Consider the following 58251-nt stretch of genomic DNA (forward strand, 5'->3'; position numbering starts at 1 on the left):
CTCTCTTGTTGTTTGACTTGCTCCCCGTGCTTTTGGAGTTGCAAGTGCGGCTGCTTGCTCTCCTCTTGGGCCGAATGCTGCTCCTTCTGCTCAGGGAAATAGTTCGGCTCTTGCTGGTGAAGCAAATGCGTGTATTGTTCCCTTTGTTGAACGCCGTAATGTTGCTGACTTTGTGGAGGCTGGGGATTCCCCTGCTGCTGAGAAAAGTACTGCTGCTGTTGTTGTTGAGGCCAGTACTGCGGACGTTGCTGCTGTTGCATCAAATTCTGCGTATGTTGCCGTTGCTTTTGCAAATCCTGCTTCCCCTGCTCCTGCTGTTGAAGCAGATAATTCTGCTGCTGTGCGTGAGGCCAATACTGAGGATTTTGCTGATGTTGGAGCAAATATTGCGCATGTGGCTCTTGCGGAGCAAAATGCTCCTGCTGGTCCTGTTGGTGAAACAAGTGCTGCTGCCGCTGTTGTTGATGCCAATAATGCGAATACTGCTGCTGGTGCAGGAGGTACTGCGCATGCTGCTGTTGTTGAGGCCGATTCTTCTCTTGCTGAGGCAGATGCTGCTGTTGCTGCTCCCGTTGGTCGAACATGAACTGTTGCTGCGCCTCGTTGGCCCAGTAATGAGGATGTTGCTGATGCGGCAGCAAATACTGCGCATGGTGTTGTTGCTGAGGCAAATGATGCTGTTGCTGGTCCTGTTGCTGAACCTGGTACTGATCCTTGTCTTGCTGCTGCCAAAGCATCTGCTGCCAATGAAGGTGCTCTCTGTACATTCGCTGTTGTTCCCTGTGGTGACGACGCTCTCTCTCCAGTTGCTCCTGAAGCTGTTGCAGCTCTCGCTGCAGCCTCTTTATCTCCAGAAAGGGTGTATTCATTGTACCCGGATCATAATGGTGAGCAGAATGCTGGTATCGAGGGGACCTCAGCAGTTCTGTCACACTACCCTCTGACGGCCGCTGCTGCACTGGTTGTCCGTGAGACGGAAATGGTGTGAGGTCATGCTGTTCTGGTGTTGGACCATCTCCAGGTGGGAAATAACCGAACGGAGGTCCGGCGATGTCATGCACAACCACCTGGTCCTGCTGGTCTCCTTGAAGAGGACTGCGTGCATCGTCATCTGTCCCAGTTTCACCCTCTCGTGGCAAAACTCTCTTTTTAATGGGAAGCTTCACGTGTTGGGATTCAGAGTCTATGGGAAACTGTATAGGCTGACCCTCCTCATCTTCGTCACCAGTGCTTCCGCAAACATCAATCGACCCGTCGCTGTCTTCCGAGTTGCCCAGCCTGCGGCTTCCAAGGCTCTGCACTGCACGTCTCTCCAAAACGCGCGAACAGAAAGAAATGAGTATTGCGATTGCTGCAGCCGAGGCTAAGGCTGCCACAAGTACACGCAGACACGTGCCGGAACGACAGCCTTTGTCTATCACGTTACGCGCACGAACACAGCCCGATCCCACTGTGAGCAACGATGAAGATGTAACGGCTGAAGCAGCGCTTGGAGTTGCATTTTCGTTAAGAATATTACGCAGCTCTGGCATTTGGCTGCAACTTCAAAGTGTTAAAGATGAAGCCATTACTCGCGCAACCCGCAACAGCAGTGTGCGTCCTGTGTGACTCGGAATACACCGCAGGCTTCCACCCAGCCAACAGACAGGGTGCTACAATGTTCAAATGGTTGGTAGACGCAGTAAACTTGCTTATTTGTTGTTTGCAAGGGTGCTATTAATGAAATAGAATCTAAATGTGGGTGAAAATGAGTCTACGCATGAGCAAAGCAATGTAGGAAAAGTTTTCAGCGGTGCACGGAAACGGAGGTCGAGAAATCAGCAGAGGGTTACATAAACACAAAAATGGTCCTAGCGGAGAGGAAACATATCAACAAAACAAAAATAGGGGATAACATTAGCTCAAATGGAAGTGCTCTCACGGTGAGCTTTGAACGTCCGTGGGGAAGATCGCGTTCTGTCGCCGTCCCCTGCATGCCGTGAAGCGGTGAAACCCTAGCTACAGCCACTCACCGTTCAGCCTTTGTGGGACTCGGGGGAAAACCAGTGAAGGGACACCCTAATTTCCGCTTACTAAGTTGCTAAGTTGTTAGTACTATTCGTTGCAGTGCGCTATCTCCCCTTGTTGAGAACGGACATCGGCGGAGCAGGCATCGGCGCTCGGCCAATCAAAATGTAACCCGGAGGCAATCTTGCTATTAACTGCAACTACAGTTTTCTATCTCTGAGCAAATCGCTTTAAGACTTTCCAATAAACAGGTGGGTTGCCGTGCACTTCCCAAACTTCGAGGGCACCGCTCCCTGTGCAGGGGTGCTCCAAGGCCTGGGGCTACGGAGCAGGAGGCCGCCTGATATGGGATGTAAAGCATCTTCTGAGTACAACTTGGTGTACAAAGCAACCCCACATACAACACACAGCCGAGCCCCTTCTCCTGCATGCACTAGCACTGCAGTCTATTACTTGCTCGGCTTTTTACGTGCTTGGCCGTGCAGGGAAGTAGAGGCGCATGTATCAACATCAGGCAGTAAGTCGCTTGCGGTGTAATGTGAGTACTTTATCAGCTGATTGCCAGGAAATCAGGATACTGGAGTCCTAACGGTGAGCTGCACAGTTGTCTGCTTCATGCGGAGTGTGTACATATACTTCGTCGTCCCTTGTCTCCGGAAGGGCAGAAGTGACTTGAACAACTACCTTTTGCGATAGTTCATGCATCATCATGCAGTAGACTTGAGTGTGCCAGGGTGTTGCCCGAAGTTCCTTGCAGCAGGCAAATCTGCTACTGCTCAGGGTGCTCATCGCCTTGGCTCAGCTGAGAAGTGTCATGATTACTATCAGATTCAAAACATTAAAAGAAATGTTCCTCCAAAAACTATCATCCTACCCTCTAATATCAAGTATGAGCACAATACACATAAGCGTCCAGCCGTTGCGAAGAGGAGCAGGGCAGTAGCAAATTGCACTGTACTATGCGGCAGCTTCTCCTGCGAGGAAGCCCCACCTGTAAGCATATCCAAGCCCACTTGTGATTCATGGATTTGCACTGTAAACACTTGTTAAACAATTCCCTGGGCAAGAGTGTCCAGTTTGCCAACGTCTGGCTAACCATGCTTCAGCAAGGCCGGCACGTAGAGGGATGAAGGAACGTTTCACTGGATCCGTCGCTATGTTTCTACTCTACTGCGAAGCATTTACCACTGGGCATCGAGCCATTGGCAACGCCCTAACACTTCGCATTAACTAGAATGCTTGCAGGCGCATAGGAATGGAAACGCAAAGTCACTTGCAGAAGCGCAAAAAGGTCTGAGACTGGCGCTATGGCACCTACATCAAGGCCTTCTATAACTTCAGTCAAGCAAGAAAAGTTACAAGACTTGCCTGGGAATCGGAGAGTGCAGTGAGGAAATGAAACCAGTTCATCGTTACATCTACCACACCAGATTCGTTTAATTTAGCTGCCGGCTTTTTTTTCGAAACCTTCATCGTATCGGAAGGTTCAGACGCACTCATGTTAATAGGAGCCGACAATTGATGAAGCCAGGCCAATACAGCAAAAATGAGCTCCCCCAGAAGTACGAATGCCTCAGTTTTCCTCCCCTCCCCCTGCAGCTTCGTGTTGCCTCTGTGGGGAGCTGAAAGTCATCAGTGCAGCTGGTGTCTTTGCTCATCTAGGGATTCGAACCCTGCTCTAATCGTCTACCATACAAAGACATGCATAAGATCTCCAGCTTGTCTAGGTATGGCGCCATCTACAGATTTGCGTGCCGATGCTGAGTTTCTGCTCTAGATAAGCAGAAAATCGGTGGCGGTTCGTTGTTTGCCATTCCGGGAGACTTGGGCACAGCGTCGTCAATGCCATATGTGAAGTTTTGCCAATGGGCCTAAACTTGCTCTGTCTGAGAACCATTACGGTGGGAACTACAGCACCATACGGGAGCAAACGCCTACCCAGTCTCTCAAACGCTCGAAATCTAAAGCCTAGAGACAGCTCTTGACCCTTGTGAGTTGAGAGCACCATCAGATCACCAGTTACGCTCCCTCAGCATAAAAGAAGTCGTCCCGTGCCAGCAGGTGTAGGGGATTACGGGGTTTTATCCTTCCAATGGCATAGTCATATCGTGTCTATAGCTAACTGGACAAGATAAATATAAGCTAGAGAACGCTACAACAACCCAAGTAGAATATCCTCCAGGGCACGCGAAAATCCTCAAACCGTTCATTTCTGCTTGCACTCCGTGGTTACTACTCACAAGAAATGCGTGTGAAGTCATATTTGGGATTAAAATAAGATATGCGCACTTTTTTGCAAAGCCCAGTGTTGCTGTCAGCCCCTTATTTTTCGTTGCCTCATGGGGTACAGTTGCCGACATCACGGATTCCCGTTCTCATCGGGAGACCTGGGTGACTCCCGTTATTCAAAACTGGCTGCTTCATCAATTCGAAAGCAGATAAGATGGTTATGGGATACTCAAGTACAAATAAATCACAGAATGCCATCCAGACCCTGAAAACCTGAATTTCAAAGGATGGTGGCATGCAACGTAAGGCGACGCGACGTAAGATTGCCATCTGCACTACCGTCGAAGCTCCATTGAAAGAGGGTTCCTTTTAAAAATACTATATCTTGCGTCCTGTGTTCTGCCTTTCTTTCCAGTTTACCTTACCTAACCGTGCTGTGCTTTTTTGACCTTCCATTATTACCACAGCCTACCCCCTACACCGTTGCTGCAGTCCGTCGGATATTTCATCAACTGCCTTAACCAGTTAGACTCCATCTCATCCAGGAAATCATACGGCAACTTCAGGCAATCAATAATCCATCATTAAAACCCTCTGATGGTAGGTGGGGTGGAAGTAAGGTGTTTTCTCAGCCAAAAAGCACGCCCTGCTGTTGCAGCCTACTTGCCCTATGGCCTGCATTTTTACTATTTAAAGTTGAGGCCAAATGCCCGAGCGGCCTAATATTCTCCAGGAGAACTCACGCCCCTGTGCTTCGCCGGCGTTTGCCATTTCGGAGCTACCAGCGGCGGGACCGACCTCTCCTCGATTGGGGCACTTGAGGGCCAGAGGCTGCCGCTCCTCCTCGTGTCTGATTACCCTCCTAGCAGCTTTCGCCTCAGTTGCAGCAGTTGCTGTTCTCATTTCTCTCTGTTCGCGTGCTTTCGAGAAGCGGGCACTCCACGGCCTTCGAACCCGCCGGCTGTCTAACTCAGCAGGACATGATACATCCATTGTCCATTGCAGTGACACAGAGGAGGAAGACGATGAGAAGGAATACCAAAGTCTTCACCTTCTCAACTTTTCTCCTAGCACAGACTTGGAGTTGCCTCTAAAGAAGAAATTGTTGGCAAGAGTGGCTGCAACCGGGCCCAGTTATAATGGAAGTAGGACACAGCAACTAGAGCAGCAAGAGTATCTGCAAGGGCGCACAGCTCCGCTTGATCTGTCCACACGGACTGGGGAAGTTGGACCCTGGCCATTTGCGGCTGACAGGCCGGTATCTTCAACAGGAGACCAGTTGCTAGGAGACCTCGATGTTCCCGCAGCACTGTCAAATATCCCTCCTCACCAGCAGGCTGCTGGGCACTGGGCTTCATATAGAGCGCATGGCAAGCCTTTGGACAGCCTGGGGCTGCGAAGATGGATGAGTCATAGGTGGATTCATTTGCAGGGGGAAGAGCGGCGTCAACAGCAATTGCAGCTCCACCTCCAGCGCCAGCACGATCTGAATGAGCTGTATCAGCAGCAACGTCTCTTGCACTGGCAGCCACTGCTCTGGCAGCAGCAAGAACAGCAGATGCTACAATCGCAGGGGCAGTATTTCATGCACCACCTAGGGCAACGGCAACACCATGGTGAATACACTGCGCCTCCGTGTCATTGGCACCCAACTCAAGTGGGTCAAAGAACGGAGGAGCTTGGCCGATCTCTACCACAGAATCTCAGCCCACTGCCCTCACCCCAACTGCAAACGACGACGCAGCGTGGTTCACCCTGGGGACTAATGAATATCCGCGCTCCCAAGCATGCAACTACAAATTTTGCTTCAGGTGCAAGGCGCAAGTCCCCCGCCAAGCTGCGGAAACTGCAACAGCAGATATGGCAGATGCAGCTGCAAATGAGGCAGATGCAGCGGCAGATAGTTTGGCTACAGCGGAGGTTGCAGAGGAGGTTGCGACCAGGGCAACCGCAGAAGTCCCACGGCCAGCTGCGGCATTTGCCTCAGCAACGGCGGCAGCAGTCTCGACGAGAGACTGCTGCCGCCGTTGCTCAACGAGAGCGGCCTCAACTTTTGCATGGACGGCATCAACAACACATGAAGGAATATCAGAAAGAGCAGAGGCTGTTGCAACAACAGGAGCAGCAGGAGGTAAGTAAAGACCACCAGCAGCAGGCAGAGCAAGTTGGGGAACAAGCGGCACGACGTCGGAAGAGTGAACAGCAAAACGATCAAGAGGTACTGGAGGAGGAGCGGCGGCAGCTGTTGGAACCAACAGACTCGCGTGCGAGGTATCTATCGGAAGATGCGTGGATTTCTTCAGGCTCCTCAATGCCTGAGTCGCCTCAGTCCAGTACCACTCAAGAGGCGTTGCGGTCGTATGCTGTTGATACTGCAGCAGGAACCTGGAAGCCGGGATTTTCGCGGGTGCATGCGGTTCTAGGAGTTCCAAGGCATGATGCATCTACTGAGATTACTTCAGTGGCTTCAGGGGATGAAGCTGTCGCAACTGGTGCTGCCGGGGCTGTAACAGCAAACACGGCACCGACGACCGAAGTTCTTTACGCCAGCGCATCCTCCATTGCATCGGCCATAAGCGGAGATGGCTTGAGCTTCAATGTTTCGATTGCTTCTAGACCGCGAGATAATGACAGTACCCAAGCTGCAGGTGCAGCAGAAGCTGAAGCAGCAGCAGGTTCCACCACGCCCACATATGTCTCGAGTCTGGAAGTCACAGAGCTGGCAAGTGTACCGGCAAGTAGTCGTCCAGCTAGAATAGAACACCCGTTCGTGCGTCTGCCAAAGATGTTGGACAATGCAGCTGCGCCGTTGGTTGACTTGGGACGCGCTGTGGCCACTCGGCCCGGCAGGCGGGACGTCGGGCGGCTGCTGCAGGCTGCCCATGATCTGCTTGTGTTGCCATATTTAGGGGGCCGTCACTTGAACGATTTGGTCCATGTAGTGGAAGAGTTGATAGAGAACGCGGTGAACCATCAGCGCCAGGACGTTTCACGACTAAAGACGAGCCGAGCAGTAGAGCGGCTTGCGACGCGCTTCCTACTTATGGATGCTGTGGTCTCCGCCTTCCTGGTTCTCGGGCAGCAAGTAAACTCTGGTCATTGGAAGATACTAACGGAGGCCATTAGCCACGCCAGTCCCCCCGTGTCAAAATTTGGACTAAGAGTAGGGCGACAGTCTTTCAACTCATATCTGTGTCAGAAACTCAGCAAGGCAATAGTAACACTTAAGACGGGAGCGAGGCCGCACCCGGTGGACTTACTGGATATAAAGAGGATGCTCTTCTGCTCGCCCTTATCTCCCCAGCGTTTTAAAACACCAGAGTTCGACAGTTGGAGGAAGGATGACGGTCGTTTTGGTGGGCAGTAACTTCGCTCGCCGGAAAAACGGATTTTTCGTTCATTTTAGTGGGAGAAGGTGAAAACTGAGTAGTTGGCACTTCAACTGAGAGAAACACTGTTATTACTAAGCACGCCTCTCATTATTATCCACCAGCTGCTATTACCGTAACGGTACCTAATCTATTTGAGGGGCCAACGGACACAATTATTGGCAGTTGGGGCAGAAGATACTTTATGTACCTTATTAGAATACATACATTGAAGTGCTCTACTGTATCGGTCCTAGCTCTGTGTAAGGAACACTCAACGGAGTAAAAGCGTGAGCAAACATTGTAAAGTAAACGAAACTGGACGGAAGAGACAAGGAGGCCTAGATTGCCTTCGGCCCTCTGCATCGGTAATGGGCCGGACTTCAGGCGTTCCTGGCCTTCAGGCATTTGAATAAGAAGGCTCCGTGGTTCAACGCACGGGATACAATGGAATTGCCAGTTTGCTTTTGCATATGCCTTCTTCCATGCATGTGGGTCTGCAGGTATTGGGGCTTCATCGAAGTGTTCATGCTGCGGGAGTGGCGTGCGCTTTAGTGGCAGGTGTTTCGCAATACAGTATTGAGAAGAACAAGGGGGTCAGTGGAACGGTGCCATCATGCATTTGCAAGCTGCTGGTACACCTACTTGCACATTCAGTCCGGTTGGCCACTGTGGCACAAACCAGTGTTCTGATCAACAGTGTTAATTCGTGCATGGAAAAGACGATTTACCGCTGCTTCATTTGGGGTTGTTTTCCTCATTATCTCATTATTTGCAGCAATGAGTGTTGCAAAACCCCCACCAGAGGCCTGTTAACTGTACGGGAGGTAAGTTACTCCGGGGGGGGGAAGGGGTGGAATCCATATCTGGAGTCTTTTTATCATAGAGAGTCTCACGAAGGCCATCTTCTAAGAGCGAGGACTGTCGCTAGAGGAGTTGCCTGTCTTGAGTTTGCAGCACTCTCCTACGTAACTAATGTTGCGAGGCAACTTCAAGGGCAAGCATGCTGGAGAGCCCTTTTGCAGCACGCGACATTCCCGGTTGACAGCGGCTACTGGCATTCATTTAGCAACCTACTCTAAAGCAAATATGCATGCACCAACTCCAGACAGGAAGTGCTTTAGGTATTGCTGACACTAGCCAGTTGTGACTTCATTCGTTGGTTTCTACACGACCGACATTTCTGAAATTGCGAAGATTGAATGTTGCAGCTCCAGGAAACATTCAAATCAATTGCTTGGTTGAACGATGACTCGACGTATAATTTCTTTGGATTTGCAAATAGCTCAACTCCACACTACCGATCATGAAAGGTAAGGATGCTGCATGAACACATATTGCCTGGCCTGTTAGAGTTAAAGGGTTCCCGCGGCGATTTCCCCTGCGCCTACTTACACATTCAGGGACACAGTACATAAGCAGATTATGTTGCTAAGGTTCAGGTCTATACATGTGGATGACACAGAGAAGGTACACTAAAAGCCACATTGTCTTAACTTCGCACAGCATTAGGACACGGAAGCAATCTGAGGGCGCGCGGTAGCTTATGCAGAAGACGTAGAGCGGCAAGTATAGAGCTAGCTACAACGGGGAAGGCGTTCATATATATTCTTTGTGGTATCCATGCTTTATTTGCACGCATACCTGCACCCAACCTCAAATAATCGGGCGCCTCATGAGTCAGCGAGTTGGTCAACACAAAAGTGCAGACGGAAGGACCGTAAAGCTTTCCCACTTCTTGCCAAAGTAGCCACGAATGAACACTTGTCTGCTTTGAGGAAATGTATGCTTAACACACAACGCCTCTGGTAAATAATGATTTGTAGCGCGGGCCCTGAATCGAACCCGAAGACCTACGTGGACACGCAACGGAACCAAATTATTTGAGGTATGAGTTCGTATATGCAACTAAATACATTCCCCAGCCTCCAACCGTCTGAGAAGAGCGGCTAGAGCGTTTGGAGCTGCAGGAGAGGACGCATCCTCCGATGAGTTGCAACAAATCTTGCTTCACCTCCAGCAGGACACCCCGCCCATAAACAAGCACCAACAAGGCTTCTTCGATGCATGCATTGACACATTAAGGAGTTATTGAGAATAGCTGCTTGCATACCGTTTGTGCACTGTGGCCGGGTGGGCTCACCTGCCCACTTACGCAAGCATGCCAACATCGCACAGACAATGCCTCACCTACGTCGAAAGGGCGCTTGATATTCCTCAAACACAACATTTACTTCCCAGGCATATTGCTGCCAATTACAACCAAAAATAAGAATATAGCAGTGCATGGAAAGTATAGCGTAGTTACCGCTGCCAATGAACTTGAATACAGCTATATAGATATGTGTCACTGAGCTATTGCCCATGCGGAGATTGGATTGGTGGAAATTCCGCCAGTTTCCGTCCTCAACGAATGGAAATAACGAACGTTATTTGATTTTTCATTTCGGAATTTTTTGGTGGAAAAGGTGTTTTCGGTTCCGTCAGTAAGCAACAGGTCTCATTAAGACCCACAGTACCGAGCACAATAGTTATGGCATGCAGGGGACGGCGACGGGAGAACATCACAACGCTCGGCGGAACCCAATCGCAGTACAGTTCCGCTTGCATACTACTTGATTTACATTTTATACCAGTATTTATGTTGACGGTTTCTCCTTTCCGATCCTTCATTGTCTCTGGGGAACCGCTTACCATTTCACACAGTGCCGGCTGGCTGCCTTGCTCCGTTGGAAATTTCCAAACGTTGCTTTTCTCCGGAGCCATTTTCTTTCAAAAGAATGCCATTGTCTCCATCTTAAATTTTTAAAGCCGCTCCCAAATGCCAGACCTGCCCAATATCTTTGAGATCCGTGTAAATCAAGGCGGTCCGTCAGCTTCTGCCTCTTCAGAGCCGCCAACGGTGGGATCGGGCCTCGCTCCACCGGGAAACTCGAGCCCCAGAGCCTTCCGTTCCCCTCCTCCGGGCGTTGTTTTTGCAACTATAGCCTCTGTCGTAGCAGTTGTAGTTCTAGTTTTTTTGTGTTCGCGCGTCTACCAGCGGAGTGCACTTCACGGCCGTCGAAGCCGCAAGCTGGCCAGCTCGAAGGACGATGATGCACATGTTGACACTTGCGGCGATTCTGGTGACGATGAGAAGGAACGGCAGCAGGAAATCCCGCAGTCTCCTAGATCCCCTGGTTTGGAAGCGTTGAATCTTCCCCTTAAAAAGAGGCTGTTGTTACGAGTGGCTGAAACTGGTACTGGTGGCAGTGGACTTAATCCCCGGCAGCAGAGGCAGCAGCTGCTTCTCCATGAGCAAGGTGGCGCTGCACCTGGCTTTTCTCCACCGCGAGTGGTTACAAGGCAGGAAGAGCTTGAAAGTTTAGGACATGCTGTTCCCAGTGCACTGTCTTCAGCGCAACAGGGGGTTCCAGAGGGCAGTATGTTATTACAATTACTGAGTAACCCTACAGACCAGCGTGCTGCTGGAAATCGTGGTTCACGTGCAAGGGAAGCAGGTTCTGTGGATGAGCAGAAGCTGCAGACCCGCCTGCAGGGGGAACAGGGGAGGGGATGCTGGCAATCTCGGCAGCAGCAACTGCAGGAACGGAAGCGAAAGCAACGGCAGGAGCTGGAGCTACTGGAGGAAGAACCAAAGAAGCGGGAGAGGACGCTGCAGCCTGCAGAGCTCCTCGGGGCGGAAATCGAGGAGGATTCATGGATTGCACCGGAATCTCCAAGCACTGAGACGTCACAGCGTGGTTCCTCTCAACAGACGTTGCAGTCATCTACTACGCCAGCATCAACAAGCCTCTCGACGCCCTCGCACTTTAGAGAGAATGTAGTTCCGGGGTCTTCAGTAATTTTTTTCGCAGCACCTCATGCAGATACCACTGTGGTGTCGTCAAGCGATGAAGCTGCAGCGGCTCCCGCTGCAGGGGCTGCAGCTGCAAGCACAGGGGCCGCGGTTGAGCGGCCTTTCCCGTCCTCTGCTGCATGGACACCATCTGGTGGAGGCATGAGCTTGGAGATGCCGGTGACTGCTAGTAAAATGGTTGGTGGCAGAATCGTCGATGAAGGAACAGCAGCAGTCGAAGAAGCAGCAGGTTCCGCAAGAGGCACATCTTTATCACATCCGAACCTCATACAGCAGCTAGGAGCGCCAGGTGATGCTTTTCCATCCGCAAGAGACCACCCGTTGGTGCGCTTGCCAAAGCCAGTTGTGTCTAAGACTCCTCATGGGATCGCGATCAACTTCCAGCGCGCCTTGAGCAACCGGTCCACCATGCGCGAAGTAGTACCTCTGCTACTGAGGGCTCACAAGCTGCTGTCGCGGGAGTTTCTGTATGCTGGCCACATGGTAGATTTGGCGCTTGCCGCCGAAGCTCTCATAGAGTACGGGATGCAATATCAATCACAAAGTCTGGCATCGTTCCAGTTGTTTTACACACTTGAGAAGCTGGCTATTCGTTTCGTTGTTCTGGATTGTGTAGTCTCCACCCTTGTAGTCCTTGACCAAACTCCAGACCCTCGTCTGTGGAAACGCTTCGCAGATGCCATTAAAGATGACGCAACACTAATATCCAGTGACGTGGAAATGCCCTTAGGTCGACCGAATGTGAATGTGGGTCGGGCTCAGCAGCTCATCCGTGCAATTCAAGTATTCAAGACGGGAAGGCGGCCGGATCCGGAAGAACTACTGCAGATAAAGAAGTGGCTCTTCTGTTCGCCGACCTCTCCTAGGCGTTTTAGAAAGAAAGAGTTTGATCCATGGAGGAAGGGTTGTCTGCCTCCAACGGATAAGCAGTAGCTTTGTTCGGCAAATACGCACACTGCGCGAGGAGTTTGGTGTCCGAGGGAGAACAGAGGCAAATCCGTATTGTAGGCGAGAAGATTTCACTGATGCTGAGTGCTCTCCTCGTCGTCAGCCATAAGGCTGCTATTACCGTGAAGGCTTCCAACCCGTTAGACGGCTGGCAGAATGCAGTTATTAACAGTATCCGCAGAAGATGCTAAACAAGAAGCAGAATTCCGAAACACTCTTTCGAAACCGATATGCTTCGGCTAGAATATGTACGGAGCAAACCAGGTAATGCCTTGCTGAACCTGACTTCGGTCAGTAGTGGCAAAGGGACTCTTGTCACCTTCTCTAAAGCGGCCTCAATTTCGTAGGTATGGCTCCCGATTTAAGGCTTTTTTTTTCCGCTTTGAGGGATTTGAATGAAGCGATTCGCGTTGTCAGTGATGTTGCAGCAGAGCCGCTGCCAGGGTGTAGCATGCTCTGTTTTGATTTTATAGGCGTATCGTTACTTATGCTCAGGCTGAGCGTGGTGGTCCATGCATGTGTTTGACAACTGTCTACAGTGTTAACGAATGCAATAGAATGGGCAGAGTTGTGCTTACACATGAGCCTGTGTCGAAGTATTAGTAGCAGCAACGCCCGATACAGCCTGTGATGTGCTGTATCCCCGTTGCGCCAATTGCATGTCCTTGGGCGGTTCTTTTCAGGGCGTTTGGGGACAGGTTTTCTGGTTCCAACTTTTTTATGGGGTCTTCTTCCCTATGTCTCTACTGCAGCTCGTGACAATGTGCAGCTAAGAACGAGTCTGCCAGCTACCACAACACACCGCATGGTGTGTTGTGTTAGCTGCGAGGAGTGCATCTAGCCTCCGCATGAGGACGGTCTGGCGCATAGCTGTGCTTTGTACCGAGGTCACGTGGGAATGCCTTCTGTGCATCTCTCCCAATATTTTTGCCAAAGCTTCTGTCCCGTCGCACAATGGCGATTGACCAGTAAATGCCCTCCAGTTGGGAAGTGGCCAATGGCTGGGCGGTTTGTACCGTCAAACGAAAGTCAACGCTTGCACACCATCCAGTGGGAAGTATTTTTTCACGAAAGCAACTTCACGAAGAATATTCTAGCCTTTGCTGTCATTCTAGATGTAAAGAATCCGGGTATGCGGGTACAGTGGATTGGCGTCTTGTGTTTTTTTTTTTTTCGAGTTGAATTTTCGTATCTAAAACGCACCTGAACAGTTACAGCGAGTATTGGCATCTTCATTTGTAATGGCTGAGGCGCGGCAATTACCGCTTTGGCTCTGTAGGGGAACAAAAAGACACAACCGGACAATTCATCCTGAGAAGCCCTGTGATGTACGCCACTCCCAGGTGGGCACACGTACAGGCTGTTGTGGGAAGTGACGATACGTCGCTCCACTTATATGTATCAGACCATCCTGAACAGCTATCACACGATAGATTTCGAGCTCCTGCGCCAATGCTTCACAGGAGGGCTGTTGAGGACAAACGGATTACCGGCTATGGCAATTGAATGGGACTGGAGAGTAGAGGTGTGGAGCTTTCCGATATGATGAAGCAGCTACAAGGACACCGCCGGGCTGCTTCCACCGCTAGAAATGAACAGAAAAATAACGGGTTTCGGGATATTCTTGACACAGAGCGGCAGGGTCCTGGTGTTGCGAATGCCAGTAACGCTCACGGTGGCTGGCATATCCTCATGTTTACTCCAGTTGTGGCTGCTCAGCACGACGTTGCTGAGCCAGTGTGGGTAAAGACCGGGGGCATTCCGCTGGTTTGCTATATTGCTGGGCCCAGTTGGGACAACCAACGTAGGTCAATCAGCAAGTTGAGTGTTAGTCGGCGCTGCGGGGCAACGCATAGCCCGACGGATGACAAGTAAAACGCCCTACTCACTGCATAGCGAACGTTTCGGAATTTCGGGACTTGTGATCGGTTCTGTTGGTGTTCCCTAACGATTGAATGTCCTCTATCTTCGCGGATGTGATACCGAGCCCGCTGCAGAGACATGAAACCCCAAGATGCCAATTTTTTGTGTAGCGAACTAACATTCTGTGCTTTTGCGACCCCATGCTTCGCTTTTTGCGTCTACACAACATGTCTGAGGTACTGTGGGCACTTCTATAGACAGATTCGTGCCGAACACCAGCACGCCGCCGATGTACATAACCACCCATCTCCCGCTTACAGGCCCCACGGTATCGTGATTAGCACCGTGATTTGCCTGTTGCTGCAGCCGACCAGGCGAGTTCGAGAACCCAAAGGGCAAAGATGGGTCCTCTAACTTGGGAGTGTGGATTGGAAACGCAGTTTTGCGCCTGTAAATGAGATGAAGTCTGTAAGAACACATCAGGAACGTCAAATGAAGGACTTGCTGCTGAAACCCACAGGCTGTAGAGCTGTTCGCCCAAATGGATCACCTGCTTTTTCTGGTTCATCGTGATAATATTAAGGGTTTTGAAGTTGACTCACCTACAGAGCCTGCCACTATTGTCGTCCGCTAAAGTCCTACTGTGCTTGCACGCATTAGCTGATGGTTGGATATTGCCCTTCCTTAGCAGTTCGTCGGGTTGACACTTAAATTCCTCTGCAGGACCTTGGCGCCGCCCGTACCTGGGAACAAACCTTAGCTGCACCAAGTATGAGTTCGAAGTCGTGCATTGAGTATCCACCTAATAGCCGGCCAGCTCGTAGCTTACTGTTATTTAATACACGTGAGAAGTCTTCCTTCGATGGTTCCTGCCCACGCTGTTTCTCGGGACTCCACTGGATCAATTTCCACAAAGCAGCAGTTTTCGCATAGCTTAACGACGGATTGCATGCAGCCCTCTGCCGTATTGTCTTATCACTGCTTCTTAGGTCCTGTCTCCTTGGGGCATTGCTTCCACTCCTCTAACCACAGATGATGCAAGTGCCTTGTTAATCGCTGAGCGGTTCGCTTTTTCCTCGCTCCTCCGTACATGCACCTCAACTGTTGCATCAGTCGGGCGCACCTGCATCTTCCATTCAGTCACCGCAGCATGTCTAGGAATGTGTGAGGTGAAGCTGTCCAACGTAAACTTACAGAAGCATGGCAGTTTAACCTGTTTCCTAACAAATATCACAAGTTGCAACCATAGTCTTGCCAGTTTGTCTGTCTTGTCTACCAACCGCGAAGTGTAGCCGGAGAGCCCTCGGCAATGAAGGGACCGCATATGTGGCCTGCATGCAGGTATTAGAACCATTTAGCAATCTGCGCCGAATAGCGCTATCAACGTCTGTCAAATACTATTACAATAAGCACTGACGTACCTCCAGGACGGTCTCCGGATGCCCTTACCCTCTCCCCGGCCCCAAAACAGCTCCGCATGTTTCGTGGAAGCCCAAGCGTTGCAGGGTTGGCCTGGTGTGCTAATCCAAGGTGTTCTTATCCAGATTCCTCGCCTTTTCCACGTGCCGATAATTACATGACGTTCTTTATTGCGAAAGGAGCAGGTGCGTCTCTCGATACGTACGCTAAGGGCAGCTGTCGGCGTCCGTGTTTCGCCGTTCTCTGGGTGGGGTTGGTACTCCCAGACTCAACAACGAACTCAATATATCCGTTTTCTGTTCTCCAAATACGGATACCTCCATATGTAATGCTCTAGGGACGGCTTCCATTGTTTAGGCTTCCTCAACTCTGTCACAGCCCGTCCCTTTGCGGCCCTGGGATTAAACCCGCTTCGCAGGTCGTTCCGGGAAGTTTCCATAGTCCGGGTGCTACCTGTGACCTTCCCTACTTTGGTACACCCACAATTGTCGTGCCTCCACAAATCACGCAGATGCCAGTAGCAATTGTAATTCCCCCCGGAGACAGCATGAACATCAAGGCAAAACACTCCACTGCCCCTGCATCGCTATGAAGCGTCATTTATGGATGGTTGGCAACAAGGCGCACTCATTGTAGTGTGTCTCAGCGCCCACTACGTACAGTCAGATGTTCTCCTTTACAAAGGGCTTTCCGGTAAATAACGCAGTAGCTCTCTAAATTAACATCACTATATCCTAAGGGAGAATAAAAGATCCGTCTCGCCCCGACCAGTATGGATCATTATCTCGTCTACGAAGTTAGCCCCAACACCCTGATAGGCACTGCACAATCGTACTCGACTTGCCGTAGTTCTTGCATAAGAGATCTGCTTCAGAATTGTGTGCTATTGCCACCGGCTAGTTCTCCAGAGGCTCAATAGGAGACACACTCTAGTGCTCGAGGAGTACCCCCATTCTTCATCAATATCGTTAGCTGTAATTCTTTTGGTGCATGGGATATAGAAAGCGAGATTTACTCAATTTGATGGCGTTCCAGTGGTTGGTCGCCTCAACATCAATGGGAACGCCCCAATCCACTGTTGTGCACGGGAAGTAACCCGCGAAGGTCTGGAAAACAGCTTGGTAGCGTTCGAACAGAACTCATTTTGTGTATATATATCTTTAAGCACCTCCAAAGCTTCTCAGAGCTATGCAACAAGGGTGGGGCTCGTTGCTCGAACCTGCATCTTATGAAGCGTGCGACGCTACCCAGTGTACCGCAGGCCCTGTGTCATATCCGATGATAATTGTGGTCTTCATTGAAGGCATGTTAAGCGGCTGACCTTCACAAGTGCAACTAAACACCTCTTCCAGCTTCTTTGGGTCCTGAGATCAGCGGCTTAAGGGCCTAAAGCTGCGGGAGTGGGGGCGGCCTGCCGTGAGTTGCAACGTACCTTGCTGCACCACAAGACAGGAGACCTACCCTCATACGCATACAAACCAGCCTTATTGGCTGTCTGTACGGACGCTGTAAATAGTTTTTTGGAACTTCTGATTGTGTACCATTTGCCTACTATGGCCGGGTAAGGGTTTGTCTTTCAGCATCAGGCAGACTGGCTAGCATTGGACAGAATGGATGCGCGGAGAATAGGCGAGCTGCTTGTTCTTTTGGAAATCTTACTCTAACTTCCTTCCCTCTATTTCAGCTCATGATTTCTATTCTCTAAGCTCGCGGATTCGTCGCATAACAGTTTTATGTTTCCGAGCAACTGCCTGTTTGCCCCTACACGATGGTGCCAGTTTTCATTCTCAAGCAGGCGACAAAAATGACATTCAGTAAATGGAATTAATAACATTGCCATTTACAAACTCGAGGCAGCTCTTGCGGGTCGGTCACCTAATAGTAAACCCTACCCACGTACCAAGGCGAAACGTTTCAGCGACTGCAGCCCGACTTGTGTCTCACGACATGCAGGGAACGGCGTTGGAAGAAAGGCATCCCCACAACCTTTGAAGATTCATTGTATGAAATTCTACCTAAAGTGCACTTGTTCTCCTTTATATACAACGTTTTTGCAACGATACATCATTGCTCAATTGGCTTGTTTGCCCCCTGAGCCTGCATCTGATTTCATACCCTCCAGCGCTTCCGTTATCCGTTGCAAGGATTTCGTACATTGATTTGCTGTAAGTGGGGCTCATTTTCGTTCATGACGACTTTTTAATGAGTACTATAGACTTTCTTAAACTTTAAATATTCATTGTTGGAGCATCGCATCTGTTCCAGTGGTAGAAGTAAGCGGTGTACTATGAGCCAAAGCGGATGCCACCGCTTGCTCCAGCCTGGTTAGCGAATGGCTTCAACTCCAACTCTTTACAGGTGATGCCAAATGGCCGAGTTACATAGTATTTTTCAAGAAAATGCAAGCCCAAGCGCTGCTTCAGCATTCACGTATTCACAATCGCCCACAGTGGGATCCACATTTGCTCGATCCGGGAAGTTGAGAGCGAAAGCTTGCAGTTCTTCATCGCGCCTTCTTCTTCTCCTGGCAACCATAGCCTCTGTCTCAGCTGTTGCAGCGCTTGTCCTTTTCTGTTCGCGTGTTTCACAGAGACATGCTTTTCGGGAACTTCGGAGCCGAAGGCTGTCTCACGCAGATGGCAAGGATACACCATTTAAAATTTGCCATGGCTCTACTGACGAAGAGGACCAGCTGGAACAAGAGGATCCGCATTTTCCTAATTCTCCTGCTGGCCGGGAGAGGCAGCTGCCCCTCAAGAAGAGGATGTTGGCACGGGCTTTTGAAACTGGTATCAGTGCTGAGGACCGTAATCCCCAGCAACAAGAACAGCAACAGCGTCTCAGTGAACCTGCTGTAGGGCACGTAGGTTTTGCACCAACGTATACTGCTTCAAGTAGGGAGCAGCTTCACCTTTCGTCTCTCTCCGTTCCCGGCACGGTGCCATCAACTGTGGTGCAGAACCCTCCAGAGGTCGGTGCAACGACAGAAGTGCTGAATGCCTCCCTTCTTCAGCATCGTACTGGGAATGTGGATTTAGGTGAACTACAAGGACGCTCCTTGTATGGGTGGAAACTGCAGCATCCGCGGCCAAGTGCCCAGGTGCGGTGGCAGCCGTATTCGCTGCAGAACCCGCGGCAACAGCAAAAGCAGCAGTCACAACTCCATGAACAGGATGAGGGAAATGAGCTGTATATGCAGGACTATCACATGCGTTGGCAATACCTTCCTTGGCAGCAGCAACACATGCAGCGGTCTTTGGTTGAACAACACCAGCAATCGCAGGTAGGCGAGTATCCGTCGTTACTTCAGCAGAGAGAGTATCAGTTTCTGCTTCAGCAACGAACACAATACGAGACTTATAAGCAGCAGCAGCATATATACTTGCAAGACATGCAATGGCAGCAGCAGCCACAGCAGCAGTCTTTGATTCAACGGGAAACCCAGCTTCAGCCTTTTTTGCAACATCCGGAGGGGCATCAGCCTTTGCATCAGCAGCGACAGCATGAGTATTCGCTCCAACAGCAGGAGCAGCGGCACTCCACAAAGTCACAGGAGCAGACGCTGCTACAAACGAATGAACTCCAACAGGTACTCCAGGACCACAAGATGCAGCAGGCAGTGCAACAGGAGGATCAGCAGAGGAAGCCGCATGATGAGCACGAACTACCACGTGAGAAAACGACAAGCAAGTGGGAACAGCAAGGGAAGCTCCAGCCACCGGTCCTACAGGATGAGCCTTCACAGTACCACCTTCAACCCGTAGAAGCGCTTATGGGGTCTTTGACGGAAGATGAATGGATTGCCCAGGACTTTCCAAGGCCCGAGCCTCCTCAGCCCAGCACATCTCAGCAGGAATTTGAGTCATCTACGGCTGCGGGAGCAGGAGACCCCACGCTGTCAGGGGTCAAGCAGGTATTTCATGGACCTCCGCTAGCTCACACTGGAGCGTCGCGTGCACATGCTGCAGCTGTGGCTTCAAGGGATGAAGCGAATGTGGCTCCTGCATCGGCGGCTGCAGCAGCAAGCACGGGGTCCGGGTTTGAATGGTCTGGCGCTTTCCCGCATTCTACTGCATGGACGACAGCTGGAGGAGGCAGCACTGGGGACGGGAAAATGATTTCATCATCGCTAACTGACAGGAATCGTACAGATGCAGCAACAGCGGCAGGTGCTGGTATGGCAGCTGGAGGTGCAGCAGGGGAAAGCACAACCATTCCCCCATATGCACCGCTCCGGGCAATCACTATGCTGCTAGACATGCCTCGTACTGTCGGTGGCCTGCTACAACACCCGTTTGTGCGTCTTCCGAAGGTGTTGGTGACGAGGTCTCTGCCTTTCATTAAAATTGACTTCGAGCGCGCCATCTACAGTTCGCGAGGCCCATGGAGCGCCTTGACAGCGCTGCAGAGGGCGCAAGAATTCCTGTCGCAGGAAGTTTTAGATGAAACTCAGCTGGTGGACCTAGCACAAGTGGCAGGAGATCTAGTGAGCAATGCAATTCACTATCAACGTCAAAACGTAGCAAAACATCAGACCTACCGTGCAGTTGTGCGTCTGGGAACCCGTTTCTTGTTGCTGGACGCCGTTGTCTCCACCTTGATCGTCCTGGATCAGACTCCAGACCCTTTTCATTGGAGGGAGTTCACCGAGTCCATTGGGCACGCCGCCCCGCAGCCCATCATAACGGCAAACTATCCCCCACGAGCGGGTTTCACCTTATATCTGGCTCAGGAGCTCAGTAGGGGAATGCGAATACTGAAGAGGGGAACGAGGCCACTTCCATATGACCTAGTGAAGATCAAACGGATGTTGTTCTGTTCCTATTTATCTCCTGCGCGTTTCAGAGACCCGGAGTTCGATCCCTGGAGGTTGGAAGACAGAGCACCCCGCGATTGGTCGTAGCTTCTTTGGTCGAAGAGGGGTTTTCTATTCATTTCAGTGCAAGAGAAAGACAACTAAGGGGAAAATAATCTGTTTTCGGCCAAGAACAGTCTATTTGTGCTGGACGCGCGTATCTTCATCTTCTGTCGTGTGATACTACTACGGCGATGCTTTTGAGACCAGCTGACAAGCCTCGGGAAACAATTTGGCCATGTCAGCCGACATGTGCTAGAATATATATTAAATTCGAAAGGAGAAACGCTAAATTTGGGGTATTTCTGATGGAGTATCAACGGGGGTCGCAGGTGGTGCAGGCAGCTAGAATGATACATACGAAACCAATTATGAGATATGACGTAACTGCGATTGCCTTTTGTTCTATTGTCGTATGATATGTGGGAATCTGACTAGATCAGAGTAGTTGCTGGCATTCCGATCACAGTGCATGCATCACACCATTCCAAGCAAGGGTTGCTGCATACACCTCAGCATTTCCACGCTAGTATGTGCGCAGGCACTGCGGCTTCCGCAAAGCGTTGGGGCGGAACCAGTAACGCTAGCACCAGTGGCACATGCTTCGCATTTGTATAAGGTACTCCTCTAATGGTGCCATCGTATAAGGTACTCCTCTAAGACACCAAGGGAGTGTGCCTTCGTGTTAACCCATGTATGAAATGTAGCCTGCCTGCCATTGGCACGTGTATTTGTACCTGGGTGCATTTTGGCGACGATTGAAAGGGAAAATGCTTAACAAGTGTATGTTGTGTTAGTTAGTTCACAAATAGTGGCTCTGGGGATGGCTCCATCGGGGGTTGCCTCGTTTCAGGAATTGAATGAATTGCTACCGTGCAAGACAGTGCACCTACCTAGCTTATCCGGTCAACTGTCTGGATCTGTTTACTGCCCCATAACATAGAAGCAAACAAAAATGCGACAAAATACTGGGGATAGATCAACCTGTGACTTTAGTATTCTGAATTCGTTTGGACCAGGGAGCCCTTGCTTCCCCGGGGAGTGCCAAGAGTCTCAGCACACCTAGCTTGTGCACTTCCTTGTGCCTCAGTTTGCAAACTGCACTCAACGCTTGTGTATAGTTTAGAGCAGCAATGCTTCAGATCCTGCTGACGCTAGCTGGATTTGTACCTTTCTTGAATTTCCAGGCATCCGACAACGGATGTTTTGGGGGCACGGTAGTAGCGAGACGGGCCTCAAAATGCTTCGGATAGATATGTAATTGCGATTTCTGCATACAATACTGTATTTAGGCATACAACATGTTATAGGTTGCTATCCCTCCGAATAACAACAGTTGGAACGGGAGACAGCGTATGGCTGGTGGCGAGCACGGAATCCTACAATGGAGAGGAACACGGGAGGAATTCACGCACACCTACACACCCATACTATGGACACAATACATTTGAAACCTATACTTTTAAGTTGTTGGCCTGTAATTCATGGTGTCTGGCCAAGAATATACCCCAATCCTTCTCCAACGGTGCACCGGATACCATCGAGAAACCAATGTTGTGATCCGCGACAGGACAAAATTGAAGATATCCAGTTACACTCACAACGACTTGTTTGGAAAATGTAGATAATGAAGTTGATGGGAAGGACTGCTGAACTGATTCTTTCCCCCCCTCCCCCCGTCTCCAACCGAGACTGGTTAAGAACCCAACGAGTTGGTTGGTGGATCACAGACGCAGTCCTCACAATGCCTTATTAAGTTAGTCCAAATAAATTCAAGGGGGAAAGGCTCCTATGAAAGCGTGCTCTCTGCTTTAGAACATGTCTAAATTTAAGTAACACGCTCGCTTGGTAGTGCCAGACTGGTGCCACATTGAGGCGCGTTAAACTCAAAACGACATTCACTTCCAGCTCCACACCGGTTCTAATTAATACAACAAGTGTTAAAGAATCAAAATAATCTGTCTGTAGCCAAGACATGCAGCTCCTAATGGACTCGAATGCAGTTGCCACCGCATGGAGCCGTCGCTTATCCCTGACTGGCCTTGCACAGAACCCAAGTTCTCCCATTCACCTTATCAGAAGTTGTCCATAATGACCCGCTGTGAGTTCTATTCACAATAGAATCATTTGCAAAGCAGAAATAGTTCTTTTGACTCTGAAAATTATCTGTTGGTCTCTGGCTGTCAATCAAGCCGTTGCCATTACAGAATGACTCACGTGGTCTCACGCCGTGCACGGGACGGCGGCGCATGAATGATTTTCCCACGAACGTTGAAGGTTTGTTGTAGTAGGCGATTCCCCTAGAATTTATTTTCTTCCATTCCAAAAATTCGCTTTGCCAGTTTTCTCGGACACCTCGGCTTCCTTTTTTATGCACGGTCTGCCTCATCGATTTCATAACATACACCACCCGGATTCCTCGTCCTGTTGCAAATATTTCACATATTGCTCAGCTTTGAACTGGACCCGTTTTTCCCACGGCAAAAATAAAAGAGGCATACTGCTGGCAAATTCCAGCTTCCGAACACCCTTTTGATGGGCACGGTGGGATTCGTGGTCTATTAAGTGTCACAGCGGGCGCCTGCACCTGTGGAAGGTTGTAATGCTGATGGCTTCCACCTTAACAAATTAAAGCCGTGGACAAATGCACAAGATGCAAACTATGGCTCAGGAGAGTGAAACTCCTAACGTTTCGTCTGCCCTGTCCCCTACTGCGTTTCCAACTGTTAGATCCACCTGCGCAGGGTCTGGGTTTCTCAGACAGAGAGAATGTCATCCTGCTGACTGTCTGCGTCTTTTTCTGGCAACCATAGCCTCAGTCGCAACAATTGCTATGCTAGTATTTTTCTGCTGGCGCACTTATCAGGGGCGGACTGTCCAATACCGTCGAAGCCGAAGACTGTCCACCACAGAAGGGGGAGGTAACCCAATTCAAATTTGCGGTAGCTCAACTAACGAAGAGAGCCAGCTGGAGCACCACAATCCTCACCTTTCCGATTCTGCTGCTGCTGAGGAATATCCGTTGCCACTCAAAAAGAGGTTGTTGGCACGGGTGGTTGAAGCTGGTACAGGTGGGGGTGAACGTAATCCCCATAACCAAGGGCACCAGCAGCATCACCATGGAAGCGGTGAAGTCCAGGTCAACTATTTTCCACCTCAGACGTTCCCAATGCGGGATCAGGTTGCCCATGCAACATTTTCGGTTCCCAATTTACTGTCTTCATCGCACTTGCGGACGCCGCCTGTGCTAGATCCAGCAACAGGCCTGTCGAATCTCCCCCTTCGCCAGCATCGTGCTGGACAGGTTGATTCAGGCAAAAGGTATAAAACCCCCAAGAAATCCCGACAGCTGAAGAGCCAGATACGGCGGACGCCGCGGCAGCTGCAGCAAGAGCGGCGTCACCGCCAGCAGGTGCACCTGCGGCAACACGACGACACGAGCGACCCGAATCAACAGCAGCACTTGCACTGGGGGCACGTGGGTTGGCAGAAGCAGCCGGAGCAGCTCCAGCCTTTGCTTAAACGGAAGAAGCACCCCCCGGCTTTGCCTCAACAAGATCAGCGGCAGGTAATACAAACTCAGAAGCAGCAGCAGGCAACGGAAGCGAGAGAACAGCAACTGGAGCAAACGAAGAGCAAGCGAGGACAGCAAGAGAAACCACAGCAGCCACAGGACCTCTTGCAGCCTGCAGATACGGCAACGCGATATTTGCTGGAAGATAAATGGGTTGCCCCGGAGTTTTCAAGTCCGCAGGCCCCTCAGCCCAGCACCTCTCAACAAGTGTTGCAGTTTTCTGCTGCTAAAGCATCAGAAAGTCCCTCCACTTCCGCGAGCTCTAGCGTGCAGGTCATTTCGGGTTTTCCACTAGATCTTGGCGCTCATGCTTCTACAGCTGGTGGAGGGGATTCACGGGATGGAGCAGCTGCAGCACCCGCAGAACAGGCTGCTGCAGCGAAGGTCGAATCTTGTTGTGACCTGTCCTCCTCTGGTGCAACGGCGCCAATTGGGGAGGACATGATCATGACGGTACCTGGGTCTTCTAGTTCATTGATTCTTGACACAACTACAGATGCAAATAAAGCGGCAGCTGCCGTTGGGAAAGCGGCAGCTGCTGCAGTTTCAACGGGAGCAAGCTCCTCCATGCCCATATATGTGCCGAGCCCGTCAATCACTAAGCTGCTAGGAACGCAGACTGCTGACCATGAAAGAAAACGCCCCTTTGTGAGTCTGCCGAAGCGAATCAAGGACACATCTTCGGATTCGATTTCGGTTGAATTTGAGCGCGCCGTGACAAGCCGGCGTATACCGTGCAGCGCATGGGCTTCGTTGCATAAGGCCCACAAGCTGCTGTCGCAGGAAGTTTTGGTCGACACTCACATGATGGAGTTAGCTCAAATAGCAGAAGATCTAGTAGGGAACGCAATGCATTTCCAGGGACAAGACTTGTCGCAACATCAGACCTACCGTGCAGTTGAACGCTTAGCGATCCGTTTCATGCTGCTGGACGTTGTGGTTTCCACCTTGATGATTCTCGAGCAGAAACCAGACCCTGGCCAATGGAAACGTTTTGCAGAGGCCATTAGCGACGCCGCCCCCGATCCTGCCACAACGGCAAACTACACGCAGCGAGCGCTTTTTTCCTTATCTCTGGCTCAGGAGCTGGGTAGGGGAATACGAATACTGAAAACGGGAAAGAGGCCGCATCCAGATGAACTCGTGAAGATCAGGCGAATGCTGTTCTGTTCCCCTTTATCTCCTGCGCGTTTCAGAGAACGGGATTTCGATCACTGGAGGTTGGAAGACGGAACAGCCCCTGCTTGGTCTTAGCTTCTTTGGTCGAAGAGGGGTTTTCCATGCTTTTCAGTGCATCAAGAAGATAATCGAGGGAAAAGATATATCCGTATTTTTGTCAAGCATTGCCCACTTATGCTGCGTCCCCAGTCTCTTCATCATCCATCGGCAGCTATTTTTATGACAGTTTCTGGAGAGCCGACCAGCTAGTTGATACAACTGCCAACAATGTCTGGGAAGGGATGTTAGGTGAAAGTTAGAATCACTGGTTGGGGTTCACTGGCTCGAATACAAACAGAACGAAGACAGCGCCGACAACCATAGAGATGTACACGGAATCTATTGAGAGACAAAACGAAACATTGATTACCTTATGCTTTACTGCGCAAAGCTACGTGGGCACCTAATCAGGTCGGATGCGCTTCTACCTTTAGTGTACCCGAATCCCTCGCTTACAGGTCTTAGAAAAGGCCCACAGCACTAAAACGGAGGGGTTGTGTATACACCTCTTTGACTCTACGCCTGTATCTGCGCAGGCATTGAGGATTCCGCAACGTTTGGGAAACACCAATTGCCCCAGCTACTGCGGCAAATGTTCCGCAGGAGTGTATTAGGCGGCTCCAGTGAAGGGATGCTTTCGTGGTAGGGCATGTATGGAAAGTGGTTTGCCTGCCACTGGTACACGCATTTGCGATTGTGCGCAGGATGGTCACTGTGGATCAAGGGAGTCTGAAACAAGTGTCCGCGGTGTTATTCCATCGATCGAAAAGGGCTTGGTTTATGGTTGCCTATGAGGTTGACTTGCACAAAGATTTGAGATAATGTGAGGTAGGTGCACGAAATGTTGCTTAAGGAGGCTGCCTTGTTGTAGGAGTTGAAGCATGGCGTCTTTCCATTCATCGTAGCCTGCCTGTTCTAACTAACAGCAACAGGCGTTTTTGCGTCTCTTGCCGTGGTGGCTGGAGCCTGAAGGAACTGTGAGCTGCGTTTGTGGTAACTCTTATCATTAGTGCTTTGATTCTATCACAACTCACGTCCGCCCACAGTTAAGTTCGGGGTAAATTGGTATAGAAAGGGCAACTCTTGAGTCGCAGCACCCCTTAGAGCCGAAGTCAAGGGTAGGGAGTTTCCAAAAAAATGCTTACAGCCCCGGTTATTCCCCCAGGTATCCTACCACGGACCAAAGGCCTAAGAGTAGTGCTGAGAGGAACCTACGGATCATGAGCTGCAGTGCACCGGGCTACTACTAATGCTACGAGGGAGCCCCTCATCCCAGCACCCACAGGCTGCATGCAAAAGCACGGTAAACAGTTCTTAAACACTACCTGGAGCGCCACATCCAACCTGTGAGCAAATAGAAATGTCTGCCGACATCACGAATTTCAGACTCTTTAGTATAGCCTGTTCGATACTTCTCGATACAAAGCTCTACCGATACACTCTCACCTCAACCTTGCCACACCCTGGGCCCGTGCCCCGACGTAGGAATAAGCCTACACCGCAGTGTGTGCAAGAGAAATTCGGTAGTCAGGATGTGTTCCGGAAAGTAATGCCCTTGTTTAGATACGGCCACAGTTGTTGTGACCCGTTTCAAATGATGTGGTTTCAAGCAGCAAATATACTTCATGTAGATCGTGTTGAAGATGAAAATAAAGCTAGGGAGGCAAGAAGCTCCTCCACTACTTCCTCATCGGGGGAACCGTCATGTTGTGGGTTGACGGCAAAGGCAGGGGAACCCATCATGAAAAGTTCTGGGTGTAATAACATTGTCCGCTGAAGATGGTTCTTTCCGTCTATGCACCCAACTGTTGGTCGCGGCTCCCCGTCTAGGGAGAGTCCGAGTCCTGCATTGTGGAATAAACGTGAAAGGCTGAACTTCAACGATACTTTGGGACAGGTAAATGTTCCCTGCTGAGCCTGCTGTAGGGTGGTGGTTGTTTTTCGTATGTGCGTCCCTTGAACCAGAGGGTTCTACCACGTGGGGGTTCGGGGTCTGTGAGGCATACTGCGAGCTCCAATGGAACCGAAATAGTAGTGAAGGTGAGAGCTTGTAAAATACAACTGAGATCCATTCCTTGTGTGCTGGAGCCCTGAGAGCCGCGATTCAAGAGCTTGTAGAGGACGCACAATGCCATAAATTGCAACGCAACTTGCCGCATCTCAAGCTTCAAGGCGGCCTCACCTACACGCGCATACAGACTTTCTTGGCTGTATCTATGAATACTGCAGATCGCTGTTGAGAAATTGTGCTTGCATATTGCACGCCTACTACGGCCGCGTAATGGTTCGGCGCGCCCAGGTCACTGACTTGCCACCAGAGCACAGCCTAAGCTACACATTCGGTAGAGAGTCGTTGGCATATGCAGTCACCACTGTGGCCTGCAATATTTGTATTAACTACTATTACGAAAGCATGCAAGAGTTAAGAAGAACTAGTGTGCTGAAAAGATCACCAGGCGATCGATGACCGGACGGGAGATTAGGCCGCGCCCAACCCCCAACGCTAACTTTCCCCTGCACGCCGGAGTTAGTTTTGAAAAAAGCTCTAATAAAGCCATATATTCGGGTAACAGCAAAGAGGCGCTTGCTTCATACAAAAAGTAATGCGAGTGTTACTGCACAGTCACTTGTCAGTGCGCCGGTGCCTAAAGAACCTTCATTGCTACAAACTTCCCATATTTCTGTGAAGGAAGCTGAGTTACAGAACTACTAGAGGCTGTGTTGAAAAGGTTTCAGATCTTGTGGATAGATAATGTCCCTTCGATTCAGTCGACTACTTTTGGCTCAGATGAAACGCATCGATTGTCATATGGGGGAAGGGTCTCTGGCTGTAGGCTCACGGCATGCAGGGAACCGCGACAGACGATGGTTTGGAATTCCCCACGAAAGTTAACACCTCATAGTACTGGCAGTTCCATTTAAATGTAAGATTTTTTATATTTAGAGTGCGTGTTCTGCCGATGTTGGCGTACAGCCAGTCGCGTTTTTTTTTTTTCTGTTGGAGCCTACCCTAGCGATTCGATAACATACACGCTTCCTCGTTCCCTTAGACATATTTCATACAACGCTCTCCTCTGAGCTAAATATACTTTTAATTACGACACCATAAAACAAGTCTACAGCATTTGTCATCCACCATTTGAGAACTATCTCGGTTCCTGCGGCTGAAGTCTACGGAGTTCAGAGCCACAGCTCAGCGCACTGCCTTAGCAGATAGTGTGCCTTATGGCTTCCACTCTGTTATTTTAACGCTGAGCCCAAATGCGCGAGAAGCACAATTTTCTTCTTGAAAATGGCACTCAAAGCACTTCGTCAGCCTTTGCCCATCCACGGCTGCCAATGTTGGGATCTAGCTTTGTTCGATCGGGAAATTTGGGACAGAGATCCTGCCGTTCCCTACCGTGTGTGCGTTTTTTTCTGGCAGCCATAGCCTCCGTTGCAGCAATCACTGCACTCGTCCTTTTCTGTTCGCGAGTTTACACGAGACGCGCTGTCCATGGCCTTCGAAGCCGGAAGCTGGCAAAGTCAGAAGACAATGAGGCATTAGTTAGAACTTGCGCCGGCTCCAGTGACGAAGACGGGGAACAGGAGCCCCACGGTCAGCCGCATGAGAACGGTTCCGTTGGCTTGGAGACGCATTTGCCCTTGAAAAAGAGATTGTTGGCAAGAGTGGCTCAAGCCGGGAGGGACGACGTCTTGAGCAGTCCCCAGCAGCAAAGGCAGCAACTTACCCCGGAAGTGCAGACCTCGAGGGAATTCGGTTTACGCACAGGATTGCTGGCCCACGGCCCTCACCAGCATGCTGGACAATCTTCTTCACATGCGCTGCAAACATCTCTGCAAGTGTGGGAGCAGAGGCCACCACTGAGTGGGATGCAGCCAGAGCTGCACCGCCTGCAGCAGCAGCTGCCCATAAACCCGCCGAGCCTGCAACAGCAGCATTCCCACGTGCTGCCGGAGGGAAGTGAGCCGTATCAGAAGCAGCAGCAGCACTTGCTGTTGCAGTGGCCACAGAAACAGCTGCAGCAATCTTTGCCTCATCTTCGGCGGCATGAGTCTTTACTTCAAAAGCAGGGGAAGCAGCTGTTACAACCGATGGAACGCCAGGTGGGGATGCAAGACAGCGAGCAACAGCAGGCACTGCCAGAGAAGCGGCAGCAAGCGAAGGTGCAGGATGATAGTGACGAGCAACCCAGTCGGAAGAAGCGGAAGCGAGAAGAGCAAACAGAGCCGAATGCACGGAAGGAACAGCTGCAGCCGGTGGTGGAGCCGGAATGCTTGGAGGAAGATGCCTGGCTTGCATCCGGCACCTTAGGGTCTCATGAGCCTGAGCACAGCAAGCAACAAGCGCTGAAGTCTCCTACTGAAGTAGCAGTAGCAGGCCCATCGACGTCCGCGCACCCCACCGTTCAGGCAACTCCGGGATCATCAGTACCTTGTATTGTAACATTGCCAGCAGATACCGCTGCTGGGGATTCAGAGGATGAAACTTCTGCTGCTCGTGCTTCAGGGACAGCAGCAGCAAATGCAGCAGCTGCGATCGACCGGCCTCATGCTGGCCTGGCCTCCGCTGCATCGAGGCATGCTAGAAGAGGCATGAGCTTACAGGTGCCTGTCCTTTCAAGTTTACTGACTGGTGGCAGGATGGAACTGGGAAAAGCAAAAATTGTAGCTGGTGGATCAGCAGTAGCCTCCGCCACACCCACCTCTGTATCGACTCCGGCTTTGGTAACCAAGTTACCATCGAAGGAGGATTTTATTAAGGGCGCTCTAGAAAAACACCCTTATGCACGGCTGCCGACGCGAGTGGTGGAAAATGTACCGCTTGAGTTTCAGGTCAACTTGGAACGAGCAGTGACCCGAACGCGTCGCAGGAGGCACCCCATCCATCTTCTGCGGAAGGCTCATAATCTGCTCTTGTTGCAGTGTTTGTTTCCAATGCAGTTGAAGGAGCTGGCGGAAACAGCGGAAAATCTAATAGCCCACTCGATGGAATATCAAAGTGTAGATGTATCGGGACACCTAACCTGCCGCGCAGTTGAACGACTGGCACTCCGTTTCCTTATTATGGATGTTGTGGTTTCCACCATGATTGTGCTCGGGCAGTCAGAGGGGCTGATTAACAATGAACATTGGAATAGATTCACAAGCGCTGTTAGCCACGCCGGGCCCCCACCGATCATGCGATACTATCCAGGGCGACCGCAATTCTTTTCAGGCTTGGCCCAGCAACTCACCTGTGCAATTCAGACACTCAAGACGGGTATACGGCCGTCAGCCAAAGAGCTCGTGAAGCTCAAGCGGAAGCTCTTCTGCTTAGAATTATCTCCGGTGCGCTTGCAAACCGAAGACTTCGAACCGTGGAGGCAGGATGACGCCTGTCGCGCCGATGGGTTATAGCTTTTCTCGTTTTAAAAACGAACTTCTTGCACACATCCTGTTGGTGGGAGAGATGACACGAATTTGTATTTTAAGCGGGGAGCACACCGTTTGTGTCGTGTCTGTGTGCCTTCATGAGCAACTGGCTGCTATTACGGTGACACGTGCTGACACTTTTGATTATCCCTCATCGTCACAATTCCGGGAAAACGGTGCTACAATTGGTCCTCAATGAAAGAACACCTTCAGCCTACTTGTCAGGCGGCGACTTGAATCTGAACGGAGAAAAAACGGCACAACTAAAGTAGAACCGATGGGACTTAACAGCTGAGACAATGAAGTTTTGGTTGCCGTCTGTTGTAATATGTGAGCTGCATGGATACCCGGGTACGGTCTGAGGCGCCCCCTATCGCTGGGATGGAGTTGAGTGAAGTGACTCGAGGTCGTCCCGCATCTGGCACAGCGCTACACCCAGGGTACTCCTGCATACACCGAAGCGTTTCCCCGCATGCGTGAGCGCAGGCATTGCGACATTGGCGAAGCATTTTGGAGACGCCAGTGATGCTGACAAGTGTTTGGCAATACAGTAACATCATATAAGGCAACTCTATTGATGTGGTTCCTCAAAGGTGGCATCTCGAAAGCAATGTTGTTGCCTAACACTTGTACGCGTACTTGTGGTTTCGTGCCGCTTGGCCATCGAGGGCCATGGGAGCCGTACGGGATAACTCTACAGTGTTTGCCCATCCGTCAGATGGGGCAGGAATATGGCTGCTTGTGGTGTGGCTGTGCAGCAGGACTTCTGGCCAGGTCTGGTGCAACATCTGGCAGCACGTCTCTTCTGCTCACCCTTTTTAGGCGTCTTATTTGCCGTTATAGCCTTTGGACAGTAGAGGAGGTCAGCTAGTTTAGGGGGGGCCCATATTTTGGGGATTTTGAACTATATATTGTAACTCGTTATGGCCCTCGTGTAAACTAACTTGGGGGACTGTTGTAACAGAGGAGCCCACCCCACATCTGCACCACTGCTTGCCGTAGTTCCTGCAGCCTCTCATACAGCCGCAGCATACTTAGGTCCCTCTAGCTTGGCGTATGCGCTCTTGCCTTAGAGAGGTGCTATACACTTCCTTATCCCTCAGTAGACAACGTGGCCAAGAGCAAATATGCATTTACCAGCATGAACAGACGGCGCTTAGCAGATAAGGTTTCCCAGCTCTATTGCCCTGCAAATGCTTCGCAATATTCAATTTTGATTACACAAAGCGCCAAGCACTGCAAGCAACCTCGATTAGTCGAGGACTCAGTGGGGTGTTTGGACTTCTATATCCCATTGCCGTGAACAGGCCTTGGAGCTAATGAAATACCGTTAGATGCATCCGCCTTATATGATATTACTGGAACTCAGCGCAACGTGGGCAGGGGGAATATCCTAACTCTCTCGCTGCAGCATAGGCACTAGCGTGCCGAGACGAGCTTCTTAGGGGCGTGCAGTGTCTCTTCCCTCGGGGGAAGCCCAACACAGGCACTAGCCTAGATTTGAACTCCATTCCCCTATTTATACCAATTATTGTTGCACTTGATCGACATTTACAACGTATACGTCCTTAGACGGGCCACCTTTACACTATACATTTTTACAGGACTCCACAGACTTACGCCATGGCGACGTTCCTTGATAGTCGATAGCGTTGTCCGGATGTAAGCAAGTCTCTCCGAAGCACAAAAAACACTGACGTTAACAACTGCCCCAGGTGCCATCTACCTACCCAAAACAGGTATCCATCCAGGCCTCATGGCCAAAACGGCAAAATGCACTGAGATATGGAGGCTCGTCGTGGATTGCAGTACACCTTTCTGCAAGTCCTTCTACATGGCAACGCCACGTACAACGTTGCCCAAGCGCTGTTTCGATGCGTGGGTCAACCCTGACAGGCCACTCCGCTTACGAGATGTAACGCCTGCCCAACACCTTGTTCGCGCTGATTAACACGTGCACCGCCATGACATAAACTATGCTCGAGACATGCTTCAGCATGAATGTATCGTTTCAGAGCAGCAGCCATATGTTGTTCTTGGTGTTCCCTGCCGCAAAGCATATTTCCCTAATACCCGTGCCATTGGCATCTCACAAACGCTTCGTTGAAGCCGCACCGTTTGCGCAGATACAGGCGAGCAAGCGTTGGATTGTATGCATAAGCCCCCAGACACTTCAGCTGTAACACTTGTGTTACGGCCTCGAGTCATTTCATCTATATCGCGAAACGCCTGTGACGCGATGAGGTACCAACACAGCTCCACACAATAAAAAGGAAGATAATCCATTCTGCGTCACCTCCCATATTAAATTTCCTTCATTTTAGAGTGAATAGCAAAGTGATTTGTGTGTGGTTCCTCCCAGTCGCCTGCACTGTTTCTGTTCCGCTAATCAAGTGGAAGAACACCAACTGGGCAACGATTGCCCCCGAGTTTTTTATCTACTGCGGAGTCTGCTTTGCGCTTGACACTATATGCACTCGAAAGTATCGAATGTCGACCGTACAACCGCATTGATTGCTAACGAAGGAAAGCGACCTGGACCCAAACAGTAGTGTTGCTCAGCATGCAGTTGTATCACTTTGACCAGTTTTTCTCCTCTTCAACTACAGTACATGCACAACTACCAGTTTCCGTGAAAGAAGCTAAGGTTCACTGGTGGTAGCCATGTCATCTTTCCTCCAGCGGTCGAAGTCAGGTGCTTTAAAACGCCGAGGAGCTTCCGGCGAGCAGAAAAGCATCCTCTTGATATATAAGAGGCATGCGGGGTCTGGTCTACTTCCCGTCTTGAGTGTTTGTATTGCCTTGCTGAGCTCCTGACCCAGAGCGGTGTTGAAGGTCTGCAACTCTTCTTTCTTCCTACCCCGTAATGCCAGGGGCGGCGCAGCGTGGCTGATGGCATCTGTGACGGTCTTCCAAACTCCAGGGTCTGCGTCATAGCCGAGAACTATGAAGGTGGACACCACAACATCAAGCATGAGGAAACGCAAGCCCAGTCGCTCAACTGCGGTACTGGGTGGTTGTTTCGACATGTCCTGATGCTGATGTTTTGCCGCATTCCGCATCAACTTTCTCGCTACCCTCGCTAAATCCCTCATCTGAGAAAGTTCCAAAAACCGGCGCGACAGCAGATCATGAGCCTTCTGCAGGAGCGGCACGACATCCCGCCTGCAGGGCCGAAAGACCAGTGCGCACTTCAAGTTAGCCAATATTGCAGTTGGAGTCTTCTCTACTATTCGCAGCGGCAGATGAACATACGGGTGTTCTGTCACAGGCCCATAGGGGTTGGGCGTCTCTGGCAGCTCCGTTCCGGCCGGAGCCTGTGCAGTTGCTGGCATGGCGAAAACGGCTCCTCCTATGGCTGAGTTTCCAGCAACTGTTGCTTCTTCGTCTTTGATATTGTCAGGCGTCTGCAGGCTAGAAACAATCGGTTCCCCCACTTCCCTGCCTTCTCTGGTTGTCGACGTAGAACAGGCCGGGTCATCATATGGAAACCCAGGCGCGGCTGCCGCTCTTGCTGCTCCAGCCATTGATGCTGAAGCTACGGCAGCATCAACTGCATGCTCACGAGACGGTGGACTACTAGCAAGTGGAAGTCCCAGAGACACCTGAACGGTGTGACGCGTGATCAGAGAGGAAGTAGCTGCCACTGCAGCAGAAGACTGCATCGCCAGTTGATGGGTTCTGGGTTCAGAAGTCTCATGCCGTGGAGACGAATCAATCCATTCATCTTCCTGCACATACCTTGAAAGGGGATCTGCAGGACGCAGCGGCTGACGTTGTTCTAGTTCCAGTATCTCCAGTTCACCTTCCTGTCTTCGCTCCCGCTTCCCTTGATCTTGGACCTCTTCTAGTTCAACCTGGGGAGCCACCGCCTGCTCCTTCGCTATCACCGCTTGCTGCTGCACATGATCTTGCATTACCTGCTGCTGCTTTCGCTCCAGCAGCTGCTGTAGAATGGTCTCCTGCTGCTGACGTTGCTGCTGCCAAGGCAGGTGCTGCCAATACATGTGTTGCTGCTGAACATGTAGATGCTCCTGGAGATGGGGCTGCTGCGGCTGATGGTGCCGATGCTGGATCTCCAGCTTCCTCTGCGACCGGCGCCTCCTTGGCTGCAGCTTCCTCTCCTCACGAGAGGCTGGTTTCCTTGCATTTTGAGCAGAATGTCCAGCAGGATACTGATATGTATCGAGAAGCACTTGCCCTGCGGCTGCATCGGGCATGCTGGGCATTCGCAGGTGCCCTGACGACGGTGGGTTTCCAATCGGAAATGGTGCTAGGCCAAACTGCTCCTGGCTCGGACCTGAGCTACTTTCGGGTGAAACAAACTCAGTTGTAGAGGCTTCATGAAAATACTGCTGTTCCTGTTGCTGGGGATTACGCCAATCACCGCCGGCCCCGGATTCAGCCACTCTTACCAGCAATCGCTTTTTAAGGGGCAGACTCCACTCGCTGCCAGGAACATCGTTAGGGAGACGCGAGCCGTTGTGCGTTTGCTCCACTTCTTCCCCATCATTCTCGCAGATTTCAAATGGCGCATCTCTGACTTCTGAGCTGGCCAGCTTGCGGCTTCGACGGGCCAAGAGTGCACGTCTCTCGTAGACCCTCGAACAGAAAAAAACGAGAGCCGCAACTGCTGTAACGGACGCTATGGCCGCCAGAACAGCACGAAGATGCTGAGGCGAACGCCAGGCTCTGTGGCTCAAGTTTCCCGACCAAGCACAGGCCGAGCCAACCGATGGCAATTCTGAATACGCAGAGGCTGGAGGAGCCCTTTGAGTTGCATTCTCCTGGAGGATATTAGGCTTCTCTGGCATTTGGCCTCAACGCTTAAGCGCTAAAGTAGGAGCCATGAGACAAGCCACACAACGAGCAATAGCCAAGTGCATCCCTCTCTGGCAACACAGCTTCCACCCCACCAACCAAGGGGAACCTTAGTGGCCAGGCGCTAAATGTCCCAGATTTCTTCTACTGCGTGTTTCCATCAAGCAAAGTTTATCTACCTCACAGCAACGCAATGCACGAAATACTGTCCAGGGAAGGAGGACGCGGTACTGAGAAGTCACCAGGGAGCAACACGAACATAAAAGAGCATCAGAGGTATGGCGACGTTACATAATAGGAAATTAGACGTAAAATTATTTGCATACAAATGGAATGCTTAGGACGATGGACTTTCAACTGCCTTGGGGATCTGAACCTGGCGATGCCCTTCGCTGCATGGCATGAGACCGTGCAACTCAGCCTCTACAATTGAGGACATATGCTTGGCGTCCTGAGACCCAGTGGTAATTCGTGAAGACAAAGTTGCAATTTCTGCTTCTTTAGTGGTGGGGTTGTCAATAATACATATTGCAGATCACTACGTTTATTGGCTGACGACTGAAGTCGCCAAACTTTCACATGTTTTCGAGCAGAGGCAACGGTTCTATGATGCGTATTCCCTGCGAAGTTGACAAATCTGTGAGAACTTGGAGCATTAGTGCTTATCAGGCCTAAGTGTGAAAACCGGCAGGGAAGCACAAGTCTTAACAACTGTTTGCAAGGTAGTGCATGCAGCAGAGCAGGCCTGTTCGTGCTTGTAGATAGGGCCCTACCATACTAATAGTTACAGCACGATACGCCGCAACCCGACACACCACCACCTCTCTTGCAGCTAGCAAGTTCTTGGGCTCTAAGGAAGCCTAGATGTTGGGGAGGGCGGTCAAGGGCTTTTGCGAAACTGTCAATACCACTACACATACAGGCAGTCATTGGGCACATTCGGCAACAATAGTTTTACTAAGACTGTAATGAGAGTGTTAGACTTTAACAGAGCACCTGTGTTGTCTACAACAGAGCCAAAACCATGTTGTCATGAATCCTGAGCAGCCGCACACCAACTTCATGCTGGAACATGTGGCTACGGCGTATCTCAAGTTAACCGAATAAGCAAAAGGATTCTTGTGCACTATTGGACTCGGCCGACGAACATAGGAGTGTTCTGTCACAGGCCCATAGGGGCTGGGCGTCTCTGGCAGATCCGTTCCAGCCGGATTCTGTGCAGTTGCTGGCATGGCGAAAATGGCTCATCCTATGGCTGAGTTTCCAGCAGTTGTTGCTTCTACGCCTTTGATATTGTCAGGCGTCTGCAGGCTAGAAACAATTGTTTCCCGCACGTCCCTGCCTTCTCTGGTTGTCGTCGACGCAGCAAAGGCCTTGTCATCATTTGGAAACCCAGGCACGGCCACCGCGATTGCTGCTGCACTTCCTGCAGTTGACCATGCTGCTGCGATCTCGGGTGCAAGAGTTAAAAGAGGTTGACAAATTTAATTCGCAGTAGTGCTGAGACTCTACGGCGGAGGAGTGAATGCAGTACGTCGTTAGGGTCTGCGAAGATTGATGCATTGGTAGGTCGATCCAGTGGAGACAAGAGGAACAGCACGGGCAGGAGCAATCAATGGAAGATGCCGCAGGCGAATCAAAAACTGTAAGCTGCGAGCTGGACGGGCACAATCTGGGCATTCACTACTCAGCATTGAACTCATCCTAAGGTCAGCCCCAAGCATTCTTCCAAAGTAGAGGCGACCCGAAGGTCGTGGAGAGGAGTACGAGTGACAAACAGTCGGACAGCTGAAAGGAGGCAACAGGAAGCCGTCAGCTAATTTATTTAGACACAATAGGGCTTTAGAGAAAAAAAAGACTGCAGGCTCCGCAGATGAGTCGGCTGCAAAACCCTGAGCATGACAACGGTGAAACAGATTGCACCAGAGGCCCCCGATTCAGGTCCTCTACAGCGTGGGGGGATAAGCATCTTCATTCGATTTCCTTGATTATCTGGGATTTCAACTCATCTTTGTGATGTCTATCTATGGCTGTAGTGCACTAAACAAAACTTGTGAGAGCTCTCAAACTCTCAAACACTCTATGGCCGTAAATGGTTAATGTGCAGATAAGTCAAAATATGTTTACCAGCAGACGGCAAGCCATGCTCGTACGCTGAAGCAGGTCGGACGGTTCATAGAGGAAAAGCACCGTCTAATTAAACTCTCTTATTTTGCTGCCACTCGAATTCGAAGCATTTTCCACTAAAGCTGGCGTCCTTGGCGTCGTCCAAATGCCTCGCAAAAGCTACAATGCCTGCGCAGATTTTTCTGTGGGAACGCTGAAGTGTCTACGCCAATGCCCTGGCAGTTGGGATGCAGTGCTGGTGCTCATACGTCCACTCGAAGCGCCAGAAATGCAGATGATTCAATCAAGTACCAAAACCGTAAAAAGCAACAGGGCAGCGGGTAATTGTAGCTTCCTTTCCTTCCCTACTAGGCTGCGTGCTTTTTTGCTGTAAGGGGCGTTTGCGTTTGATTCCTACTCGATCCACACCACTAGAACAGAGAGGCGGGTACTTCTACAAATTCATTGTTTGTTATGTCTTCGTTTGGGCGAAACTGCGAACAACCGTTTGAGCCCCTCAAAAGCGTCGGTTGTCACCGCCACAAGTCCAGCCAACGGAAGATGAAGGAAAGTAGGAACCGCACAAATTTCTCGCCTATATTTGTCACTCCCTGTATTGTCCCTTTGTCCACTATGATGCACGAGAAGTCCATGCATCTATCCCCTGAGAAACGCTATGAACCAGTGGTGGAACTGCTGTCATCATCCCTCCAGTGATCGAAATCCCGTCTCCTGAAGAGTGCAGGAGAAAATGCCGAGCAGAAGAGCATCCTTTTGATATTCATAAGGTCTGTGGGATCCGGCCTCCAACCCTGCTTGAGTGTTTGTATTGCCCTGCTGAGTTCTTGAGCCCTACACGAGTAGAAATGGGATTGCCCACTGCGGTTGACCCACGTTGTCATTGGGGGAGCATCATGGCTAATAGCATCTGTGAAACGCTCCCACTGTTCAGTCTCTACTTCCTGTCCCAAGATAAGGAGGGTGGAAACCACAACATCCAAAAGGAGGAAACGCAACCCCAACCGCTCAACTGCTCGGCCTGCTGAATACGTTGACAGGTCAAAATATTGGTAATGAATCGCGTGGGATATCAGCTCTTCTGATACCTTCGACAGATCTCCAATCTCACGTAGAGACAATTGTCTTTTCGACAGCAGGTGATGCGCCCTATGAAGTAGAGGTGCGACATCCCTCCTGCCCACCCGAGAAACGGCGGTCCTCACGTCAACCAAGAGCCCACTGGGAACCTTCCCCTTCATCCGCTGTGGCAGACGCACAAATGGGTGTTCTTTCACAACTTCAGGAGCTGAACCCATCTCCTGGATGAGAGTGATTCCAACTCGCGATACAGATGCTGCTGTGGAGGGACCTGCTGGTGTTGCTTCTGCTGCTGTCTGTGCTCCTGTAGTGCTGCCACTAGTCAGTAAACTAGCAAGGATCGGCGCCTCTACGGCCATATCTTTTGTGGTTACTGGCAATGAAGCAGAGGGCGATCCAGCATTAGGAGACTTACGCGCTGCTGCTGCGCTTGCTGCTGTATCGACTGCAGCAGGAAGTACAACATTTTCATTCCTTAGTGCCCTTGCAACTACAGCAGTAGATGTTGCGGCGGGAGCTAGTACATGTTCCGGAGTCACCTGGAACTTGGAAGATTTGGATGTCGAGGGGCCTGATGCTGCTTTTTCTGCTGCTGCAGCAGCAGCAGCAGCAGCAATAGCAGCAGCAGCAGAAGGCTGCATTACCTGTTGTGAAGTACTGGCCTGAGGCGGCCCAGTGCTTGAAGAGTCCTGAACAATCCACACACTTTCCATAAAGTACCCTGAGATATTTCTGGGCATCCTCAGCAGTGGCGTCTGCTGCTCCTTCGGTGCCAACGGCAGTATCTGTTGTTTTTGCCCCCTTGTGTGTCCTCTGCGCTGCTGTTTTACTCCCGCCTGTGCCGCCACTCCTTGACCCTCCTTACTCGCAGCGCCCTGCTGCTCCTGCTGTTGCAATAGTTGCTGCTGCTTAGGCTGCTGTTGCAGTAGTGGCTGCTGCGTTTGCTGTTGCAACAGTTGCTGCTTATGCTGCTGTGGCAATAGCTGCACCTGCTGTTGCTGCTTAGCCTGCTGTGGCAATAGTGGCAACAACTTTCGCTGCTGCAATTGTGTAAATGGTTGCCGCCGCCGTTGCAGTATTTGCTGCTGCTCCTGCTGCTGCGATTCTTGCTGTTTCTTTTGCTGTTGCAATGGTTGCTGCTGCTGTTGCTGTTGCCATAGCTGCGGCCGTAGCTGTTGCAATGGCGGTGGCTCCCTTTGCGGCTGCAGTAGTTGCTGCTGCACCAGCTGTTGCAATTGTTGCTGCCCTTTAGGCGGTTGCAGTAGTTGCCCCTGCTGTTGCTGCTGTTGTTGTTGCAGCACTTGTTGCTGTTGCATTTGCTGCTGCAATTGTTGCTGCTGCTGCGGCGGCGGCTGCTGCTCCGGACGCTGCTGCAAGAGTTGTTGCTGCTCTTTCTGTTGCACTGATTGATGCAGCTCTTGCTGTTGCAATTGTTGCTGCTGCTCCTGCTGTTGCAATAGTTGCTGGTGGCTATGCTGTTGCACTGATTGCTGCTGTTTTTGCTGTTGCACTGATTCCTGCTGTTGTTGCTGCTGCAAAGGTGTCTGCTGTTGTTGTTGCTGCTGCAATGGTGGCTGCTGCACCTGCTGTTGCAATGGTGGCTGTTGCTGTTGTTGCTGCTGCAACGGTGGCTGCTGCTGTTGTTGCTTTTGCAATGGTGGCTGTTGCTGTTGTTGCTGCTGCAACGGTGGCTGCTGCACCTGCTGTTGCAATGGTGGCTGGTGCACCTGCTGTTGCAATGGTGGCTGCTGCTGTTGTTGCTGTTGCAATGGTGGCTGCTGCTGTTGTTGCTGTTGCAATGGTGGCTGGTCTTGTTGTTGCTGCTGCAACGGTGGCTGCTGCTGTTGTTGCTGTTGCAGTGGTGGCTGGCTTTGTTGTTGCTGCTGCAATGGTGGCTGCTGCTGCTGTTGCTGCTGCAACGGTGGCTGCTGCTGTTGTTGCTTTTGCAATGGTGGCTGGTCTTGTTGTTGCTGCTGCAACGGTGGCTGCTGCTGTTGTTGCTGTTGCAGTGGTGGCTGGCTTTGTTGATGCTGCTGCAATGGTGGCTGCTGCTGCTGTTGCTGCTGCAACGGTGGCTGCTGCTGTTGTTGCTTTTGCAATGGTGGCTGGCCTTGTTGTTGCTGCTGCAACGGTGGCTGCTGCTGTTGCTGCTGTTGCAGTGGAGGCTGGCTTTGTCGTTGCTGTTGCAACGGTGGCTGTTGCTGTTGTTGCTGCTGCAACGGTGGCTCCTGTTGTTGCTGTTGCAATGGTGGCTGGTGCTGCTGCGGCTGCGACACTTGCTGTTGTTGTTGCTGTTGCAGTAGTTGCTGCTGTTGTTGAGGCTGCAATACTTGCTGCTGCTGCTGCGGCTGCAATACTTGCTGCTGTGTTTGCTGCTGCAATTGCTTCTCCTCATCCTGCTGTTGCAGTTGTTGCTGCTGTTCTTCCTGTTGCAATTTTTGCTTCTTCCTTTTCGGTTGCCCCTCTTGCTGCTCCTCCTCCTGTTGAGCGGATTGCTGCTGCTCCTGCAGTTGCAAAGATTGCTGCTTCTCCTGCTGCGGTTGTAGAGATTGCTGCTGCTCTTGCGGTCGCGCAGATTGCTGCTGCTCCTGCGGTTGCGCAGATTGCTGCTGCTCCTGCGGCTGCGCAGACTTTTGTTGCTCCTGTTGTTGCACAGACGTCTGTTGCTCCTGCTGCACAGACTCTTTCTGCTCCTGTTGTTGCACAGATTGCTGCTGCCCCTGCTGTTGCGCAGATTGCTGCTGCCCCTGCTGTTGCGCAGATTGCTGCTGCCCCTGCTGTTGCACAGATTGCTGCAGCACCTGTTGTTGCAAAGATTGCTGCTGCACCTGTTGTTGCAAAGATTGCTGCTGCACCTGTTGTTGCAAAGATTGCTGCTGCGCTTGCTGTTGCAAAGCAGGCTGCTGCTGCTGTGGTTGAATTAAGAACTGCCCACCTTGCAGTTGTAGCACAGGCAGGTGATACTGCTGTTGCATCAACAGGTGCTGCTGGTGTTGAAGCCAAGCCTGTTGTTGCAATAGCTGCTGCCAACGCACGTGCTGCTGTTGCTGCAACAGCACGAGCTGATCATGCTGCTGCTGGTGGTGGTGATATAGCTGCTGTTGATGCTGCTTGTCGGTTTGCTGTTGCCGCTGCAACCGGCGCAGTTGTCGCTGTAACTGGTGACGGTGCCACCTCTCCCCTTGCAGATGCCGCTGCAGCCGGCGCAGTTGTCGCATTTGCTGGTTATGGCGCCCCATTTCTGCCCGCTGGCGGCTCTGTAGCCAGAGCAGAAGTCTGCGCAGCTGTTGACGGTTCGTCGCCTCCGTCTGTTGGCGCTGTTGCAGCCGGTGCAGCTGACGCTGCAGCTGCTGGCGGTGCCCCTCCTCCGTCTGCTGGTGCCGCTGCAGCCGGAGAACCTCCCGTCGAACCATTTGTACATCGACTGCATCTGTTTGATTTGTACCAGAAGCAGAAGGGTCAGCAGCATTCTGGTTAGAGAGGAGATTCAGCAGTCCATTTGCTGCATCGAGCTCTCGAGTTGATCTCTCTCGACTTGAAGCCCGAATTGATGGGTGACCAAGCTGCTCCTGCTGCAGAGCTGCTTGAGTTTCGGTCAACCCAGATTGTCCCACAGGGGGGTCATGGCGAAGATATTGCTGTTCCTGCTGCTGCACAGCTCTTTCTTCGCCATCATCACCCACCTCAACTACTTGGGCGACAAGTCCAACGTCAGGCAATTGCCACCCTACACCGGCGTGTAAGTTCTGCAGGTGCGGGGCCTGATGCTGCTGCTCGTCTCCATCAGCAGTGTTCCCGCAAAAGCCAAGCGGCGCATCGCTGTCTTCTGCGCCGGCCAGCCGACGCTTTCCAAGGCCTAGGGCTGTGCGTCTTTCATACGCGCGCGAACAGAAAAAAATAAGAATTACTGTTGCCAGTACTGAGGCTAATGCTGCCAGATAAACACGTAGATACAAGGCAGAATGTAAGGATCTGTGTCTTGACTTGCTTTTTCCAAACCGTGCAGAGATCAATCCCACCGCCGGCAACCCGGAAGAAGTGTCGGCTGCCGAAACGCTTGGAGCTTCATTCTCCTGGATAATATTATGCAGGTCTGGCATTTGGCCACAACGTTAAAGCGTTAAAATGGACCATGAGCCGCATATGCTCAGCACGGGTGTGCGCCCACTGTGGGTCAGGAATACTGCACGGGCTTCCACCCAGCCCACAAGTGGAAACTTGGCTTTATATTTCAATTCTGCGCCTTCATACACGGCAGCCACTGAAGGAGGCTGTCACGTATGAAACTGAGTAGAGTTCAGATGAATGCAGTACATCAAATCCTGCCAGCGATGGTAGGGAGCGGCGGGAGGTTGTGGTGTCACTGGAAGAGTCCAAAAGCAACGAGCTGGTACGATGGCGTGAAAACATCGGAAAAACAAATGTTCAAAGTTGAAAACATAAAAAATTCCGAATGGAAAACCTACCATCGAAAATGTTTCACGGTACCGGTGAAGAAATCCATCCGTCGCTTGTGTCACTGCATCGTGAGGGACTGCGACCCATTGCTCATTCAGTGAACTAATTGCAGTATGTCTGCTTCGCAAATCGTGTAAATGCGAATAATAACTACTTAAAGTTGTTGTGTGCGGCCACTTATGATGGATTTATGTCTCTTGCCGGGTAGGTGGAGAAATTTGTGTCGATTTGCCAGTATGGGCGAAGCAGTAAGTGCACCACACGTTGCAGGCCCACTGGGAATAAAACATCATTTAACTATTTAACAAGTGTCTACAGTGCTGGGGCGTGCATCAAAGGGGGTGTAGCACACATTGTAGTTCGCGTTCCCCGTCCTATCCGAAGTCGATTGAGCACTGCCGAAATACTGAAGTTGGAAGTTCCCTTAAAACCTCTGGCCTCCCTATTTTCCTGAAGTCCTGAAGAGCTGCTCAAGCGCCTGGAGTGCAACGTGTAGTCCTTGACCGATAGGCTATTGCGAGCTTCAATGGATACCAAATACTCACTGTGAGAGTTCGTTAAATGCAACTTGCCTACCTTCCCAGTATTCGGGAGTGCTGAACGGTGCGGCTCAAGTGCTTGGAGCTGATGGAGAGGGGGCAAACGGCCAGGAATCGCAAGGTGACCTACTGCAACTCCCCCAAAGCACGCGGAAACAAGTCTTTGTCAATGCATTTAGATAAATGTAGAGCTTCTCCTTGCTCTTATTTTGCCTATTGTGGCTGTGTAATGATTCGTATGCCAACTTTGGACAGACATCTGCCCCTAGCATGCTCAATCAGCACACTGTCCCTTGCGGGTGTCTGCCTGTTGCAATGCAGCCTAGGCGGCATTCTGCTTCTCCTACCGCCCCGCTCACTTCGTGTTCGTGAAATATGGCATCGAGGACCTAGGCAGTGTGTTGTCCTCCACTACGGCTGAAGAGCTGCTCTTTCGGGAGCAGCGGAACAGCCCACGTTCTGGTGTAAAACGCGCATTGGACTCCCATGTGCAGTGGTAGTGTTATCCTGCCAGTTTTGCCTTTATACCTTGTGATACTGTTACCTTTGCTTGCTGGGTTGGCCTATCCATTAACCAGCAGAGAATCTAATGCTCGGATGCTTGAGTTATCTGCGATGCATGTTGAAACTGCCCGACGTGTCGAGCTGCGCATGCAAGAGGAGCAGTTGAGTACACGATTGATGACACTCGCCGTAGACGGAGTACGGAAACTATATAACGGCATGTGGAATGGGTGGCACATCATCACATGTAGAATTCGAAATATTTAGGCCTCCTTCCCTGTTAAACTTAACGACTACTCGGCATGTAGACGAGGGCCAATGAGAAGCTGAGCTGTTCACGCTCATGTTCGCAGTAGTTGCCGACGAATCCAACGCACACGAGGAATTGGTGAGACCAAAGCATTCTCAGGTGCTTATGCTGCCTTTCGCGTTGCATAAAACTCTCCTTTCTTGGCCTCAATATGTGAGTTTTGAAGATATAAATCATTTCCATTTCCTGCTTTTCACCACGATATCCTTGAAACTGCACGGATAAAGGTAGGGGCACTTCGTTGAATCCCGGTTTGTTGGCATCACCAAGTTGAAAGTAAGCCGGCAGTATACGTCAGAAGTTCAATGGGGTATATCAAACTTCATTGGCTCGCCAGCCCCCTTGCAGACGTCATCAAAAACATCTGGGCCGTTCCAACAGTTGTCCACATCTTTCCTGTCGTCCGGGATTTAACTGGAGCAGATCCTCAAAAGGATTCGTTTTTCGGCCCCTTCCCGCAAGGGCTCTTCACTGCGTACGAGCGTCTTTGCTCCTTTCTACTTGGGACAGTGCCTCCAACCCTCTTTCCACAGATGACGCAAATGCTGTCGAGAACGCTGAGAGGTGCGCCCTCTCTTCGCTTCGTTGCAGGCGTAGCTCAATGCTGTCTTCTGGCGGGTGCATCTACGCCCCCCAATGCAGGACCCAAGGCATGCATAGGATTAGGTCGCTGTCAGCCGGTTTGAAGCACAAGCCCCTATCCTGGTACTGTGACTACTTTCTGGATTATTATCTTATTGTGTGCACACATTTTTCCCAGTCCGAATGTCGTGTCTACCATACGGGATGTGTGACTGCAGAGACTGCATCCAAGAAGCAACTAAGAGATTGCATCTCCTTGCGGTTGCTTCAGAAATCTGGTTTCCTTCGGAAGCTGTGTCAAGTAGTGATGACAACTGCTGTCCTTCAGTATGAGCTCGGATAGGCATAGAGTTATATGGAGGAGGATCCGGGAATGTCAGAAAGAATGCTTTTTGGCGTATGTATACGCTGGGTCCTTTTCGGTACTTTTCACGTCTGTTTAGCGTGACGCCCTGAGGTGGGTGTTAAATTCGTTGTTATTTCCTGCATTCCGTGAACCATGCCGTGTAACCAAGTGTAACGAGGGGTCGTCGGTATTATCTGAGAGCTATTGCAAGCTGTAATGGGGTCAACACACTTAAGATGAGAGTTCCGTGAGTGCAACTGGCCGTCCTTTCCAGTGTCCAGCCTTCCAGAGAGCAGCAAGTGAAGTGTTTTGAGCTGAGGAAAAGAAGTCTGGTCTTGAATTGCGCCGTACGTAACAACTCATGGCAACTTGACGAAACACGAGATGCAAGACAGCCCTGAAGAGCAACTGCGAAGAAGCCCTGGTTGCTACATGGATGAACATTGTAGACATCTACTGAAGACGTTTGCTTGCGTTCAATTTCCCTACTATGGTGCGGTAAGAACTCGACTGCTCACTTCAGACAGTCTTATCCGCACCGCATATGCTGTGCTACTCGAGGCATAATGGTGACACGGACAGCAGAGCATACGAATAGCTCCGTTTGACGAATAAAATCTCCTTTTAACTGAAAGAGTACGAAATACATTGAATAGTCCGGTGCTTTGGAGCTACTAACCAGATCGGGTGTAGTGCACGGGCACTACAACGGCTCACGCTGGGAACTTCTGGCTACATATTCCGTGAAAGGGAGACGATATAATACACTACTACTGTCAACGTCCTTCATTTAGGAAACACTGACGGCCAAAAGGCTACGAACTCCGCAAGCCCATCAAGGTCGTGGGACAGGCTGGGTCGCTCAGGCGCTGACTGACCCACCTTATTCGACCAGACTAAGACAAATATGATATTCTCTCCTTTTGGCTTATTTGAGGACTTAATTATGGTTTTAAGGCTAGTTAAGTGGGTTTATGGGGTTTTCGCGCCATTTATCGGAGGGCGTGCAGATGCGAGGTGCACACGTCTATACATAGAGAAAGCAGGCATACTCCGCTAGCGTACTACCGTGAGCCCCCTTAACCCTGGGCAACAGAGCGCTTTCATTCTTAAGATGGAAGTACAAGCATTAGCAGATTTTAATACAGATAGGACAAAACTGCAAATTTTTCTTATTTCCATACCCAAAAAGTGGCTTATCGATTTACAAAAGGATGACGTACCTGCGAATTTAGAGTAGAGTAGCCTAAGGAGCTGGCAATACATGCGAGTTTGCATATGTAAATTGTGTCTATTTTCGCCTTCAACAAGAGGGCCCAATAATATTAAAAATAAAGATAAATGATTTATCAGGTATAACATCAACAAATTCTCCACTTACGAGGGTAACATGGTGGTTTTCTCTTAGTAAGAGGAACGGGATTTCAGGCAGTCAAATGAACCACCACGGTTGCAGCCCTTGAGGGCCTGTCGTGGCACTGAGGGAAGCGAAGCATAATGAATGACACCACCTCTACACGAAAATTCCTTCTAGTATGTGCTTTGTATGAAATTTCTTTGTTTTCTATTGTATTTTTATCTGTTTTGCCAATGATCTCGCACAACCCGAGCCGTCCGACTGTTCGTGGAACGTCCTAAATGCTATATAACGTACACCGATTTCTTGTATTGTTGTAAATATTGAGTACAATGCATTTTGCTGAAAAATACACATTTTTATTCAGGAGAGCTTCAACTATCTGAAACTCTAATTTTTGGGTTAAGTGGGAATCTATTGCATACTCCTCTGACCCACAGTTAACCTACCCTGCTATTGCTGCTTCTTTGGCTCATGATTTGTATTGTAATATTTTAAACTTGTGGCCAAATGCCTGAGGGGCAAAATATTATTCAGCAAAATGCAACTCCTAGCACTGTATCAGCCTATGCTGATTCGGGGTTGCCAATTGTGGGATCGATATTCGAACAACCCTTAGGGAAGATTCATCGGACGCCTAAACCTTATCGTTCTGCTTCCTATTGGCGTGCTTTTCTTGCATCATTAGCATCTATTGGGGCAATAGTTGTTCTTATTCTCTTATGTTCTCGAGTTCGTCAAGCACGAGTCCTCCAAGGACTCCGAACCCGTAGGTTGGCCAGCGGAGAAGATAGTGACTCAGCCATTGACGTTTGCGTCATCAGTTCTGATGATGATGATGACCAGGAACGCCAGAGAGTGCATATGCCCAGTCTTCCTGGTGAAGGGGAGAGGCAGCTTCCTCTGAAAAAGAGATGGTCGGCGAGAGCTCCAACAAGGGGTACCGGTGATGATGGACGTATTCCGCAGCAGCAACAGCAGCAACCCTATCACCATCAACCCTCTGCAGCTCAGCCAGGTTTATACGCAACTCAAGGGTTGCCACAGACAGAACAGCCTGGAACTCCACCATTTACTTCTGGCGGGCCAGTGGCTCCAACCCACAGGCGGTCACCAGACGAGCTTCTTGCAGCCGCCGAACTGCTGAATCTTCACCGTGATGAACGACACTCTCCTACAGATCCACAGAAAGCTGTGCCCGTGGAGGAAGACCCTATGCTGCAAGAACCTATGCAGCAGCAAGACACACAATATCGGGATGAGTATCAACTCTACACTAGTTATTCCCCTGTGTTACCTGTGTTACCGCAGCTCTACATCCCGCAGCCACAACAACCGTCTGGTTTCTCTAGTTATCCCCCTGTGTTACCGCCGGTCTACATCCCGCAGCCGCAACAACCGTCTGATTTCTCTTTTCTGAGGTATTTGCTTGAAGGACCGACGCTGCAGCAGCCATCTCCGCCTCAGCAGCAGCCGCAGCAGCCGCCTCCTCCTCAACAGCAGCCTCAGCAGCCGCAGCAGCCGCCTCCGCCTCAACAGCAACCGGAGCAGCCGTCTTCCTCGCAGAAGCGCAGTAGGCGGCGGGGAAGGCGACGAGCGAAGGAAAGGAAGGAGCTGTTGTCATTACCGAAGCTTAGGACTTTATTATTACAACGAATGAAAGAAAAGGGGATAACGCCGGAGCCAGTCGAAAGACAACGCATGCGGGTGAGTCGGAAGCGAAGGAAGGACACTCAGTCGGATGCACCAAAGAAGCAGCAGAAGCAGCAGCAGGAGCAACAGCAACAACAGCAGCAGCAGGAGCAACAGCAACAACAGCAGCAGCAGGAGCAACAGCAACAACAGCAGCAGCAGGAGCAACAGAAACAACAGCAGCAGCAGGAGCAACAGAAACAACAGCGGCAGCAGGAGCAACAGCAACAACAGCAGCAGCAGGATCAACAGCAACAACAGCAGCAGCAGGAGCAACAGCAACAACAGCAGCAGCAGGAGCAACAGAAAGAACAGCAGCAGCAGGAGCAACAGCAACAACAGCAGCAGCAGGAGCAACAGCAACAACAGCAGCAGCAGGAGCAACAGCAGCAGGAACCGTTGGAACCTTCCACGTATAGCTCGGAGCCCTTGCAAGAGGATGATTGGATCGCTATGGATTTATCTGTAACATCTGGGGAAGGCCAGCCCAGCACCTCCAAACAGCCGATTTCTCTTTCTCCTATTTCTATTTCCTCTTCTCCTTCTCCTCCTCCTCCTCCGTCTGCAGCAGCAAAAGCACCAGCAGCACCACGCCCTTGGATACCCGCGACACTCCCGCCACCCCATGTTATCTCACTTGAGACACTTCGGCAAAAGGCAATGAGTCTTTTGGAAACTCCTAGTGCTGCATCTGGAGGGGTACCAAGGGATGAGAGGGGTGTGCCTATTGCTGCAGTTGATACAGCAGCAAGCGCACCAGCCACGCAGGAGGCTCCTGCTGCTGGCGCTCCCTCTGCTACATCGCAAGAAAAGGGAAGGACACCGGGTCATGAGCTACCGGCACTTGCAAATTTACTGACAGTTTTCAGTGGAGGAGCTGAAACAGCAGAGCAAGCATTACAGCAGACCCACGGAGCACCTGGATCAAGCCAAACGACACCCACGAATCTCCCAGTTTTACTGGGTATAGCTCCACAAGTCTTAAATGGCCACCCATTTGTGCGTCTACCAAGGCGGTTAATGTATAACACTCCCCGTTCGCTTATGGTTGACATAAATACAGCCCTTTGTCGTCAAGCCAGGAGGGATGTAGGGGATTTTATCACCAGGGCACATCACCTCCTAAGTAAAAGTGTCTTAACTCCACATGAAATGGGGGATTTGGCGAGCGTAGCCGAAGAATTGATAACGCATGCATATTTTCGTCAGTGTTGCGACTTGACGTATCATTCGAGTACCCGGTCATTCGATCGTCTTGGTCTACGATTCGTTATCTTGGATATTATTGTGTCTACCTTTATAGTTCTTGGACAAACACCAGACCCCAATGCATGGAGAGCTTTTACAGAAAAGGTTAGCCACAAACCTCCACCTATACCTACCCTCGTAGGTGCCATCAGGCATTACCATTTTTATGGTTCTTGGGCACATCGAATCTCCCTCGCGATACAAAAGCTCAAGCGGCTGGAGAGGCCAGATCCATTAGAGCTTGTGAATATAAAAAGAGTTCTATTCTGCGCGAATGTTTCTCCTTTAATTTTTAAGAGACCAGAGTTCGATGCATATAGGGAGGATGATCGTAAATTCATGGAAACGATAAGGCGTTTCTCAGCGCCTGGAGGTTCACAACCCTAGAGGAAAAAGGAGAAAAGAAACAGAAAATATATAAATTTATATTTTGTTCGAAAGAAAAACAGAAGAAAAGAAGACATTGTTTGCTTTGTGCATGCATTTCTCCATATTCCACCGGCTGCAACTGCAATTATTTGCGGCAACCAATGATATTTTTATGAGTTGAAGAAGGGGTACCATTAATTAAGAAACAAAAGGCAAAAAGACATTACTTGCTTTGTGCATGCATTTCTCCATATTCAACCGGCTACATCTGCAATTATTCGTGGCAACCAAAGATATTTTTATGAGTTGAAGAAGGGTACCATTAATTAATTGTTTGTATATCCAGCAAAAAGGTAATAGTATAAACAATGAATTTATACAAGTCGTAGTATCCTTCTTATATGTGGAGTGCTCCGATCTTATTGAGAGGAAATGGAGCACAGATGGTACAGCGGCAACTAGATGTAAATGTATGAGAAGATGTAGCGAAGCTATATATATATGTTGATTAATTACTATTTCTTTCCTCATATGCGAACAAGTGTCTGTGTTTAATTGGATCATGATGTATTTCCTTTTGTTAACCAATTGTTGAAGAAAATCGTGGTCGTAGGTCGTATATGTATTACTGGCTACTCTTCTCCTTCGCCATAGCTGAACTTCTAGCTGAGGCCTTTTGTGCTAGTAATACGCCTGTGGAAATATACGTATTATATTATATGCAAATAAACAAACAGACAAAAAGGGAAGGAAGAAATTAGTGCAACAGCTGAGCGAAGAAACTTGGTGACTTCAATGACGTGGGGTATAGTAGCGGAAGAAAATTCGCATTGTAGTGAAGGCAAGGGAAGATGGCCATTGGTACAATGTACATGGCCAAGAAGAACAGCCTGCCCCTTGCTGCCTTACGTGCTTTTATTTATTTGCATAAATATATATATTTGTTGGCCATAAATAGCCAAAGAAGTGCTTAATAAATATATATATTATGCTGCAGCAATTCTTATCGCTGCTGGTGCTGGTGCGCAGTATTCATGTGTGCACGTATAGACGTATTCCCTTGTCAGGTCGCTCATGGCTTCTCTTTTCTTCTTGGCCACCTAATAAGGTCATTAATAACTATGCATTTGCAAACTCTAAAAAGAGTACATCTATATGAAATATTGGGGGACTCAACTATATTTTTTACTATGCATGCAAGATATATACTTGTAGAGAGAGTGTTGGGTATGCAACACGGGTATATCGAGTGTTGTCAGTACGCGCAAATATTTACTTGTCCTACAGATATTTATTATATAAATGTCCTCAATTAGGTAGTGTAGAGAATTCCTCTATTTAAATCTTGCTGCATAATATCCCCACCCTCTATTATACCCTACTGTCCTCTTGGCTCAAGGAATAATCTTACAGATAGTGGGTAAGCACTCCCCTTGCCCACAGCAACCCGACTATTCCCTTATATGTGTACATGTATGTAACTCCCCTAAGGGTAACACCACTTAATAGAGGTTTCTTTTCTGCTATAAATTCATGACAGTGACCTCGTAAACACAGTTTGGTGGGGTTGGTGCGGAAACAAAGATATGCGCAAGAAGTTGCACGCGTTGTCTTGCAGCTCCTCCTGCCACCGAGATCAGCATGCATGCATGCAGCGGCACCCATGCACAATTCTGAAGGTGACTTTTGGATATTTTATCCAATAATAACAAAAATATGCATGCATACATTAATATTTACCCAGTCGTTCTTAAAATGGTCTTGAGTTCTGAGCAGGAAGCAGAATCTACCTGGGCTGGTGGGGTGGCAAAGGGAACTACTCGTAACCCTTTCGTAGACAAATGCTATAAAAAAACTATTCTTTTACAATTATATACAGAGCTAGTGAAAGCAGGAAAAAAGGTTTGTTTGTCTTTGCGTGCGGGGCCGTGTTCGTACAATCACGGTATGTGGGTAGAGCAACTCGTGGCGGTCATTGTCTCGCTCACCCCCTCGCTCTCTCGTTGCTGCTGTGCTTAACATGCCTGAAAGTTGAGTAGAGAGTCTAATTTCTATTATACTAACCCTTTACTAATTATAGTTACATAACTACACTTGAGTACACTTCGTGATCACTCTTATACGAGCGAACGCTCTCTGTCACACGAGTCGTACGAGATCTGTGGATCGAGGGGTAATACGCTTGTTTCTACGTGATCAGCTTGGCTAGATTGGATAAAATTATTTAATTAATTGTTTTATTTAGTGTTATATTTAATATTTTTTGCGGATATGCATTGGTCCCACTGTGTAACATGTTGCATGCCAGTTCCCCACAGGAGGAGGGTACAATTACACTAGCAGGTAGACAAGTAGGGTGGAGAGGGAGCGTATTCAGATTGGTTTCTAATCAACGGAGGACTAAGGGAAAGAAAAAAGCAGAAAATAGGGGTAGATTTTATGTTCAAATAGAAGCAGGAAATAAGTTGTCCGTTGTTGTAATCCGTCTTCTCGTGCAGCCGACGAGCGGAGGGGGGCAATAAAGCGAAGCGATCTTCTTCCCTTTAAAATAATAAATGTATTCATAAAAAGCAGTTAATTTATAATAAAAATGAATTGTTTTTGTCGCTAAATCAACATGAATATGCTGGCGGTGGCTGGACAGCATGGATGATAGGCGGGGCCTCGATGCATGATACGATGAAGGCCGCACGAGTTCATTCAGAAAGCGAGTAGGGTGGCTGAAAGCGGCCTTGCTATCTTATAAGAGGAATAAAATAGACTTCTTTCCTTTTTACTATTATTAACTATAAATTATAATTCTTTTTGTTGATTTGTTTTTGTTCCTCTTCCTCTCCTCTTCCCCCCTGCTGTGGATTGTTGTTGTCCACCGAGTATTTATAGTGTGGAGCCCATTCAATATTCATGAATAAAAGTGTTTGGATCATAGACCACCAATTTTCTTGTCTATTCTTGTTTATTTGCTTTTTAATTGTCTGAAATCAATTATAATAATATATTTTGTGGTATATTTCGTATATTATGACCAGACGACGGGCTGAAGACGCGGTAGCAGCCAATGGATCGTAGTTCAACTTCACGCCATGGTGGGCTGGGGGAGGTATTTTCTAGCCTTTTACCAATGTCTACTCCTTTGTATAACAAAGGAATAACAACAGAATCATCATCAGCAGCAACAGGAGCAGCAACAGTAGCAGGAGACTTAGATGCCCCGCTCACCTCCTCCCCCACGAAGGGAGAAAGCATACAACATCGTGCATCATTATCATCTATATTATCATCAAGAAAAGAGAAGAAAAAGTATCAGCAAAGGGCTCTGTTTATTTCTTTAGCTATTTTTGTTGCTTTTATTATTCGTTTATTGCTTGTTGCATGCACTAATAATAATCCTTTCTTTAAAGGTATTCGTAGAGGGAATACAACAAGAAGATTAGCGCAACAACCATCAAAAGAAGAAGAAAATAAAACTCCTTCTCCTCTTGATGATGTATTTAATGAATTATGCCAAGAAATAGGTCCTTTTTTCCCGCTTTCCCCTCTTGAGGGGCCCTCTGAGGGCCCCCGCCTTTCCCCTAACTTTGTAGAGATGGAGTTAAGGTCAATAGAAAAAGGAGAAGAAGAAGATGATGATGAAGAAAGAGAGTTACAAGAATTCTTTGAAGAATTTAATTTCCTGCAGCCGCCAGAGCAGCAGGCTAGTATGCAACAGCAGCAGCAGCAGCAGCAGCAGCAGCAAATAATTCCGCAGCAAATTGTGCAACAAGGTATGCTGCAACAGCAGCAGCAGCAACAGCACATAATGCCGCAACAGATGCTAATGCAGCTAGATATGCAGCAGCAGCTGCAACAGCAGCAAATGATCCCGCAGCAGCAAATAATGCAGCAAGATATGCAGCAGCAGCTGCAACAGCAGCAAATGATCCCGCAGCAGCAAATAATGCAGCAAGATATGCAGCAGCAGCAGCCGCAGCAAATAGTGCCGCAACAGATAATGATGCCCCAACAGCAAATGCAGCAGCAGCAGCTGATGATGATGCAGCAGCCGCAGCAGTTTATAGGGCAACAGATGCAGCAGCAGCCTCAGCAGCAGCCGCAGCAGCAGATGATGATGCCGCCGCCTGCTGCAGCAGCAGCAGCACAATATCCAACTGTACACCCAGCAGCAGGACCACTATTAGCAGGAGTACTAGGACCACAGCAGCAGCCACAGCCAGGAATGTCAGCAGCAGCAGCAGCAGCAACAGCAGCAGCAGCACGAGCACTGGGACAACCACAGCAGCAACAACAGACAAGAGGACCACCACCATTAGTACCAATAGTGCCACGAGGAAGATCATCACCATTCGTAGCACGAGGAGGAGGAGGAGCAGCAGTAGCAGCAGCAGCAGCAAGAGCGCGAGGGAAGCCATACCAACGAGTAATGCTACCTCCACCACCACCATTACAATCAGCAGCAGGAGGTGCAGCAAGACATGCTGCAGCAGCAACAGGTGCTGCTGCTGCACTAGGATATCATACAGCAGCAGCAGCACAACATCTACCATTCCTACACGCATCATTACCCCCACCACCACCATTACAGCCAGCAGCAGCAGCAAGACCAGCAGCAGCAGCAGCACCAGCAGCACTAGGGCAGCAACCCCACCATGCAATGCTACCCCCACTACCACCATTACATCCAACAGTAGCAGCAGTAGGACCACCAGCACCACTAGGAGCACCACCAGCAGCAGGAACAGCAGCAGCAGCAGCAGCAGCAGCAGAACTAGAACAAGTGCTGATGCCACCACCATCATTAATAGACGGAGAAGCATCAGTAGCAGCAGCAGGATCAGCAGCAGCAGCAGCACTAGGACAACAATCACCAATGTTACCCCCACCATCACCATTACAACAGGCACTAGCAGCAGGAATACCAGCAGCAGCAGCAGCAGCAGAAGCAGCAGCAGAATCACCAGGAAGCTCACCAGGAACATTATCATCAGGAGGGTCACCAGGATCAGCATCATCAGCAGGATCACCAGAATCAGCAGCAGCAGCAGGAGGGTCACCAGGAGGAGCAGCAGGAGCAGCAGCAGGAGGAGAGTCACCACCAGAGAAAGAATCATCACCAGTAGAATTAATGCCTAATTTGCACCGATTGCTGCTGCAGCAACCACGAATAAGTCCAGCAGCAGCAGCACAAGTAGCAGCAGCAGCAGCAGCACAAGCAAAAACAATAGCAGCAACAGTAAGACCAACCTCTGCAGCAGCACGACATCTTGCAGGAATGCAGCAAGGAAAAGGTGCAGCACCAGCAGCAGGAGGAGCAGCAGGAGCAGCACGTGCAGCAGCAGGAGGTGTAGGAAGACAAAGATTATCAGTACCTGCTCAAAAAGCGTTAAGAGCAGCAGCAGAGACAACAGCAGCAGCAGCAATGGCAGCAGCAGAAGAGGAAGGAATACCTCGTGCTGCTGCTGCTGCTGCTACTGCTGCTATATACAATTTCCCCCAAATAAGTGCCCTTGTTACTCGGCCTGTTACCCCTGTATACAAATTCTGGCCAAGACCTGGATCCTATGGGGAGGGCTATGAGTATACTGACTCTCGTGCTGCTGTTGCTGCTGCTGCTGCTGCTGATGGTGGTGCTGCTGCAGCAAGAAATACACAAACAGCAACAGGAACAAGACGATCACCACCTGGTGCTGCTACAGCAGCAGCAGCAGGAGGGAATTATGCTGCAGCAAAAGTTGCACAAAAACAACAACAAGAAGAAGAACAGCAGCAGCAGCAGCAGCAACAGGAACAGCAGCAGCAACAGGAACAGCAGCAGCAGCAGCAACAACAGATGCCTCTGCCGATACCACTGCTGCTGCCAGTGCAGCAGCAAACAAGTCCTTCTTCTTTTGTTTTATCTAGCCAAGCACATATGGCATTAGCTGAGGTACTTGTTGCTAATCCTAGTCTTGCTGCAGCAACAGCAGTTGTTGATGCTGCTGCTGCTGCTGCAGCAGGAGCAGCAACTGCTGCAGCAGCAGAAGATGCAGATGGTGCTGCACCACCAAGAGAATTATCTTCTGTTAATCAAGAGACACAGCAAACAGGTACAGGAGATGCACCAAGTACATCAGCAGCAGCAGCAGCAGAAACAGCAGCAGCAGCAGCAGCAACAGCAGCAGCAGTTGCAGGAGCAATGGGTCCTCCTTATTCATTAAGACAATTGCTGCTGCAGCAGACACCACCAAAGGTTAAACCTATGTCTCCCCCCCCTATACAGACAAAAAAGTCTGCTGCTGCTGCTGCTGCTGCTTCTCGTCGTCGTACAGCAGCAACAGGACGTACTAAGAAAAAGATAGATATAGATGCAAAAGGTCAACCCTATCCAAGCAGAAGCAGGAGCAGCAGGAGCAGCAAGGGCAGCAGCAGCAGCACAGAGAGCATGCAACCAGAAGAAGATAAATGGATATCTATAGGTACAGATAACGCAGGGGAGGACGGCAGCAGCAAGGACAACAGCAGCAGCAGCAGCAGCACAATAACAAAACCTAATGAAGAAATGGTAACTAGTACTATAACAGCAACAGCAGGAGGAGGAGCAGCAACAGCAGCAACAGCAACAACATCATCAGCAGCAGCAGGAAGATTACGTTCATCATCTGTAATAGCAAAATTAGCAGCAGCAGCAAGAGCAGCAAGAGCAGCAGCAGCAGCACCAAGTAGACATGAGAAGGATGAAGCCTTAGCAGCATATTATTTAGATGATGATGATGACGAAGAAGAAGAAGAAGAAGAAGAAGAGCAGCAAGAGCAGCAGCAGCTGCAGCAGAAGTATTACAGGTATTATTTTGCATCAACATCTGTAGCAGCAGATGCAGATGCAGCAGCAGATGCAGAAATTGCTCAATTAGTAGCAGCAAAACCCCCAGCAGCAGCAGCAGGAGCAGGAGGAGCAGGAGGAGGAGCAGGAGGAGGAGAAGAAGAAGAAGAAAATAATATAAATAATCATGCATTAATATATATACCTAAATTAATTGATGGGGTAATTCCTCGTAAATTTAGTCTACATAGATTAAATATGCCAGTAATGCATGGAGGATTAGTAAGTATAATAAGAGAAATAGATAATACAATAAAAAAAAAGAAAAGAAATAAAAAAAAAATAAATAAAAAAGAAGCAGATTATTTAATTAAATTAATTGAAGATCTTGTGGTGTATGGACACCATTAACTAAGAGATAAAAATATTAGTGAATTAAATCCTGCTGCTTGTTTATATAAATTAGGAGTTAGATTTATATATTATGATTATTTATATAGATTAAAAAATATATTTATTAATAATATAAATAATAATAATAATAATTATAATTATTAAAATTATTTATTTATTAATAAATGGGCTTCTTTTGTTAATAATTATGTTTTTCTTAATTTTACACATAGTAAACCACAAAGAAATAATAATTCATCAATTAAATATTATAAATTAAATAAAAAAATTAATTATTTTATTAATTTAATTCAACAAGATATAAATACATTAGCTAATCTTTCTTCTTCTTCTTCTTCTTCTTCTTCTTCTTCTTCTTCTCCTTTTTCCTCTTTTTCTCCCTCTTTTTCTCCTTTTTCTCTCTTTTTATTAAAAAAAGAATTATTTTGTCAAGAAGATTCACCAAGTGTATTCAAACATCCACAATGGAACTTTATTAGGGAGGATTGCTAATTTATTTATTTATTTATTTATTTATTTATTTTATTTATTTATTTATTTATTTATTTATTTATTTTATTTATTTATTTGAGTCAACGAGTCTTATTAGAGAAGATTATATGATTAAATATAAATATATAAATAAATAAATAAATATAATTAATTAATTAATTAATTAATTAATTATATTTAATTAATTAATTAATTAATTATATTTAATTAATTAATTATTTAATTAATTAATTATATTTAATTAATTAATTAATTAATTAATTATATTTAATTAATTAATTAATTAATTAATTAATTATAAATAGATGTATTATTGATGATGATTCACCAAATGTTTATAAAGGACCATCATGCAACTAATTAG

General features: G+C 49.4%; 10 protein-coding genes across 10 annotated transcripts; 7 read left to right on the top strand and 3 right to left on the bottom strand.

Moving 5' to 3' along the window:
• Nucleotides 1–1532, bottom strand: EMWEY_00014960 (hypothetical protein; the record flags this gene model as incomplete). Its single annotated transcript, XM_013479498.1, has 1 exon — nucleotides 1–1532. A coding segment is annotated over one exon (1532 nt), but the record flags the coding sequence as incomplete, so codon positions are not given.
• A 3410-nt stretch (nucleotides 1533–4942) lies between these two features.
• EMWEY_00014970 (hypothetical protein) lies at nucleotides 4943–7603 on the top strand (the record flags this gene model as incomplete). Its single annotated transcript, XM_013479499.1, has 1 exon — nucleotides 4943–7603. The coding sequence occupies one exon, from the start codon at nucleotides 4943–4945 to the stop codon at nucleotides 7601–7603; it is 2661 nt and encodes an 886-aa protein (XP_013334953.1).
• A 2822-nt stretch (nucleotides 7604–10425) lies between these two features.
• On the top strand, nucleotides 10426–12396 carry EMWEY_00014980 (hypothetical protein; the record flags this gene model as incomplete). The annotated part of the gene is made up of 1 exon (XM_013479500.1): nucleotides 10426–12396. One exon carries the CDS (start codon nucleotides 10426–10428, stop codon nucleotides 12394–12396), a length of 1971 nt encoding a protein of 656 aa, XP_013334954.1.
• A 5665-nt stretch (nucleotides 12397–18061) lies between these two features.
• EMWEY_00014990 (hypothetical protein) lies at nucleotides 18062–20596 on the top strand (the record flags this gene model as incomplete). Its single annotated transcript, XM_013479501.1, has 1 exon — nucleotides 18062–20596. One exon carries the CDS (start codon nucleotides 18062–18064, stop codon nucleotides 20594–20596), a length of 2535 nt encoding a protein of 844 aa, XP_013334955.1.
• A 2785-nt stretch (nucleotides 20597–23381) lies between these two features.
• On the top strand, nucleotides 23382–25376 carry EMWEY_00015000 (hypothetical protein; the record flags this gene model as incomplete). The annotated part of the gene is made up of 1 exon (XM_013479502.1): nucleotides 23382–25376. One exon carries the CDS (start codon nucleotides 23382–23384, stop codon nucleotides 25374–25376), a length of 1995 nt encoding a protein of 664 aa, XP_013334956.1.
• Nucleotides 25377–28632: 3256 nt separating this feature from the next.
• On the top strand, nucleotides 28633–30740 carry EMWEY_00015010 (hypothetical protein; the record flags this gene model as incomplete). The annotated part of the gene is made up of 2 exons (XM_013479503.1): nucleotides 28633–28651; nucleotides 28765–30740. The coding sequence occupies 2 exons, from the start codon at nucleotides 28633–28635 to the stop codon at nucleotides 30738–30740; spliced, it is 1995 nt and encodes a 664-aa protein (XP_013334957.1).
• A 2657-nt stretch (nucleotides 30741–33397) lies between these two features.
• EMWEY_00015020 (hypothetical protein) lies at nucleotides 33398–35569 on the bottom strand (the record flags this gene model as incomplete). Its single annotated transcript, XM_013479504.1, has 1 exon — nucleotides 33398–35569. One exon carries the CDS (start codon nucleotides 35567–35569, stop codon nucleotides 33398–33400), a length of 2172 nt encoding a protein of 723 aa, XP_013334958.1.
• A 2787-nt stretch (nucleotides 35570–38356) lies between these two features.
• On the bottom strand, nucleotides 38357–42880 carry EMWEY_00015030 (hypothetical protein, conserved; the record flags this gene model as incomplete). Its single annotated transcript, XM_013479505.1, has 1 exon — nucleotides 38357–42880. One exon carries the CDS (start codon nucleotides 42878–42880, stop codon nucleotides 38357–38359), a length of 4524 nt encoding a protein of 1507 aa, XP_013334959.1.
• Nucleotides 42881–47386: 4506 nt separating this feature from the next.
• On the top strand, nucleotides 47387–50203 carry EMWEY_00015040 (hypothetical protein; the record flags this gene model as incomplete). The annotated part of the gene is made up of 1 exon (XM_013479506.1): nucleotides 47387–50203. One exon carries the CDS (start codon nucleotides 47387–47389, stop codon nucleotides 50201–50203), a length of 2817 nt encoding a protein of 938 aa, XP_013334960.1.
• A 3568-nt stretch (nucleotides 50204–53771) lies between these two features.
• EMWEY_00015050 (hypothetical protein) lies at nucleotides 53772–57203 on the top strand (the record flags this gene model as incomplete). The annotated part of the gene is made up of 1 exon (XM_013479507.1): nucleotides 53772–57203. A coding segment is annotated over one exon (3432 nt), but the record flags the coding sequence as incomplete, so codon positions are not given.
• Between the last annotated feature and the right edge of the window lie 1048 nt (nucleotides 57204–58251).

This window comes from Eimeria maxima, genomic scaffold, assembly GCF_000499605.1.
Source record: "Eimeria maxima Weybridge genomic scaffold, Emw_scaff118, whole genome shotgun sequence".
Lineage (NCBI taxonomy): Eukaryota > Apicomplexa > Conoidasida > Eucoccidiorida > Eimeriidae > Eimeria > Eimeria maxima.